Source organism: Triticum aestivum, chromosome 6B (assembly GCF_018294505.1).
Source record: "Triticum aestivum cultivar Chinese Spring chromosome 6B, IWGSC CS RefSeq v2.1, whole genome shotgun sequence".
NCBI classification, from domain to species: domain Eukaryota; kingdom Viridiplantae; phylum Streptophyta; class Magnoliopsida; order Poales; family Poaceae; genus Triticum; species Triticum aestivum.
In genome coordinates, this window is record NC_057810.1 from 558,159,770 (window position 1) to 558,231,858 (window position 72,089).

Genomic DNA, 72,089 nt, shown 5'->3' on the forward strand with positions numbered 1-72,089 from the left:
CTTGCCACCTCGCACTGCTTGGCTGCACAGCCTCCCGCCACGTGCGCCAGGAGCGATCCTGCGGCGACATGTCGTCGGGTGCGCTGGAGTGTGGGCGCAGAGGGATGGCTTCGCCGCGGCAAGTACCTTGTCGCGGTCGTTGTCTTGTCGCTCCCGGAAGCTGACCGCTCGCCGGGGTCTTGCCGGGACGCGCGGTGCGTCGCGGCAAGTTTCTTGGAAATGCCTTGGTTGGCCTTCCCGGCAAGCTCCTCTTGCCGGGGCCTTGTCCTTCCCGGCAAGCTCCTCTTGCCGGGGCCTTGTCTTCTCAGCTAAAATACTTTGTTCTTGAATGGCTCCAGAGGAACGAACGGAGGACCTTGGCGGTCGTCCGGCAAGCCTTGCCGCGGGACGCTGCAACTGCCCGTGCACAAGTTCGGGATACTAGGGTACCCCTACTCTAGTACACCGACACGTTGCTTGGGTAAAACCGTCTTGAGCAGCACGGAGGTGCGCGTCCCCTGCGTTAAAGGCGTCCAATGCCTCAAGGGAGAAGCACGCTTCACGAAATACTGTCCGGCGGCGCCTGTGGTTCATGGCGCTCTCCACCTCAGACTTGGTGGCGGACAGTCTGTCGGCATCCTCCGTTGGAGGAGTATCCGGCCTGCGCCTTGCGCTTGCCTCCCCCTCCAGGCCAGGCGCTGGAGCCTGGCTGGTATAGGTCGGATCGGCAACCTCTACGCCCGTAGTCCGGCAGGCGCTTTTTTTCCTACAAAGATCATGAGCTCTCAGACGCTTCCTAGGAGCATTGCTTTGAAAATTTAAACACGGGCTATACCTTTGCGGCGACGTTTCAGTCCGTGCCGCGCTCCTTTTCCGCCTGCTGGTCCGGATTAACCTTTGTTGGTCAGCCGCCGCGGGCCCGGCTTCCCGCCTTGAAGGCGCTTCCTGTAAAACACCATCGTTCGCGAAGGTCAGAAATGGGCAAGGAAGAGATAATGGTGTCCGGACCTCGGTCACAGTCACCTGGGAAGCCGGATACAGTCCGGGGTAGTCCGCTGTAATGGCGACCAAAGCATTGTCCATGCTGAGCTAGTGAAACACCCCGTCGATCAGCTCCACCTTGATGTCCGGATCCTCTTTGGAGTCCGGATCCAGGGATCTTTCTGGATCCTCGGGTTGCGGAGCGGGACTTACCATGTCCTCCACAGTCCGGCGTAGATCCTGCGCCGAAGACATAATGTATGAAGCCTAAACTTCGAAAGCATGGGTTGAGCCCTTAAAAGTGTTCGCTTACCCAGCCTCTAGGGTTGTTCATGGAAAACCCATTCAAAGGGTTCGTCCGAAGGAAGTCCTCCTTCTCCCCCTTGTACATGCTGGACAGGATCTGCACCAGATCCTCGGTCGAATCCGGCCCGTCGCGGCCATGACGGGTGGCATCGTCTTCCCCGTTGAAATCCCACATGGGGTGGCCTCTGTATTGCAATGGCTGTACCCCCCGCATGACGCATGTCGCCATGACTCCAATCATGGTCAACCCGGAATGGGCCAGTAATCTTATTCGGCCCATCAAGTAATGGACGCTCTTGTCTTCCTCCAATCGGGGGCTCCGTGGGCGCCAGCTGAGGCGTTTCTTCAAAGGAGCAGCACTAAACTCCGGGAGGCCAATCCGGACTGGGTCCGGCAGCGGAGCGTCTTCTATGTAAAACCACTCTGAAGGCCAGTCTTCGGACGCCTTCTTAGGAGTACCGGATGGGTATCCGGTCCCGGCAATGCGCCATATTTCGGCGCCGCCTACTTGATATATGGATCCCTCGTAAGAACGGGGTACGAGGCAGAACAGCCTCTTCCGCAGTGCAAAATGGGGCTCGATGCCCAGGAAAAGCTCGCAAAGAGCTACGTAGCCCGCGATATGCAGGATAGAGGCGGGCGTAAGGTGATGGAGCTGGAGTCCGTAGAACTCCAGGAGCCCGCGGAGGAACGGATGTATTGGGAATCCGAGTCCCCTTATCAGATAGGGGACGAGGCATACCCGCTCCCCTTTGTTGGGACTTGGGGTAGCCTCCGCTTGCTTCCCACCTTGGTTGGTGGCCAGCCCGGCTCGAACCGGGACCATGAAGGCCGGAGGGAGATATCCCCCCGCTTGGAGCTTCTCTAGCTCGTTGTGTGGAATAGAGCACCTCCTCCAATCCCCTGGCGGTGGGCTGGGAGCGCGAGAGGAAGAGCCGCGTCGACGGTCCATGGTGGAATGGATTTTTAGGTCAAAAGCGCTCCGATGAGTATTCATGGAAGGAAGATGGTGTGGTTTGGATCTGGATTTTTGCCTCTTTTGTAGGCGGATGACTCGCACGACTAGGGGGTGAAACATAAAAGACGCCCTGGCTTTTCGCATTCGTGCGACGCGTGGAAGAAGGCCATTATTGGGCGTAGAAGCCAAGAAACACAGTATTTATGATGAAGCCGGACACTGTTCGGCAGGTACATGGAACTTGAAGGGGGAACCCGCCTTGCAACGCCGAAGACTATATACGCGCTGGACTTATCGTCATTGAAGCCTGGTTCGGGGGCTACTGAGGGAGTCCTGGACTAGGGGGTGTCCGGACAGCCGGACTATCATCGTCCGGCGGACTCCAAGACTACGAAGATACAAGATTGAAGACTCCGTGTCCGGATGGGACTTTCCTTGGCGTGGAAGGCAAGCTTGGCGATACGGATATGTAGATCTCCTACCATTGTAACCGACTCTGTGTAACCCTAGCCCTCTCCGGTGTCTATATAAACCGGAGGGCTTTAGTCCGTAGGACACAACATACATTACAGCAATCATACCATAGGCTAGCTTTAGGGTTTAGCCTCCTTGATCTCGTGGTAGATCCACTCTTGTACTACCCATATCATCAATATTAATCAAGCAGGACGTAGGGTTTTACCTCCATCGAGAGGGCCCGAACCTGGGTAAAACATCGTGTCCCTTGTCTCCTGTTACCATCCGCCTAGACGCACAGTTCGGGACCCCCTACCCGAGATCCGCCGGTTTTGACACCGACAAGCGTGCTTTCCTATTTCGGATCCAGATTTGTGCTGATGCTGAATTGCTTGGATGAATTGCCAGGCACGAAGTCAACAAGCTTTGTCTTGTCAGCCAGTTTGAAATGCAGGGTTGGGTCATGCTCAGTGGTGGGCTTCTTTAGAGGGGTCATATCTGTCAGATCAACATTTTCCTTATAAAACTTTAGCTCCTCTGTAGCACAAACCGACTCAGCATAAGCCACATCACCTTCCTCACAATCCAAAGTGATTTCTCGACTTCCATGAACCGTGATAGTCCCTTTATGACCCGGCATCTTGAGCTGCAAGTAAATATAACAAGGCCTCGCCATGAATTTTGCATAAGCCGGTCGCCCAAACAGTGCATGATACGGGCTCTGAATTCTCACCACCTCAAAGGTCAATGTCTCAGACCGGGAGTCATGTTCATCACCGAACACAGCTTCCAAAGCGATCTTACCTACAGGATATGCCGATTTACCTGGTACTACACCATGAAAAACAGTGTTGGACGGTTTAAGACTCTTGTCTGTCAACCCCATGCGATGGAAGGTCTCATAATACAGAATGTTGATACTGCTTCCTCCATCCATGAGTACCTTGGTGAACTTATAGCCTCCCACCTGAGGCGCCACCACCAAAGCCAATTGACCCAGATTGTCAACCCGGGGCGGATGATCCTCCCTACTCCACACAATAGGCTGTTCGGACCACCGCAGATAACGTGGAACTGCCGGTTCAACAACATTGACTGCCCTCTTGTGAAGCTTCTGATCACGCTTGCACAAACTAGTGGTGAACACATGATACTGCCCACAATTCAACTGCTTTGGGTGACTCTGGTAACCCAACTGCTACTAATTTCCTTGATTATTCTGCTAGTTATTAACACCTTGGTTGTTCTGGTTGCCCTGATTATTCTGAAATCCAGAGTTTGAACCGCCGCCACCATGAAAACCTGGACCTGAACCGCCCGACAGACCCTGATCATACCGGAAAAGATCAGAGTTTTTGAACTCCTTCATAATGTTACAATCCTTCCAGAGATGCGTTGCAGGAGCCTCCTTGGTCCCATGCTATGGACAGGGCTGATTCAACAAACGCTCCAGATTCATCGCCCCGCCGTGCTGGGGCAGTTTACCCTTACGACGCTGCACATTACCGTTAGCCACAAAATTTGAATCCGCTTTACGCTTACCATTACTCCCATGGCCTCCTTGGTTGTGCTGTTGTCCCTTTGCACCGTCGTTCTTCTTTCCCTTCTTCGGTTTCTCATTATCAGAATCGGGATCCTTGGTATTATCAGAATCGGCATACTTGACCAAGGCTGCCATGAGGGTTCCCATGTCGTTGCAGTGGCGCTTGAGCTGTCCCAACTTCATCTTCAGTGACTTAAACCGGCAATTGCGCTCCAGTGTTATAATCGCTTGACCAGCGTTAATCCGGTCGGACGAGTGCAAAACTTCTGAAACCCGGCGTACCCAATGAGTTGTTGACTCGTTCTCCCCTTAAACACAAGCATCCAGATCCACAATGGACATGGGCTATTTGCACGTGTCTTTGAAATTGGCTATAAATCGGGCCTTCAGCTGATCCCATGGCTCGATGGAATTAGCTGGTAGATTTTTCAACCAAGTGCGGGCCGTTCCTTCCAACATCATCGTGAAGTACTTTGCACAGGCCACTTCATCTACATCCAGCATCTCCATTGCCATCTCATAACTCTCGACCCACGCCTCAGGTGGCTGATCCGTCGTGTAATTAGGCACTTTGCATGGACCCTTGAAATCTTTGGGCAGACGCACATTATGGAGAGCCGGAATAAGGCACAGCACTCCCCAAGAACTGAAGGCAAGCCTGGTGCCTCGGTCAACTAACGCTGCTGGTTGAACCGGGGCGGGTTGATAACGACCCAAAGCAGCATCCCTTCGTGCCTTGCCATGATCCACCACATCCTGAGCATTACGATGCCGCGTGTTGCTAGACACTTCCGGTTCATCCATACGCCTGCTATAGCTTGGGCTCGGACGAGGGGTTGAATGAATTCTATCCCGGCTATATGAATAAGCCTGCTGTTGTACCACGGCGGTCTGAAGAAGGTCTCTCGCCCGCCGCGTTTCAATTGCTGCTATTGAATCGCCCTCCATTGGAATGGCTGCCAGGCGTGATGCTGCGGCAATCATGTTATCCAGAGGGCTCAAGAAGTGACCTGGTGGCGTAGACACATATTGCGGCGGGTTATCTATTCGTTGGGGTGGCTCTGTTATCCGTAGTTGATCCGGACCTGTCCTAGGCGCATCAGTCCGGTTTGCGGCTGCCGGATTGCTTGGTCCAGCGCCTGGCGTCTGAAAGAGATTTAACCCTTCGTAAACCGGCGGCAGACGAGACCGGTACTTCCTTCGCATTACATCCTCTGATGCGGTCCGATCCAGCATGAGTTGGTAATTCTGCGCCTGTATCCGCTATGACTGGGCATCCAAAGCGGCCCGTTCTTCAACCATCCTAGCATCCTCAGTTGCTAGGTCCTCCTTAGCCTATGTTATTTGGTCCTTCAGCTTCGCAATGCCCGCATTGTGCTGATCCCTCGTCTCTGGGGTGACTGCCATGGTTAACAAGGTCGCCCAGGCATCCATCAAATCGGAGAGGACTTGAGCCGGTCGGCGCGCCGGGACTCCTGCCGCGGCTGCTGATCCGGTATTCATTGCTGCTGTAGATGAAGACTGCAACATGGGCTGCGTTCCGGCCATGTAAACAGCAACCCGACTTGGCGGTTCAAGGAGGTCCGGAATACTGTTGCCATCGGAATATCCTTCGAACACACCGTTATGAATCTGGTACAAGGACTCAGTTTCGCCAGTGGATGACTCGCCGTCGGAATATACGGCCGTCTCGCCTTTAGACACCGGTTCAGATCCGATCCCATGGACACATCCTACAAACGCACGCTTCATGATGGGCTTAACCCGGGCTGGACTTGCACGCTGAGCCGTCTCGACGAGGTCGGTGCAGATGTCCGGCTTAGGGCCCGGTTCGCCAATCTTGCCGATGAAGACATGAATTCCGCTAAAGGGGACCCGGTACCCGTACTCGATTGAGCCGGCCTCGGGGCCCCATCCTTCATCATCGATGTAAAGCTTGCTGCGACGACTCTTGGTCATCCGGCCGACCACGTACCCCTTGAGTCCTTCAAAGTTGCCCTTCAAGAACTCGAAACCGTCGGGTGATAGCCCCACGGTGGGCGCCAACTATCGTGGAATTAACACGTCAGATGTCCTCATGAAAGGACTTAGTCGTGGAGCCATCGCAACGGGTTAGCTTGAAGGGGTTAAACCAGACAAGGGACACGAGAGTTTATACTAGTTCGGCCCCTTCGATGAAGGTAAAAGCCTACGTCTAGTTGTGTTGGGATTGATTGGGTTTCGATGACCAGGGAGCAAATACGCTTTCCTGAGTCTCGAGTTGTTGTCCGTTGTCCTTGAACCACCGCCGGGTCATCCCTTTATATACACAGGTTGACGCCCGGCTGGTCTACAGAGTCCGGAGGCCGACTCATACAAGGGTCCGGCTCGGGCTCTCCTTTCCTAACTTACAACGCAAGCTACATAACGATGGTGGTTTGTTATCATGGGCCCTAATCCGCTACTGGGCTCCGGGCCTCTATGCTTCACAGGAAAATGCCATCTTCTGAGTCGTTATGGGCTTCAATATGGTTGAGGGTAAACCGGCCCCTCTTGGGCGGTTTATACTCAATAGTTATATCCCCAACAGGAACAGGCCCCAAGATGGGATCTCGTGGATACAGAAGGTTGCGGCGGTGGAATTAGGTTTTTGGCTCCTCTTCTGATCGTTCGGGGATATGTAGGTATATATAGGAGGAAGGAGTACATCGGTGGAGTGTCAAGGGGCCCACGAGGTAGGGGGAGCGCCCAGGGGGGCGCGCCATCCACCCTCGTGACCGCCTCTGGCACTGCTTGGAGTAGGGTCCAAGTCTCCTGGATCACGTTCGGTTGGAAAATCACGATCCCGAAGGTTTCATTCTGTTTGGACTCTGTTTGATATTCCGTTTCTTTGAAACACTTAAATAGGCAAAAAAACAGCAATTCTGGGCTGGGCCTCCGGTTAATAGGTTAGTCCCAAAAGTAATATAAAAGTGGAAAATAAAGCCCAATATAGTCCAAAACAGTAGATAAAGTAGCATGGAGCAATGAAAAATTATAGATACGTTGGAGACGTATCACCCCCTTCTCTCCTCTCATATATATAGGTGGAGGGGGGAGGGGAGGCAGCCCTAGGCTCCCCCAAAGGGGGCCGGCGGCTTCCCTAGGGTGCCTGCCCTAGGCATTACCCCCTTCCTTCTTGGCGCTTGAGGGGGAAAGGAAAGGGGGTTGGCTGCCTTATGGCGCCTCCCCTTCCTTCTCCCTTGCGTGGAGAAAGGCAGGAGGGGCCAGCCCCTAGGGCCGACAGCCAGGAGGTGGGCGCGCTATCCCCCTGTGGGCTGGTGTGCTCCCCTCTTCTTGGCCTGTTAGGCCCAATAACTCCCCGTGGCCTTCGAAACCTCTTCCGATGATCCGATAATTATTAGGTGCATTCTGAAACTCTTCCGGAGACCATATATTGTCATCCTATATATCAATCTTTACCTTCATAACATTCCGGAGCTCCTCGTAATGTCCGTGATCTCATCCGGGAGTCCGAACAACATTCGGTCACCAACATACATAACTCATATAATACTATATCATCAATGAACATTAAGCGTGCAGACCCTACGGGTTCGAGAATGATGTAGACATGACCGAGACGCTCTCCGGTCAATAACCAACAGTGGGACCTAGATGCCCATATTGGTTCGTACATATTCTACGAAGATCTTTATCGGTTAAACCTTTATGACAACATACGTAGTTCTCTTTGTCCATCGGTATTTTACTTGCCCGAGTTTCGATCGTCGGTATCTCATACCTAGTTCAATCTCGTTACTGGCAAGTCTCTTTACTCGTTCTATAATACATCATCTCATTACTAACTCCTTAGTCACTTTGCTTGCAAGCTTCTTGTGATGCTATATTATCGAGAGGACCTAGAGATACCTCTCCGTCATACGAAGTGACAAATCGCAATCTTGATTCGCCAACTCAACAGACACCTTCGAAGATACCTGTAGATCACCTTTATGATCAGCCAGTCACGAAGTGACGTTTGATACTCACAAGGCATTCCTCCAGAGTCAAGGAGTTGCATGATCTCATGGTCGAAGGAACATGTATTTGACATTAAGAAAGCAGTAGCAATAAACTGAATGATCGTATGCTATGCTAACAGATGGTTCTTGTCCATCACACCATTCTCCTAATGATATGATCCCATTATCAAATGACGACTCACGTCTATGGTCAGGAAACCTTAACCATCTTTTGATCAAGGAGCTAGTATAGTAGAGGCTTACTAGGGACTTGGTATTTGTTTATCTATTCACACATGTATTTAAGTTTCCGATCAATACAATTATAGCATGAATAATAAACTTTTATCATGGTTAAGGAAATATAATAGTAACCACTTTATTATTGCCTCTAGGGCATATTTCCAACACCTAGGGCAGGCGGCCAGTTGGGGGGACACACCAGCCCCCTTGTGGGCTGGTGTGCTCCCCTCCTTTTGTTCCGTTTGGCCCAACAACTCCCCTGGCCTTCCGGAACCCCTTTCGGCGATCTGATAATTATCCGTGTATTCCGGAACCCTCCCGGAGACCGAAAACTATCATCCTGTATATAAATTTTTACCCCCGAACCATTCCAGAGCTCCTCGTCATGTCTGTGGTCTCATCCGGGACTCCGAACAACATTCGGTCACCAACATACATAACTCACATAGTACTATATCTTCAATGAACGTTAAGCATGCGGACCCTACGGGTTCGAGAATGATGTAGACATGACTGAGACGCTTCTCCGGTCAATAACCAATAGCAGTACCTGGATGCCCATATTGGTTCCTACATATTCTACAAAGATCTTTATCAGTCGACCCTTTATGATAATATACGTAGTACCCTTTGTCCGTCGGTATGTTACTTGCCCGAGATTCGATTGTCGGTATCTCCATACCTAGTTCAATCTTGTTACCAGCAAGTCTCTTTACTCGTTCCGTAATACATCATCTCGTAACTAACTCTGTGGTCACTTTACTTGCAAGCTTCTTGTGATGTTGTATTACAGAGAGGGCCCAGAGATACCTCTCCGTCATACGGAGTGACAAATCCCAATCTCGATCCATGCCAACTCAACATACACCTTCGGAGATACCTGTAGAGAACCTTTATGATCACCCAGTTATGAAGTGATGTTTGATACACACAAGGCATTCCTCCGGAGTTCGGGAGTTGCATGATCTCATGGTCGAAGGAACATGTATTTGACATTAAGAAAGCAGTAGCAATAAACCAAACGATCATATGCTATGCTAACAGATGGGTCTTGTCCATCACATCATTCTCCTAATGACATGATCCCGTTATCAAACGACATCTCATGTCTATGGTCAGGAAACCTTAACCATCTTATGTATTTGTTTATGTATTTAAGTTTTCGATCAATACAATTATAGCATGAATAATAAACCTTCATCATGATTAACAAAATATAATAATAACCACTTTATTATTGCCTCTAGGGCATATTTCATACATGTATGGCTAAAGAATTTCATTCCAGGACTTAAAGTGGTTGACAGCATATCTAAACCAATTTTATTATGCTGCGATAATGAACCCGCAGTTTTCTATACGAGTAACAACAGATCAAGTGATGCTGCCAAACACAGTTACATCAAGTATCGTGTTGTGAAAGATAGAATCTAGGATCAAACAGTTGATGTTAAACATATAAGAAGAAAGCATATGCTTGCGGATCCGCTAACTAAAGGCTTACCACCCAATATTTTTCATGGGCATGTTGCCGGCATGGGACTACTGGAAGCCTTATTATTCTAGAATAAGAGGACCATTGAAATAAATCACTCCCAATAAGCAAAATGTTATCCATTTTTAAATAGGCGGGTCTGCTATAGATATTAGGGTTCTACATCATATTGAGTTGTTGTAACACCTCACTTTTGTACATCCTATGGAGAATGAGCGAATGCAGTTAATCCTAACGATCAAGGGGGAGAACGTTGGTATTGATCTGACAGCTAAAGATGCAGTTAGTGTTGGGGAACGTAGTAATTCAAAAAAATTCCTACAATCACGCAAGATCTATCTAGGAGATGCATAGCAACGAGAAGGGAGAGTGTGTCCATGTACCCTCGTAGACCGAAAGCGGAAGCGTTTAGTAACGCAGTTGATGTAGTCGAACATCTTCACGATCCAACTGATCGAAGTACTGAACGTACGACACCTCCGTGTTCAGCACACGTTCAGCATGGTGACATCCCTCGTGCTCTTGATCCAGTTCAGGATGAGGGAGAGTTCCGTCAGCACGATGGCGTGGTGATGGTGATGATGATGCTACCGGCGCAGGGCTTCGCCTAAGCACTACGACGATATGACCGAGGTGTTAAACTGTTGGGGGGCACCTCACACGGCTAAGAGATTGTCTATTGTGCTTCGGGGTGCCCCTGCCCCTATATATGAAGGAGGAGAGGGGGAGGCCTGCCGGCTCTGTAGGGCACGCCAAGAGGAGGGAGTTCTACTAGGACTCCAAATCCTAGTAGGATTCCACTTGGTGGAAGGGGGAAGAAGGAAGGGAGAGGCAGAGGGAAAGGGAAGGGGGGGCCGCGCCCCCTCCCCTAGTCCTATTCGGACTCCCCATGGGGGGGCACCACCCCCTTGCGGGCTGTCCTCTCTCTCCCCTATGGCCCATGTTGGCCCATTGCTTCCCCGGGGGGTTCTGGTAACCCCTCCGGCACTCCGTTTTTACCTAGTACCTCTCGGAACTCTTCCAGTGTCCGAATAACATAGTCCAATATATCAATCTTTATGTCTTGACCATTTCAAGACTCCTCGTCATGTCCGTGATCTCATCCCGGACTCCGAACAAACTTCATTCATCAAATCGAACGTTAAGCGTGTGAACCCTACGGGTTCGAGAACTATGTAGACATGACCGAGACATATCTCCGGTCAATAACAAATAGCGAAACCTGGATACTCATATTGGTTCCTACACATTCTATGAAGATATAATCGGTCAAACCGCAAAACAACATACTTTGTTCCCTTTGTCATCGATATGTTGTTTGCCCGAGATTCGATCGTCGGTATTATCATACCTAGTTCAATCTCGTTACCGACAAGTCTCTTTAGTCGTTTCGAATTGCTTCATCCTGTAACTACCTCATTAATCACATTGCTTGCAAGGCTTATAGTGATGAGCATTGCCGAGAGGGCCCAGAGATACCTCTCCGAAACACGGAGTGACAAATCCTAATCTTGATCTATGTCAACCCAACAAACACCTTCAGAGACACTTGTAGAGCATCTTTATAATCACCCAGTTACGTTGTGACGTTTGATAGCACACAAGGTGTTCCTCCGGTATTCGGGAGTTGCATAATCTCATAGTCTGAGGAACATGTAGAAGTCATGAAGAAAGCAGTAGCAATGAAACTGTAACGATCATAATGCTAAGCTAACGGATGGGTCTTGTCCATCACATCATTCTCCTAATGACGTGATCCCATTCATCAAATGACAACACATGTCTATGGTTAGGAAACATAACCATCTTTGATTAACGAGCTAGTCAAGTAAAGGCATACTAGGGAGACTATGTATTGTCTATGTATTCACACATGTACTAAGTTTCCGGTTAATACAATTCTAGCATGAATAATAAACATTTATCATGATATAAGGGAATATAAGTAACAACTTTATTATTGCCTCTAGGGCATATTTCCTTCAGTTAGATCTATTAGTCTAACAAAAAAGGGGCATATAACGTTAAGTGAAGGGGTCCATGCACCAACGTACCTGAGCCTCAATCAAAACTGATGCACCCTGATCGGGGGCACCCAAACCAACTTATGGTTTAGGTTCCTGTTTCACAACGCTATATAGAGGGATACGGGAGAGAGCTGACCCCCTGCACGATCACAATTCACGTCAGGATTCACTCTCCTCCCTATACCACAAAACCCTATCAGATCTTGGGGGTGCTGCAGCAATGGGAAGACCTGCTCCAGCGGCCGCCGTCGTCCCAGGCCAGTGCCGGTGTCGTCCAAAGGGCATCAGGGCGTCCAGGTCATCTACCTCGACTACATCACCCCTCCATCACGCCTGCACCGAGCAGGCGATCATGTTCATTGTTGTGACATGTAAAGGATCCCTAAATTCATCTATGTTGCTGGCATCCTATTGATGCAACGGCTGCGTCCGAAAAGCTCCCTCCCGCCACCACGCCACCACCAATGCAGCACAGATCCATTTGTCCCCCAATTTTTTCTCGGGTCCAAGCAAAATAGAGAACCTGGGGGAGGGAGATATGGAGCCGTCGGGCAGTGGGTACAGGGGGTGGCGGTGCCGCCGTGGCTAAAGACAGGGAAGCACTCCAATGGTGCAGCTTCTGCTCTAGGGAGCGGGCATGGTCGCCGCTGCCGCTGGAGGGGATGATGATGGGGTCAATATGTGTCGTGCATATATATATACAGCCGGTCTATTCTGCAAATATTAGCAGAATAACTATTCTGATAACATTTTCGCACTGCACGCTCAATGCAAGTGCACGTCATTCTTTAAACCAAGTGTGCTGCAGTACTCCCACGAGTGAACTTCTCATCGGAAAAAACTGCACGCGTTGTTTTTTCGGTACTGTTTTCGCTCTAGTTTTTTAACTGTTTATCGGAATGAGGCGTGTAATATATCATTGAAAAGATATGGATTAGGTGCAACTTCGACATGTTGAACACTTTTCGAGATTCCACACGGTTTAAGAGCAGTTTTGAAAATGGTGCGGCCCATGACGAGTGGCAGCAAGCGTTTTTTCACGATTTCTTCTAAACCGCTTGTCGGAACGAAGCAAATGATACACCGTTGGAAAGATATCGTCGAGACACATATTTTTCATATCTATTATTTTCTCTAATTCGTTACGGTTTAAGAGCAGTTTCAAATTTACTAAATTGCGGAATTTTGTTTTTCAATTTTTGTTAAATTTACATTACTGTTTTCGCTCCAGTTTTCTAACCATTTGTCGAAATGAGGCGTATGATACGCCATTGAAAAGCTACGGACGAGGCGCAACTTTCATATGTTGAAATGTTTTTGAGATTCCTTATGGTTTTTAGTTAATTTTGAAAATCGTGCGGCTGGCGACGAGAGGCAGCGGCCGTTTTTCGGGAAATTTTTATAAACCGCTGGTCAGAATGATTCAAGTTAAACGCTGTTGAAAAGATATCAATGAGGTGCAACTTTTTCATGTAGAACACTCTCTCTGATTCTTTACGGTTTAAGAGCAATTTTGATTTTAACGAAATGCGGACACTCTGTTTTGTTGCGACATCAAAATCGTCATTTGTACTGCATCACACAACAAACCGCTCTGCTTTGGACTAAAAGCAGCACTTCATCAGATGGACAAGTGCACTGCATCATTCCTTTTTTGTGGGACATAAATTTTCCCAAACAAAGTAGCAAACCGCACTTCTTTAGACTAAAACACGCACTTGATCAGACGGACAAGTTTGCACTGCATTATTTCTTTTTTGTGGGACGTAAATTTTTTCAAACGAGCTGGCAAACCGCACTTCTTTATATTGAGACCCGCACTTTATCAGACGACAAGTGACAAGTGCACTGCATCATTTCTATTTTGTGAGACATAAATTTCCCCAAACGAGGTGGAGTGCACTTCATGTCGACCGTTGGTAAACCGCAATACTATGAAAACTGAACCACATTATTTTTCTTTCATCGTCTCCGTAACTTTTTTATCTACGAGTATGCATTGCAAGGACGAGGTGAGTGTACTGCATCAATTTTTCTTTTTCCAATTTTCTTTCCACTGCACACAACAACAGAGTGAGCTGCATTAAAAAAATCAACTTTTCCAATTTGGTTTTGCACTTGGCAACATAGTGAACCACTGGGAGAGAGAAGATCACTGCGGTAATGAAACAAGTGAGCTGCACCTAAACATATTTTTTTGTTGTTTTCTTCAATGAATGTTTTCGAGAGAGCTGCGATCTGTACATCTCTGGACTACGAGACAGGGCGAACGAACTACAGTGATCCTCTTTTTAATCCATAGTACTAACACACACAAATTACAATGACGAGGAACTACTACAACAACAAAAAAGAACTCCACTTTTGTGCACAAACCGAGCTGCACTGGAGTGGCACCAGGAACTGCAACACACCATGTAGAGGACCTCCTCTCTTCCTCTAGCGATCTGCAAAGGACAGCGTGGCCAACCACACATAGAGCGGCCGCTGGCACATCCACGGCACCGCACAGATCATAGGCGGACTGCAGACAAGCAAAATCTGAAGAAAAAGAAGGTCCCAAAGTGCAATAGAACGACGGTGACGCACCGCACCACAGCGAGGGGAACCAGGCCAACTGCACGCCGACGACGCCCTATCTCAACTGAATGCCATGGAGGAGATCTGACGCACAACGACATCAGGATCCATAGCGGCGGTGGAAGACAAGATTGAGATGCCCATGGCGGCATCTGCGGGCATAAGGGAGATGTGAGGGAGGAAGATGAAGGCAATTAGGGAGAGGAGGGGAGGCTCACCTTCGGTGCTGCTGTGGTCACCTGAGCACCATCGCTGGCCATGCGCCATGCAGTCCATTTGCCTACCCGAGGAGGTCCGACACAAAGTGGACCGCGCGCCACTTCACCGGTGGATTGCTGCCTGCCTGCCTCACAACAAGTAGTGCATGCCAGGGATGGGGCGTCGGCCATGAGACCTCCCCATATCTGCTAGTGATGCCGACGGGAAGTGGATGTTCGCCGGGAGTAGGGGGCTCAGGGCAGGAGAAAGAGAGAGGTAGAGAAGGTGGAGGCGGGGCGAGATGGAATAGGCGGCGTGGAGGTTGGTCGCGCCAGATCCGGCGCCGGAGCGACCTTAGGCGGTGGCGGTGGGGGCATGAAGCACCGGATCTCACCGGATCCGATGCAGAGGTCGGCGCGGACGGAGGTAGGTCGCCGGGGAGGGGAAAGGAAGGTGCGGCACCATGGATGTGGGTCGTGGCAGAGCGCGAGGTGTGGGGAGGCGCGGGCAGATGGGGGTGTCGTCGCGGAGAAGGTGGGTAGGAGGTAGGTGATGCAGTGTCGCGCGAGGTGGTGGGGTGGCGCGGTTGCGTGGCCCACTGGCCTAGGGAAGGTGGCGCCATGGCCAGTGGGGTTGGTGGTAGGTGGTGCGGCGGCGCGGGGGAGTTGGCTCGGTGGCGCGGTTGGGACGGTGGTGGAGCATGGGGAGAGAGGGAGGAGTGGGGTGGGTGAGGATAGGATAAGGTGTGGTGGGATTTTTTCTTTGCCCGCGCAGTTCATTCGGTTCCTTTGCATGGTTAGTTTGTAGTTACGAAATAGGTCGGGTGTTAGCAGAATAAGGTGGGTGTTAGTAGAATAAGAGTCTTAAGGGTGTTATCATAATAGACACACACACACACACACATATATATATATATATGTATATGTATATATATATATGTATATATATATATATATGGAGAGAAAGAGAGAGAGAGATGGAGAGAGAGAGAGGAGGGGAGAGACAGACAACCCAGGTTCTGCTCTTTGATAGGAAATTGTGAATTGAAATGGTAATAGGACTATACATGTACTGCCGCTGGTGTGTTTTACCTTGTTAATTTAGACAACCCCAGATTTCACTGTACCTTAGGTATATGCTTCTGGTGTGATTCTTCCTTTTGGAAGAGAGAGCAGGAAGAGATGAGAGATGTATGGTGCCTGTGTGTGCGCTTGTTGGTTGCTGATGGAACTAGTACTATTGTGTGCTGCTAATCTATGTTTCCTCTTGTATGATGCTACTGATTGCTGCACTGGACTGCATTGTTTTTTTGCTGCTGATGCTATTGCTAGTTATTTGTAATTAAGCTCCATGTACCTTTGTTTTTGTTTCAGATTTTGGTACTGGACCATCAGAGTTATTTTGATCTATTGCATAGTGATGTCGGATTGAATCATTTGCACTAGACTGAAGAACAACATGTCTATTTTGAAGGGCATGAAGAACAACAAATTGATCCTGTAGGCCATGAAGAACAATAGACTGATCTCGAAGGCCATGAAGAACATTAGACTAATCTCGAACGGCCTGAAGAACTCATCCCTCCTGTGAAAGCAAGGTCTTCGAAAGCAATGGCAAAGAAAGCAAGCGCTTCGAAACTAGTCGTTGGGGTTCTAATGCTAGTTATAAAATATTGTTAAATATAGAATATGGGAGATGATTTAGGGCAACTGCTGGAGTCAGACAATTTTTAGGGGAGAATAAACATTTTTAGGGGAGAATAAACAGTTAGGGGAGAATAAACCTGAAGGCCGAACGGAGCGCCGGTCGAGCGCGAGCCGCGCGATCTGTTTTCAATCGTACGCCTCGCGATCCCTCTGTGCTCAATACAGCTAGGCACACGAATCAATTTTTTTATCGCAGCAAGCTCCTCTTAACCGATCCCTCTGTGCTCAATACAGCTAGGCCCACCTTATCCTCTTAACCGTTCGTCCTCATCCCTTCCTTCTTCCTCGCCGCAAGCTCCTCTGCGGCTGTCATGGCCGCTACCTCCGGTGACAAGCCAACTCCTCGCAGGCCTCGGCCATGGCCATGACGATGTTGCGGTCCTGACACACCATGGCCGCCGCTGCTGGGGGCGCCGTATCCCTGCGAACCTGCAGGTGAGGCACTGCAGAACCCGCCACAACCCCCCGTGTAATGGTGTAGTGTTGCAACGGCGTAGTGTTTCTGCTACTACCAGCGACATAAATTGCTACTACCAGCGGCGATTTTTGTTACATTCATTTGTGAAGACGATGCAACCTAGACGATAGAGGCATTTTTTTTGCTGCAACCGAACAAATTTTTGCTACTACTGACTACAGGATTTGCTACATCATTCATGAAGATGCAACCCTTGACAGCCGCAACAACGTTTTGTTACAACCACACAGAATGTTTGCTACTACCATAGACAGTAATTGTTACCACCATTTCACGGCGGTGACCGGTGACTGGAAATAAGAAAAGTTGCAACCGGCGACGAAAAAAGCTTCAACCGGCTAGGAAAAAAGCTTCGACCGGCGATACAGAAAGCTTCAACCGGCGACAGGAAACGCAGAAAGCTACAATCGTTAACACAAAAGCTTCAACCATATATTTCAAAAGCTTCAACCAGAGACCGGCGACGAAAAAGCTGCAGTGGCGAGCCGTTGATGCACATGACTGTTTCTGTGCACCAATGATGCTGCAACGGATGCTGGAACTGGTGGCCCCGCCATTGTTGGACCTGGCGGCCGCCATTGCCGCCTTTTTTTGATGCAGCTGGTACCTTTTTTGCTGCAGCGGAGACGGCGAGCGGCGAGCGGCGACAGCAAGCGGCGGCCATGGCGAGCCAAGAGCAACGCGGGGTGTGGCAGACGGCGACGGCGGCCAGAGTCAACGATGTGCGGCGGATGAGGAAGACGACAGAAGCGTCCACATCGAGCCGGTCTGATACGTGCGTGATCGAGTGGTTCCGCGTGCTCCGTGTTAGACAGATCCAATGATCCACGCGGGACCGTCCTAAAGTTCCGGCCGGTGCGCCGGCGCCTATTAGCGCCCATATTTTCAAGGGAGTCCCTGGTTTTGAGATATAGGGGAATTTTTTTAAGGGAAACTGCTGAACTTGCTCTAACGCACACCACAGCGCCCGCCAACGACAGTGATGTTCAGCGGCAAGTGCACGAGGCAAGGCGAATACCTCCATGAGCTCGAGAAGATCATGGGAGTCTTCTGCTTGGTCGACCTGAGTCGTTGGCATTCATCAGTTACTCTAACCTCCGAGATCACGAGCGTTGTCACCTCTGTTACAATGTTCTCTTTACAAAGAGGAACGAATCTCACAGACCCTTAATTACGCAAATAGACCTACTAGGAATCTAGGAAGAAAATAGATGACGGCTTAACAAGTTCGACAGGTTACTCATTCAGAGCACCCACTCGATGGCATCACTCGTGAAGGCATAACGTGCACACTTGTGCTTGACCATCTGGAGGCTCCGATCATCACCCACACAAGGCATCATCTCTACGCCTGTGAGCAGAGCAAACTGCTGACCGGTTGTTTCTGCTTCAAATGTCCCGGCGATGAGAAACTTGCCATCGCCCAGGTTGAGAAGCTCGAAACGCACCGGAATACACATCCACTCCACCTCAGGTGGGATCAGATTTTGCCAAACTTGCAGCGCAGTGGGCGGTCGGTCATGGTGCATGGCAGAGAGGTCCAGTGCACACAGGTAGCCGGGGCTGAAGGCCGAGAAGCCGAACCACATGTTGAACTCAGGGACGTACTGGGCTCCGCCCTTAAAGGGCAGCGACCACCTCCCGACATGCTTCCATTCCTCCGACTGCGTCCACCCCAGACGATGATGAGAATCAAGGCGTGCCGTCTCAAAGCTGTAGGTGCCGATGCTGCCCTCGCATGTCACGTAGATGGTGGAGCACCCGTTGCCGTCGACTACGGCGGCGTAGGCGGTGATAGAGGAGGGTCGTCTGTACCCAGGTTGGCGGACAAAGGGAGGCGGCGGGAGGAGCCGCCAGCGCCAGGCCGCCCTCAGGTCGCTCAGCTCGCTGCACTCGGGCATGTACTCAAGGACCTCGAAGCATCCATCGTCGCCCGGCCCCGGGTACGTGTCCATGACGTACAAGCTGTCTTGGTCACGGCCAGGGTGCGCGATGTGCAGGCACATGGGGTAGACTCCCTTGCGCTCGTTCATGCAGCCCAGGGTGCTGACGAGCTGCCTGTCGGCGTCGTACATCACGGCCTCGCCGGCCGGGTTAGCGGCGACCATCCTGCCTCCGCTGGTGGCGCGGGGGCTGAAGAGCGCGAACATGTCCAGGCTGTCACCACCGGAGGGGTTTGCCATGAAGCTCATTCCTGGGTGCGGCAGCTGCAGTGCCCGCATCGCCGGAAAAGGATCCTTCATCCTAGCTGCTTCATCCGCCGCCTCCAGCGCTTCCTTCGCTGACCGGTAGAAGAGTTGGTCGAAAGGATCGATGTGGCGCACCGAATAGACGTATTGGGCGCAATTGCGCGTCACCAGATTCACGAACCGCCTCCGCATCTTCGTCGCTCCCGGTCTCCCAGCTTGAGCTTGTACGGCGATCGGGGCGGCGGCGGACACGAGGGTGGGATCCTTCCGTTCTTCTCAAAAAGATTTCCGCCTACTTGGGCCACGGGCCCAACAGTTAGTGCTTTAGAGGCAACGGTGGAGCACATGTTTTGCTTTTCTTCTACCCTAAAAAAAAGATAAGTATATTTTTCGTCCTTTAACTCTGTCCAAAATATAGAAATCGTCCCTCAACTTCGAAACCATTAAAACCAGGTGCCTCAACTATTTAAACCGGATACTTTCCGTCCCTCGTAACACTTGTAGTGGTTTTAATATGACGTGGACCTGGTTTTGAGTAAAACCGTCCACGTGACCTGGTTTTGACCGCCACCTCACTTAAGTGACTAAGTGTACCCGCCGGCTCTCCCTCCCTCGCATTCTCTCGATCCTCCTTCTCTCATTCACGATTAGATGACTAAGTGCACCTGATCTCGCATACATTTCATATCCCTTCTTCCAGGATTAGCATTGCTTTATGATATCCATCTAGTTGCCTTGTTGCCACACTCACACTCCACCGCCGACTGAGAATCCAACGGCCCCTCACGGTATGGGATGGGGGACAAGCGACCGGGAGGGGTCGATGGTGAAGAACAAGAAGACCCACGTGAGCAACTTGAACTGGCCGAGGTTGCCATCTGCATGCCAGCCGAGGGACTCACTGTGAGACCCCCGCCAGATCGTCGGTGTCGCCCTACACAGCCAACCACCACCGCCTAAGTCGTTGTCGCCGCCTCCTTGCCCAGCTAGCCGCCACCGCACAGCCGCCGCCCTGCCCAGCCAGCAACCAACGCTCGTGAATCTCCACCGGGCCATGCTCCACTTCCGGTCGCCGCCGCTGCTCTAGGGTTTGTGAGATAAAGGGGATCGAGTGAATGCGGGAGAGAGAGGCAGCGAGGCCCTCAGCCACTTAAGTGACGTGACGGTTAAAATAGGCCATGTGGACGGTTTTAGACAAAACCGGGTCACGTCATACTAAAACCACTGTAAGTGTTACGAGGGACGAAAAGTATCCGGTTTAAAAAGTTCAGGGACTGAGTTTTAGTGGTTTCGGAGTTGAGAGACTATTTCTATACTTGAAAGAGTTCGAGGAACCCGCCACGGTCTTCCTAGCTAGCCACCGCCTCCAAAAAGCTAGGGTTCTCTGCCTCCTGCCGGCGCCGGTGCCGGTCCGTCCCGTCCCATCTCCTGTGGCCTTAGGGCCATGGAGACGGAGTGGATCTCGGCCCTTTCCGGTGGGAGGGCTCTGTTTTTAGATCTTTTTTCGAGCTTTGTTAGGGTATGTGTCCTGCTTAGGAAGGCGAGACAGCGGCGGCTCCTGAAGATGGAATAAAGGTCTCCCCGCCTAGCCCTCATTCCGGTGATGCGTCTAGCATCATCGGTGGGAATGTGGAAGTGTGTCTCCGGTGGATCTATCTTTGGTGAATTAGCTCGGATATGTTCGTCGTTCGTCTTCGTTCGTGTGTCTTCAGGTTGGATCCTTTTGATCTACACTCTTCATCTGTGGCGGTTGTTGTTCTGGTGCGTTGGTTCTATGGGGTCTTAGCACGATGACTTCCTGACTGTCTACTACAACAATATTTGCCCAGCTCCGACGAGGGAGGGGCGATGACAGCGGCGCGCCTTCGGCTCGCTTCAGTGTTGTAGTCGGCGCTAGGTGGTCTACAGATCTTGATGTAATTTTTATTGTTTCTAGTATTCGTTGTACTACCATGATTGAAGATGAATAGATTGGAAGTTTTCTCAAAAAAAGAAAGAGTTCGAGGATGAATAATATACTCATATAAAAATTCGTGCTACTGTACCACAGCTGGATTTTGCGATCAGCCGAGCCGCGTTTTCCATTCAAAAATTGGTGCTACTTGCTAACAAGTAAATTACCCTTCTTCATTGGTCTTTCAATATTTCTTAAGATCTTTTTCTAATAGACGCACCAACAATAAAGTTGTGACCAAATATGAAAATAGTTAAATCACTTGCTACACATAACTCTTCAAATCGGTTGAGAGAGCACGATGATTGTATCACTTGAACAATATCTTGCTCTACTTTTGGATGACTCTCCAACGTCTTGTCTTCCTCTTTTTCTTGATTCCATGCCTCATTGCTATGAACATCTTTCTCAATCGAACTATGTGTTCGGCTTCTTGTACTTCTCCTTGATGTTTGCCAGTTTCTATGGCACGAAATCATAGGGCAAGAAGTAGGTTTCATTAACTTTAGAAAAAATCAAGGATGGTTGTTTTCCTAGGCATGCCATGCCCTTTATCAATGGTGGTTGCCTTTTTGGATTTGATTAACTTAGAACATATTGTATTTGATCTGGCTTTTTCAACGGAAGCACTTCCACTCTTTGAATCATCCTTTCATTAGTTCTACTAATTGTCAAGATTTCTTTCTTAATAAGTATTACTTGGTTCGCTTTTTTCGATAACCAAACTACTGTGATCATCTGAATCATCATTCTTTTTTCAACTCTAACAATTGTCAAATATACGTTCTTTGAGCCATTTTTCATTGGTCCCGGCAAGAACTTACACCCTACTACGGAAAGCTATAACTACTCTCTCAATTCCACACGTTCTAGCTAGTATTGCCCCCAATGATTTTAGATTCTTCCTGCAATGACACACGAGTGTTTTTGAAACTTTGTAATTATGTAGGGGGTGTATAGTATGATGTAGTACTAAATGAAGACATGTGTATTGTTGGAGAACCATATTTTTGCTCGCCAATTCTATAAATTGACAAAAAATTCTTGTAAACTCTAGATTTTATCGCATCATAATCAGGAAACAACGCCTTTCATGTTGTTCAAGGCAAATATCACTAATCTTGTTATTTCGAGCTATATGCATTTTTAATGCAACCACTTCCCATTCTTGAAGGGATTGAACCACAAGACTTCTAGAACCTTTCGTCAATGATTTGTGGGTGTTACAAAATTCTGCAATTGCATAGAGGATGCATATGCTACAATATTAGGTGAAGGCATGTGCGCTCCTGCAAATTTTTCATCTATATGGGTATGACCATGGTACGGAGCCGAACTATGAATATCTATAGTTGTGTACATTGCTGGAAAATTTTAACGTGAGGCGTAGCATACAAGGGCCGAGAGTAATTGTCCGAATAGCTAGTAGTAGCATGGCCAACTCTCCATCCATCGGTATGTTTGGACTAGCATATCCCAAACTAGTTGATGATGGATAAAAGAGTAAAACACTTTATTGCACGACATTGGAAATTCTAACATGTGGTGTTTCAAATTTATTTATCGAACTAATCATGTTGTTCATCGGCATAACGATTTGTGTGGTTACCGATGCATGAGAGTTGGAATACATATGGTGCATGTTACTAGTATCATAAGAAGTTGAAGCATGTAAATTACTTTGAATCGGGCCTTGCACATAATTAGTTGCATGATTGAAAAAACTAGGCCTAGCCGATAGAGTATACCCATTGAATGGTCTGCTAACACCATATGAATTATATGCATGTATGCAAGGGGATTTGGTATTCACATTACCTTTGTAGATAGCAAACCCTTGATGGTGATCTCTTCGTAGACACAATGGTCAGATCATGGTGGACTATTAGAAACTTCATTCCAGCAGAGTTGCTAAAAAGTATGTCCATGCACAAACACGTCATCGTGTACCTCCAACGTCGAGCGCGGTACACATGACACGTTGCTGGAGGAGCCTCGCCGGAGCATGATATGCAAGACACGCCGACGAGGTCTTTTGAGGAACGGAAATCTCACACGCCTAGGAGCGACCCCGTCAAGGTTCTCGGGGGCTATGGACTGCCTAGGTCGACCTGATCACCCCTAGGGCCTTGTGGATCATTGCCCTCCAACAGGAAGAACAAACAAGAACGAGGAAGAATAAGGACAAAGGAGAAGGAAAAGGTAAATGTAAAACATGTTGGGAAACATAGCATGCAATTTTAAAAAATTTCCTACACTCACGCAAGATCTATCTAGGATATGCATAGCAACGAGGGGAAGAGTGTGTCTACGTACCCTCGTAGACCGTAAGCGGAAGCATTTGACAACGCAGTTGATGTAGTCGAACTTCTTCTAGCTTCGACCGATCAAGTACCGAACGTACGACACCTCCGAGTTCTGCACATGTTCAGCTCGGTGATGTCCCTCGTCTTCTTGATCCAGCAAGGCGTCGAGGTAGTAGATGAGTTCTGTTAGTACGACGGTGTGGTGACGGTGATGGCGAAGTGATCCGCGCAGGGCTTCGCCTAAGCATTACGAAGATATGACCATGGGAGTAAACGGTGGAGGGGGGCGCCGCACACGGCTATGCAATAGTCTGGGGTGTGCTAGGGGTGCCCCCCACATATATAGGTGGGAGGGGGGAGGCAGCCAAGGTGCACCCTAGGGTTGGCCGCCGCCCCCTAGGGGCCCTGACTTGCCCTGCGCACCCCCCTTCCATGTATGCATGAAGGGGAAGGAAAGACGGGGGTGAGGGAAGGAAGTGGGAATCCTAATCCACACTTTCCTTTCCCTTCCCCTTTCCTTCTCCTCCTCCTATGGCCTTATAGGGTGCACGAGCCCCTTGTGGGCTGGTGTATTCCTTCACAAGGCCTGTATGGTCCATAGGATTGCCGGGGGTACCCGAAACACCTTCCGGTGACCCGATAAGTACCCGATACCCTCGGGAACACTTCCGGTGTCCGAACACCATCGTCCTATATACAAATTTTTACCTCTCGACCATTTCGAGACTCCTCGTCATGTCTGTGATCTCATCCGGGACTACGAACAACATTCAGTCACCAATTCACATAACTCATATAGTACACGAACATTAAGCGTGCGGACCCTACGGGTTCGAGAACTATGTAGACATGAGTGAGACACCTCTCCAGTCAATAACCAATAGCGGAACCTGGATGCTCATATTGGCTCCTACATATTCTACGAAGATCTTTATCGGTCGAACAGTTATGACAACATACATTATTCCCTTTGTCCATCGGTATGTTACTTGCCCGAGATTCGATCATTGGTATCCACATACCTAGTTCAATCTCGTTACCGGCAAGTCTCTTTACTCGTTCTGTAATACATCACCTCATGACTAACTCCTTAGTCATTTGCTTGCAAGCTTATGATGTGTATTACCGAGAGGGCCCGGAGATACCTCTCCGATACTCGGACTGATAAATCCTAATCTCGACCTATGCCAACCCAACAAACACCTTCGGAGATACCTATAGAGCATCTTTATGATCACCCAGTTACGTTGTGACGTCTGATAGCACACAAGGCTTTCCTTCGGTATTCGGTAGTTGCATAATCTCATAGTCGAAGGAATATGTATTTCACATGAAGAAAGCAATAGCAATAAAACTTAACGATCAATATGCTAAGCTAACGGATGGGTCTTGTCCATCACATCATTCTCCTAATGATGTGATCCCATTATCAAATGACAACACATGTCTATGGTTAGGAAACTTAACCATCTTTGATTAACGAGCTAGTCTAGTAGAGGCTTACTAGGGACACGGTGTTTTGTGTATGTATCCACACATGTACATGAATAAGGAAATATAAAATAACAACTTTATTATTGTCTCTAGGGCATATTTCCTTCAGTCTCCCACTTGCACTAGAGTCAATAATCTAGTTCACAACGTCATGTGATTAACACCCATAGTTCACATCGCCATGTGACCAATACCCAAAGAGTTTACTAGAGTAGTTAATCTAGTTCACATCGCTATGTGATTAACACCCAAAGAGTACTAAGGTGTGATCATGTTTTGCTTGTGAGAGATGTTTAGTCAACGGGTCTACCACATTCAGATCCGTATGTATTTTGCAAATTTCTATGTCTACATTGCTCTGCACGAAGCTACTCTAGCTAATTGCTCCCACTTTTAATATGTATCCAGATTGAGACTCAGAGTCATCCGGATCAGTGTCAAAGCTTGCATCGACATAACCCTTTACTTCGAACTCTTTGTCACCTCCATAACCGAGAAACATTTCCTTAGTCCTCTTTAGGTACCTAAGGATAATTTTGACCACTGTCCAGTGATCTACTCCTGGATCACTATTGTACCCCCTCATGGTAAGGTATACAATAGGTCTGGTATACAACATGGCATACTTTATAGAACATATGGCTGAGGCATAGGGAGTGACATTCATTCTCTCTCTATCTTCTGTCGTGGTCGGGTTTTGAGTTTTACTCAACTTCATACCTTACAACTCAGGCAAGAACTCCTTTGACTGATCCATTTTGAACTCCTCCAAAATCTTATCAAGGTATGTACTCATCGAAAGTCTTATCAAGCGTCTTGATCTATCTCTATAGATCTTGATGCCCAATATGTAAGCAGCTTCACCGAGGTCTTTCTTTGAAAAACTCCTTTCAAACACTCCTTTATGCTTTCCAGAAAATTCTACATCATTTCCGATCAACAATATGTCATTCACATATACTTCTCAGAAAAGCTACAGTGCTCCCACTCACTTTCTTGTAAATACAAGCTTCACCGCAAGTCTGTATAAAACTATATGCTTTGATCAACTCATCAAAACGTATATTCCAACTCCAAGATGCTTGCACCAGTCTATAGATGGATCACTAGAGCTTGCACACTTTGTTAGCACCTTTAGGATTGACAAAACCTTCTGGTTGCATCATATACAACTCTTCTTTAATAAATCCATTAAGGAATGCAGTTTTGACATCCATTTGTCGGATTTCATAAAATGCGGCAATTGCTAACATAATTCGGACAGACTTTAAGCATCGATATGAGTTAGAAAATCTCATCATAGTCAACAACTCGAAATTGTTGAAAACCTTTTGCGACAATTCGAGCTTTGTAGATAGTAACACTACCATCAGCGTCCGTCTTCCCCTTGAAGATCCATTTATTCTCGATGGCTCGCCAATCATCGGGCAAGTCAACCAAAGTCCACACTTTGTTCTCATACATGGATCCTATCTCAGATTTCATGGCCTCAAGCCATTTATTGAAATCTAGGCTCATCATAGCTTCTTCATAGTTTGCAGGTTCATCATGGTCTAGTAACATGACTTCCAGAATAGGGTTACCGTACCACTCTGATGCGGAACGTGCTCTGGTTGACCTACGAGGTTCTGTAGTAACTTGATCTGAAGTTTCATGATCATCATTATTAGCTTCCTATCTAGTTGGTGTAGGCATCACGGGAATGGTTTTCTATGATGAGCTACTTTCCAATTCGAGAGAAGGTACAATTACCTCATCAAGTTCTACTTTCCGCCCACTCACTTCTTTTGAAAGAAACTCCTTCTCTAGAAAGTTTCCATTCTTGGCAACAAAGATTTTGCCTTCGGATCTGTGGTAGAAGGTGTAGCCAATTGTTTCCTTAGGGTATCCTATGAAGATGCACTTCTCTGATTTGGGTTCGAGCTTATCAGGCTGAAGCCTTTTGACATAAGTGTCGCAACCCCAAACTTTAAGAAACAACAGCTTAGGTTTCTTGCCAAACCAAAGTTCATACGGTGTCGTCTCAACGGATTTAGACGGTGCCCTATTTAACGTGAATGCAGTTGTCTCTAATGCATAACCCCATAATGATAGTGGTAAATCGGTAAGAGACATCATAGATCGCACCATATCTAATAAAGTACGGTTACGATATTCGGACACACCATTACGCAGTGGTGTTCCAGGTGGCGTTAGTTGTGAAACTATTACACATTGTTTAAAATGAAGGCCAAACTCGTAACTCAAATATTCACCTCCGCGATCAGATCGTAGAAACTTTATTTTCTTGTTACGATAATTCTTCACTTCACTCTGAAATTCCTGAACTTTTCAAATGTTTCAGACTTGTGTTTCATTAAGTAGATATACCCATATCTGCTCAAATCATCTGTGAAAGTCAAAAAATAACAAAACCCACGGCGTGCCTCAGCACTCATCGGACCACATACATCGGTATGTATTATTTCCAATAAGTCATTGGCTCGCTCCATTGTTCTGGAGAATAGAGTTTTAGTCATCTTGCCCATGAGGCATGGTTCGCAAGTATCAAATGATTCATAAGCAAGTGATTCCAAAAATCCATCCGTATGGAGTTTCTTCATGCACTTTACACCAATATGACCTAAACGGCAGTGCCACAAATATGTTGCACCATCATTATCAACTTTGCATCCTTTGGCGTCAATATCATGAATATGTGTATCACTACGGTCGAGATTCAATAAACCATTTACATTGGGTGTATGACCATAGAAGGTTTTATTTATGTAAACAGAACACCAATTATTCTCTGACTTAAATGAGTAACCGTACCGCAATAAACATGATCAAATCATATTCATGCTCAACGCAAACACCAAATAACATTTATTTAGGTCCAACACTAACCCTCGAAGGTAGAGGGAGTGTGCGATGGTGATCTTATCAACCTTGGAATCACTTCCAACACACATCGTCAGCTCGCCCTTAACTAGTCTCTGTTCATTTTGCAACTCCTGTTTTGAGTTACTAATCTTAGCAACTGAACCGGTATCAAATACCCTGGGGTTACTATGAACACTAGTAAGTACATATCAATAACATGTATATCAAATATATCTTTGTTCACTTTGCCATCCTTCTTATCCACCAAGTATTTGGGGTAGTTCCGCTTCCAGTGACCATTCCCTTTGTAGTAGAAGCACTCAGTTTCAAGCTTAGGTCTAGCTTTGGGCTTCTTCACAGGAGTGGCTGATACATCTCCAACGTATCTATATATTTTTATTGTTCCATGTTGTTATATTATCATTCTTGGATGTTTTACAATCATTTTATAGTCATTTTATATCATTTTTTGGTACTAACATATTGACACAGTGCCAAGTGCCAGTTGTTGTTTTTTGCATGTTTTTTACATCGCAGGAAATCAATATCAAACGGAGTCCAAACACCGCAAAACTTTTTGAGGATTTTTTTATGGACCGTGACACTTCCAATGGGCCAGAGCAGCACCTGGGGGGTGCCCCGAGGGGGGCACAACCCACCAGGGCGTGCCTGGGGGCCCAAGCGCGCCCAGGTGGGTTTGGTGGCCTTCTGCACCCCCTCTTTACCCTATAAATTCCCCAAAAATTCCAAAAACCCTCGGGGTTACCCTAGATCAGAAGTTTCGCCGCCGCAGGCTTCTATAGCCATCGAAAACCAATCCAGACCCCGTTTTGGCACCCTGCCGGAGGGGGGAATCATCTCCGGTGGCCATCTTCATCATCCCTGCGGACACCACGATGAGGAGGGATTAGTCCACCCTCGGGGCTGAAGGTTTGTACCAGTAGCTATGTGTTTAATCTCTCTCTCCCTCTCGTGTTCTTGATATGTCACTATCTTGATGTATTGCGGGCTTTGTTAATATAGTTGGATCATATGGTGTTTACTCCTCTCTATCTTGTGATGAATTGAGTTTTCCCTTTGAGATTTCGTTTTATCGGATTGAATACTTTTGTGGATTTGAGAGCACTTGATATATGTCTTGCTATGAATACCCGTGGTGACAATGGGGTATCATATTGATTCACTTGATATGTGTTTTGGCACTCAACTCACGGATTCCCAAGGCAACATTGGGGTAATCTATGCATAGGGGTTGATGCATGTTCTTGTCTTTGTTTCTCCGGTAGAAATCTTGGGGCACTCTTTGAGGTTCTTTGTGTTGGATTGAGTATTATGAATCTGAAATTGTTTGATGCGTATCGTAAAACTCATGGATACTTGTGGTGACATTGGAGTATCTAGGTGGCATTAGAGTTGGTTGATGCGTATCATATGGTGTTATTTTAGTACGACCTCTTGGTTAGATCGATCGGAAAGAATAGCTTGGTGTTATTTTAGTACGAACTCTAGGATAGATTGATCGGAAAGAATAGCTTTGAGGTGGTTTCGTACACTACAAACAATTTCTTCTTATGTTCTCCGCTAGATAAGAACCTTGGAGTGATTCTTCATCGCACGTTGAGGGTAGTTAATTATATGATCCAATTATATTAGCATTGTTGAGAGATTGCACTAGCGAAAGTACGGACCCTAGACCTCATTTCCAAGCATCGCAATACCGTTTTGGTGCACGTTTACTATTTGCTACCTTGCTGTTTTATTTATTCAGATTATAAAAATATATTTATACCATCAACATTACACTTTTATCACCATCTCTTCGCCAAACTAGTGCACCTATACAATTTTCCATTGTATTGGGTATGTTGGGGACACAAGAGATTTCTTGTATTTGGTTGCAGGGTCGTTTGAGAGAGACTATCTTCATCCTACGCCTCCCACGGATTGATAAACCTTAGGCCATCCACTTGAGAGAAAATTGCTACTGTCCTACAAAACTCTGCACTTGGAGGCCCAACACGTGTCTACAAGAATAAAGTTGCGTACTAGACATTAGCGGCAACTTGCTTGTCATTCTTCTTGAAGTTCCCTTTCTTTTCCTTTGCCCTTTTTTGAAACTAGTGGTCTTGTTAACCATCAACACTTGATGCTCTTTCTTGATTTCTACCTTCGCCGATTTTAGCATCGCGAAGAGCTCGGGAATCTTTTTTGTTATCCCTTGCACACTATAGTTCATCACAAAGTTCTAGTAGCTTGGTGATAGTGACTAGAGAACTTTATCAATCACTATCTTATCTAGAAGATTAACTCCTACTTAATTCAAGTGATTGTAGTACCCAGACATTATGAGCACATGCTCACTGGCTGAGCTATTCTCCTCCTTCTTGTAGGCAAAGTACTTGTCAGAGGTCTCATACCCCTCGACACGGGCATGAGTCTGGAATACCAATTTCAGCTCTTGGAACATCTCATATGCTCCGCGGTGTTCAAAAAGTTTTTGAAGTCCCGGTCTAAGACGTAAAGCATGGCACACTAAACTATCAAGTAGTCATCATATCGAGCTTGCAAAATGTTCATAACGTCTGTATCTGCTCCTGCAACAGGTTTGTCACCTAGCGGTGCATCAAGAACATAATTCTTCTATGCAACAATGAGGATAATCCTCAGATCATGGACCGAGTCCGCATCATTGGTACTATCATCTTTCAACTTTTCTCTAAGAACATATCAAAAATATATAGGAGCTATATCGCGAGCTATTGATCTACAACATAGATATGTAAATACTATTAGGACTAAGTTCATGATAAATTAAGTTCAATTAATCAAATTAGTTAAGAACTCCCACTTAGATAGACATCCCTCAAGTCATCTAAAAGATATGTGATCCAAATCAACTAAACCATGTCTGATCATCACGTGAGATGGAGTAGTCATCAATGGTGAACATATGTATGTTGATCATATCTACTATATGATTCACGTTCGACCGTTCGGTCTCTAGTGTTCCGAGGCCATGTTTGTACATGCCAGGCTCGTCCAGTTTAACCCGAGTATTCCGCATGTGCAAAACTGTCTTGCACCCGTTGTATTTGAACGTAGAGTCTATCACACCCGATCATCACGTGGTGTCTCAACACGACGAACTGTCGCAACGGTGTATACTCAGGGAGAACACTTATACCTTGAAATTTAGTTAAGGGATCATCTTATAATGCTACCGTCGTACTAAGCAAAATAAGATGCATAAAAGATAAACATCACATGCAATCAAAATATGTGACATGATATGGCCATCATCATCTTATGCTTTTGATCTCCATCTCCAAAGCATTGTCATGATCTCCATTGTCACCGGCTCGACACCTTGATCTCCATCATTGCATCGTGATCGTCTCGCCAACTATTGCTTCTATAACTATCACTAACGCATAGTGATTAAGTAAAGAAGTTACATGGCATTTGCATTTCATACATAAAGAGACAACCATAAGGCTCCTGTCGGTTGCCGATAACTTTTACAAAACATGATCATCTCATACAACAACGTATATCACATCATGTCTTGACCATATCACATCACAACATGCCCTGCAAAAACAAGTTAGACGTCCTCTACTTTGTTGTTGCAAGTTTTAGGTGGCTGCTATGGGCTTCTAGCAAGAACGGTTCTTACCTATACGGATCAAAAACACAACGGTGATTTATCAAGTTTGCTGTTTTAACCTTCAACAAGGACCGGCCGCAGTCAAATTCGATTCAACTAAATTAGGAGAAACAGACACCCGCCAGCCACCTTTATACAAAACTAGTTGCATGTCTGTCGGTGGAACCGGTCTCATGAACGTGGTCATGTAAGATTGGTTCGGGCTTCTTCATCCAACAATACCGCTGAATCAAAATAAGACATTGGTGGTAAGCAGTATGACGATCACCGCCCACAACTCTTAGTGTTCTACTCGTGCATATCATCTATGCATAGACCTAGCTTGTGACAGCCTAGATTTTGCCATCTCTCTTTTTCCGAACTTGCCTTCTCTCTGTTTCCGGACTTGGTTTTTGCCTTGCTTTGATTTGGATTTTTGAGTCATTTATTTTGGACTTGTCACTTGGGCATACCCTTGACTTTCACCCAAGTGACCTATCTACTCTTCATTCAACCTTATTTCTCTGATAAATCCCCAAAACAATCAAATGAATATTTTTCATAAAAGACAAATATTCATTTTCCTCTCTAAAACCCCTTTCAGAAACTTGTGCTCCAAAGCAACCCCAATTTTTATAGCTCCAAAAATCCTGAGATAATTCCTGAATATTCTTTGGACCTTGGCACACCTTCCCAAGCAAAAATATTGCATGACTTTTTGTAATATTTTTGCTACAGAAAATCATTTTTGTTCTGGCCCAAAAATGCACTTTGTACAGCAAGTGCATTTTTCCTAAACCTTTTGGAGCTGAGCTTTCTTGAGATTAACTACCCTCCTAAGAAACCCTTAACCCCAGGAGCTCAGCCCTAATGACCTTCTAGAACCTAACCAAACTTGGCGACCAAGTTTCTGTCCAGAAACTTTCCATCAAGCTAGAGTAACATCTGGTCGGCCTGGTGATGTGTCCTCAGCTCCTCTAGACTAAACACTGCATGGACTCTAGCCCAGACATGGTTTGGCAGCGTTTGGGCTTCGTTTTGGCCATGCCAGGGCGGTGACCGCGTGTGGACACGGGGGTTGGCATGCGTTCGATGCGCTCTGCGTCGCGCCAGCGCCTCTGTTCAGCGCGTGCTCGCGCCAGAGCTCGCCGACGACTGCCTCACCGCGCCACCACCTTCGTCTGTTCGCCCTTGACCCCTCCCTGGCGCTCGCCGATGCCGGAGATGCCACAGCAAGCACGGGCGCGTCGCAGCCAAAAGCCACAGTGCACCCGTGCTCCTGTATTCTTCTCCCCCTCCTCCCTGGGCTTGTCCGCGAGTGTGGACAACCTCCACGTGATCGCTGAGCCTCCCGCACCCTTGCTGACGCCCCTCGTCGCCTCTCGCCGCCTTCCAGAGAGCTCCGGCGGCGACACGTTGCCCCTTCCCCCTCTGGCTATAAATTGAGCCCTCCCCTCCATCCCGAAGCCACACGCTGCACCAACCAACCTCCACGAGCACGTAGGAACACCGTAGCCTGGTCGGGCAGGCCCCTGGCCGTCGACCCCGACTAGAGAGCTCCGGCGACCTCCGCAGCCCAGCCACCTCGCTCCGGTGCCCCTTGAGCTCGAGCAACCTCTCGGGCGTGGCATTGGGGGTCCTCTGGTGCTGCATGGACGTTGCTGAGCCCTCGGAGCAGCCTCTCGTTGTCGCCTTCTTCCTCTCCGGCAAGTCCCGACCGCTGACGCCGCTTGTGAGGTTGATTGCGAGCAGCTCCAGCCATCCCTCGCCATGCCACGGGTATAGGCAGGTTCGCCGTAGCCCCCTCTCCACTCATATCCCTCCTATATGGCCCAAGGAGCCCTCCTCACCGGCATGATCTCCGGTGGAACGCCGCTGCATTTTGTTTCTCTTCCCCTCCCCCTCTCTCCTCACCGGTGGGGCCCATCGTCAGCCTCTCCACTCGCGCCCGAAGCGGTACGAGTGGAGCCATACTTCCTCTTTACGCCTTCGACGTCACCCCCCCCAGGATTTTCTGTTATTTCATTTAAATTCAAATATTTTGACTAGAACTTTGACCACCTATATCTCCTAGCCTAGAAGTACAAATGAGTTGATCCTTTTTGCATTTGGTTTGTTACAGAAAACTCTAGCAGCACACCAAAGTGTGGATTTTTCCTTGCTGCCTAGATTTTCTGGTGATTTTCAGAGTGGTTTTGATAATTGTTTTTGTGGGTTTTAAATATTTTTAGAAGGAGAGACTTGTCTTAAAGCCAACCAGGAGGAGTGTGATCCTCCTCTGCACTAAGGCAAGCCACCCAGCATTAGGATGGTGTTATTTCAATATCTATGATTTTCTACTTGAATATGAGTTTTGTTTGCATTTAAAATTTGATAAATAAGTTTGGTTAATTGCTAGTTACTTTATCATGCTTGATATGCTTGTTTTAGTTACTGGTAGATTGCATGAACTTGTTGGTCAAGTAGAATAAAATTCTGCATTAGTTGTATTGCTATGGTAGAAAATGATAGTTCTTTTATTAAGTGATATTCTCATATAAATGATGGGCTAAATAAAATATTGCTAGTTAATAAAAATGATTAGAACCAGTGACGCTTTTGATCCTGAGTATTGCAAGATAATTATGTTGATAAGTTTGATCCATATCCATGTGTTGTTTGCTTTGCATGACGGTTAGTTGCTTGATAATGTCAAAATGCCATTGTTATTTATAAAAGGTTAAACTTGATTAAGTTCAACTTGAATATGATGTTGATCACATCATGGTGCCACTGAATCGGGTTTTTATTCAGTGCGACCACATTTACCTTGTGGGAAGGTCTTAATTTGGTCCTTTGTTGTGCCTCTCACCGGTGCCTCCCTCGAGGGAAGGTTATGGGCGTGCATAACCTGGCCCGGTAAGCAGACATAACCTTGTGTGCTCATTTTTGTTTTTATGGTACCTTGTCCCCCTTTGGGAACATTTTGCCACAACGGTGGCCGTTGGTGCCTTTGGTAGGCACGGGGCCATCCAAGACCTAGCCCTGAGAGGGAGTTGGTCGGAGAGGCCGGGAGAGTGCCTTGATAAAGGAAGGGTTTCGTCGGAACGCTTTGGTCCACCCGAATGGGAGTGCAAGGCCAGGATTCCATAATGTGGGTAAAGTGCGCTACCTCTGCAGAGTGTATTTAATCTATCGATAGCCGCGTCCTCGGTTATGGGCATAACTCGGAAGTAAGTCACGCCATGGATCAACTTCTATCGATAGCCGCGTCCTCGGTTATGGGCGTCTTCGGTGTGCGTAGTAGTTTTATTACATATTTAGTAGTTCTTGCTTAGCATTAATTTGATTAATTATCATGATATTGTCTGTCATCGTGCTTATGTTTGTTGGGAGCTTGCAAGTACATTCAATGTACTGACCTGGCGTGTCATGCCAGCTTTCAGGCAAGTCGGTTTGCATCAGAGCGCATCTCGCGTCTAGGTCGTGTCCATGTTGGTGTCCCTGTGCTATGGAGTTCCACTTCATCGTTCTTCCGCTGCCGCGTAGTTCGTGTGATCGAGGCCCTCGTCATGTTCATTAAATAATGTACATATTGTTCAGCCGCACTGAGTGTGTCGCTTGGCCTCGTATCTCGATGTAATATCGGACTTATGTAATCCTCTAGCATCAATAAAGCGGTTGTTTCTGTACCATATTGTTGTGTATTGCCAGAAGACTTGATCTCTGGGCTGGCAATGCAAGGTAAACCGGTAGCTCTGAGTCGGGGTGCCACATGGCTCAGATGCCACTATTGGGAAACGTAGCATGCAATTTCAAAAAGATTCCTACGCTCACGCAAGATCTATCTAGGAGATGCATAGCGACGAGGGGGGGAGTGTGTCTACGTACCCTCGTAGACCGTAAGCGGAAGCGTTTGACAACGCGATTGATGTAGTCGAACTTCCTCTAGCTCCGACTGATCAAGTACCGAACGTACGACACCTCCGAGTTCTGCACATGTTCAACTCAGTGACGTCCCTCGTCTTCTTGATCCAGCAAGGCCTCGAGGTAGTAGATGAGTTCCGTCAGCACGGCAGTGTGGTGACGGTGATGGTGAAGTGATTCGCGCAGGGCTTCGCCTAAGCACTATGAAGATATGACCGTGGGAATAAAGGTGAAGGGGGCGCCGCACACGGCTATGCAATAGTCTGGGGTGTCCTAGTGGAGCCCCCCATGTAAATATAGGTGGGAGGGGGAGGGGAGGCAGCGAGGGTGCGCCCTAGGGTTGGTCGTTGCCCCCTAGGGGCCCTGCCTTGCCCTGCGCCCCCTTTCCATGAATGCATGAAGGGGAAGGAAAGAGGGGGGTGAGGGAAGGAAGTGAGAATCCTAATCCACACTTTCCTTTCCCTTCCCCCCTTTCCTTCTCCTCCTTCTCCTATGTCCTTACAGGGCACACCAGACCCTTATGGGCTGCTGTGTTCCTTCACAAGGTCCATATGGCCCATAGGATTGTCGGGGGTACCCAGAACACCTTCCAGTGACCCGATAAGTTCCCGGTACCCTCCGAAACACTTCCGGTGTCCGAATACCATCGTCCTATATGTCAATTTTTACCTCTCGACCATTTCGTGACTCCTTGTCATGTCCGTGATTTCATCCGAGACTCTGAACAACATTCATTCACCAAATCACATAACTCATATAATACTTTGTCATCATCGAACGTTAAGCGTGCGGACCCTACGGGTTCGAGAACTATGTAGACATGACTGAGACACCACTCCAGTAATAACCAATAGCGAAACCTGGATGCTCATATTGGATCCTACATAGTCTACGAAGATCTTTATCTGTCGAACCGTTATGACAACATACATTATTCCCTTCGTCCATCGGTATGTTACTTGCCCGAGATTCGATCGTCGGTATCCACATACCTAGTTCAATCTCGTTACCGACAAGTCTCTTTACTCGTTCTGTAATACATCACCTCGCGACTAACTCCTTAGTCATTTGCTTGCAAGCTTATGATGTGTATTACCGAGAGGGCCCAGAGATACCTCTCCGATACTCAGACTGATAAATCCTAATCTCGATCTATGCTAACCCAACAAACACCTTCGGAGATACCTGTAGATCATCTTTATGATCACCCAGTTACGTTGTGACGTTTGATAGCACAAAAGGCTTTCCTCCGGTATTCGGTAGTTGCATAATCTCATAGTCGAAGGAATATGTATTTCACATGAAGAAAGTAATAGCAATAAAACTTAACGATCAATATGCTAAGCTAACGGATGGGTCTTGTCCATCACATCATTCTCCTAATGATGTGATCCCGTTATATCAAATGACAACACATGTCTATGGTTAGGAAACTTAATCATCTTTGATTAACGAGCTAGTCTAGTAGAGGCTTACTAGGGACACGGTGTTTTATCTATGTATCCACACATGTATCAAGTTTCCGGTTAATACAATTCTAGCATGAATAATAAACATTTATCATGAATAAGGAAATATAAAATAACAACTTTATTATTGCCTCTAGGGCATATTTCTTCAGAACAATGGTGGATGATAGATCGACCACTGATCTTTGTTGAGTTGTGAGCCGGGGGTCCCCTAGCAGTAGAAGCGAGCAGGCATCAACCCGACACCAACCCTCCGCCCCGCCCCAATCAAAATCTCATTTCCCCTCGCCCCCACCTTTTCTCTTCTTCCTTGCCCGCGATTCTCCCCACTTCCTTCACCCCAATTCCCTCACGCCACCGCCACCAAGAACCATCAGGGTTGCAATGAGCGAAGATCTCCTACGACCCTTGCCTAGGAATCCCACTGATCCGCTCGCCCAGGATTCCACCAATCCCTTCCCTCTTTGACTGAAGGATTTTCATAAGAAATTTAGTGGATTGGAATCCTTAGGAATTTTACCTCTTGATCGGGTTGTAAGATTGAACACCAGAAGCTTTTCGAAAGATTCCTATAGAAAATTGAGCATCCACACAATTATTTTTTAATTATTTTTATTTTCCCCTGATACTATCAACCAAATCAAAATCAAATCATGTTAGATTAAAATGAGCAATAACATTAGAATCCTATGTTTTGGATTCCTGCAAATAAAAAGGTTAAGGATTTGTGCTTTCAATTTGTGTATAAGAATAAGATGGTTTCTCACTCGTTCTAGTATGAGGAGAATATCGTAACACCCACAACACCGTAATATCTGAAAACGCAACTCAATATATTAGTACTAAAAACACAACATCAAAATATTTGGCCCGCACAACTTTTCCTCCAATTCATCATAATCCAACGACGATAATCCCATTGTCCATTCCACAAACAAACCACAAATAAGAACATCCACACTAGAAAATTAACCTTGGTATGCAGAACAGGCTGATGCACAGGTACAGGAGCATCTCCAACATGAATGTTGACCATGGTGGTTTGCCTAGATTCTTTTTGACTGCCCTTGATTTGTATTGACCAATCAGATAGAACCAACACAATCCACAAGACTCATGAACTAACTGTGGTTGGATGGTTAGGAAGACTGCGATATCCCCGTCGGAGTTCAAGTTCTAGACTTGACATTAAGAGCATCTCCAACAGCCGCGCTAAAGCGCCGCGCGCAAAAAACCTGTTAGCGCGCGCGCTGCGGCTGGTTTTGCGCGCCCGCCTGCGCTGGCTCCAGCAGCGGCGCTATAATGCAGCGCGCGCGCGCCGCTCCAGCAGGGCGCAAAAATACAGCGCGCGCGCCGCACAAACCACATGTACATTTCAAAGAAGATGAGCAAAAATGATCAAACAAACAAAATAAAAATCAATAACAAATAGTTCAAAATAAATCATTACAACTCAAACAAATAGTTTATTGTTCAGTACAACAACAAATAGTTCAAAATAAATTATTACAACACAACAAATAGTTCATGAACAATACAATGTCGAGTGCAGATATCATCATGCTCTTTGCCGTCCATGCCATGCCCACCACTCTTCAATTAGATCATTCTGAAGTTCCTTGTGCGTTGCGGGACGCCGAATGGCATGATAGGAGGCAACAAAACGGGCTACCCTTTCAGCCCTCCGCCGCACTCGCACGGGATGTCCCAAGAGCTCATACTGTGAGTAGTCTAAATCTTGGCCACGCTCATTCTCGATGATCATGTTGTGCATGATCACACAAGCGTGCATGATGTACCAAAGCATTTTTTGATCCCAAAATCTTGCCGGTCCTCTCACAATAGCAAATTGGGCTTGCAAAATCCCAAATGCTCTCTCCACATCTTTTCTAGCCGCCGCCTGAGCATTGTGGAAATCAAGATTTTTCTTACCTTCCGGTTTTTTCAACGGCTTCACGAAGGTTTGCCACTTTGGATAGATGCCATCCGCTAGATAATAGCCATAGTTGTACGTACGGCCATTTGCTACAAACTGCACAGGTGGCAACTCACCGTTTGCAATCTTATTCATCAGTGGTGACCGGTTGACAACATTGATATCATTCAAAGATCCAGGCATTCCAAAGAATGCATGCCAAATCCAAGTCTCCTGATCGGCCACCGCTTCAAGGATTATAGTGGAACCCTTTTTTTGGCCGTGGAATTGCCCATGCCATGCCTTTGGACAATTCTTCCAACTCCAATGCATGCAATCTATTGAGCCAAGCATGCCAGGAAAGCCGCGCGCTTTGTTCATCGCCAATAGCCTTGCGGCGTCTTCAGCAGTGGGAGATCTCAAATACTCCTCGCCAAACACTTGCACAATTCCCACTGCAAAGCGCTTGACACACATGATGGCTTGGCTCTCACCCATAGCCAAATGATCATCAACTAGATCAGCCGGGATACCGTATGCCAACATACGCAAAGCGGCTGTCACCTTCAGAAAAGTGCTATGCCCGAGCTCTCCGGCGGCATTCCTCCTTTGCTGGAAAAACCGGTCATGGCTCGCTAGTTTCTCTGCAATGCGCCTGAACAAGTCGGTGCTCATCCTAAACCGGCGACGAAAATACGACTCCGGGTATGTGGGATTCTCCACGAAATAGTTCTTCATCAATCTGTTATGGGCATCAATCCTATCTCTCCAAATTTTCTCCCGACCCATAACCGAACCACCGTGCTTCGGTTTTTTATTGATATGCATAGCTACGATCATTGCAAGATCCTCCTCCTCTTCCATATCAAATTCTTCTTCGGAAGAATCATACGACGAACTCATCTACAATGTTCAATACTATACTATAAAAACTACAATTCAAAACATGCACCAAATTCATGAAGTTTGAGCAATACATACCTTGTAGGCGTTTTGTCAAACACCTTGCGGGCGCGGCGCGGCAGCGAGCGCTCGGGCGCTGTTCCTCGGACGACGGAGGCGCGCGGGCGCCGGCGGTACTAGGAGGGGATGGGCGGAAGCGCGGGCGCGCGGGGATAGGCCGGGGAAGCCTGAGACGGTCGCCGGGGTGCGCGGGCGGCGGTGGCGGCGCGGCCGGTCGGGGGTGGAAGCGCGAGAGGAAGAGCGGGCGCGAGCGCTCGAGTGTGCCGCGCGCCGTTGTGGGCGCCCGAAATACGGTGCGCGGGTAATTGTTTTTGACCGCGCGCCCAACCTGTTTTAGCGCGCGCGCCGTTTTTGCGCGCCCGCTGGAGCGACCTGACGCGTTGCGCGCGCGCTAAAACGACCTATTTTGCGGCGCGGCGCTAGTTTAGCGCGGCTGTTGGAGATGCTCTAATGATTGGATTTTTCTGCATTTATTTCAAGCTTTTCGGCGATGTATGTTCAGTGGGAGGTGGTGTTCCCATCAACTATGAAGACGTCTGTGATGATTCGTTAATCTCAAAATAATGTGTCGATTTAATCTTTCGAAAATGCTCATAGGGTAGGCCGTGGGTACATATGACTTTCAGAGAGGCGAGTGTATGAGCGCCACGAGACTCAAATTTCGTTGCAATTGTTTCCGAACAACTCTTGTACTGCCACAGCTGGATTTCGCGGTCAGCCGAGCCGCGTTTTCCATTCGAAAAAGTCGAGTCGTTGGCTCATCTTTGTGAGCTGTGGGTCCCTGGAGCAGTAGCAGGAGGAGGCGCCAACCGGACGCCAAAACCCCGCCCCCGCCCCAATCACACCCCCCTTTCCCCTCGCCGCCCCCACTTTTTTTCTCCCACTCCGCCCCCGATTCTCCCCAATCCCCTCTCGCCGCCGCCAGGAGGCAGCACCGGAATCGCGGCGACCGAAGATCCCCTCCGACCCGCGCCAAGGAATCCCGCCGATCCGCTCGCGCCTCCCGGATGGCCCTGCACCAGCACCACGCGGGGTCGGCGTCCGGGTCGGCGTCGGCGTCCAGCTCCAGCTCGGGGCTGCACCTGCCGGCCTCGCCCTTCGGGGACACCACCCACACCAAGCTCTTCGTCGGGGGCCTCGCCTGGGAGACCACCAGCGAGAGGCTCCGCCGCTTCTACGAGCGCTTCGGGGACATCCTCGAGGCCGTCGTCATCACCGACCGCCACTCCGGCCGCTCCAAAGGATACGGCTTCGTCAGTGCCCGCTCCTCCTCCTAATTCTGCTTCCACCTGTTAGTCTTTCTGGAAACGCTGTAGCAGTGCTGGATTGTTTACGACTTTCATGCTCGTCTCCGCAGGTGACGTTCCGCGATGCTGAGGCGGCCACCAAGGCCTGCGAGGAACCGTCGCCGGTCATCGATGGCAGGCGGGCCAACTGTAACCTGGCGTCGCTAGGGCGTGCCCAGCCTTCCACACCCCTCGGTATTATTCTCTTCTAATACTACCTATTTGGAATAGCTTGTACGCACGTTTTGAGGCCATTTCATCAAAGTAGTTACTATTGTTTGCAATTTAATGCAGCATAGTTGTTGCTTATTGATGTTGTCTTGTGCAATCTAAATCAATCAGTTCTACCACGAGTCTCCCTAACAAAAGTTGTAACATGACTAGTACATGAGTCCATGGTGCTTAGTGACTTACTCTGGAATTCAGTTAACCCTCATCATGTTGCAAAGTAAATCAAGAATTCAACTATGGGTAGGAAAGGGCTAGGGTTTGCTTATCAAAAGGTTGTTTATGTGGTAATAATAGTGTCCTTTCTATATGCATGTGTTCTAAAACATGCATTCTATATAGGGCGGCCAAGATCAGCTGGCTCCTACTTTGGTGTTCCCGTTCCAAGGGGCATTTATGTAGGGGGTTATGGTCAGCAACGACCACTTCCGATTGGATACTACCAGTACCAGGGATTCCCGGTTCCACAATACAGGTAAGATTATTTCCAGAACATACAGTACAACTTGTTTAAAAACGCAAGCTTTAAGAAAATTCAGTGGGTTGACGATGTAATGCTATCAAACTGGCATGTAAGACGAAGTATTTAGAAGTTCCATCTTGTCCCTAGATGTCTGTTCACGACTTTCATGTTCTTTTTAGGCCGATTCTTCACCATTTTTTAGTATAATTTGTTCATGTTTATACCCTTGAATTTGCAAAATTTAAATAGATTGCAATTCTTTTACTGGTTTTAACTACCAAGGTACTCCCTCTGTAAAGAAATATAAGAGCGTTTAGATCACTACTTTAGTGATCTAAATGCTCTTGTACTTTACGAGGGAGTACTTCATTTAATAAAGATGTAAACGATCAAATTAGAATTTAGAATGCAACCATCCTCTGCAAAGTATTTTGTCTAGTTTTTTTTCCCAATTCCCCATCACCATGTATCACTTGGGCACAAAAGTATGACCAGATGTATTTGATTTGCCCACGTTGTGTAGATTATGCATATGCTTGTCCCTCGTTAGCCATCTATCATCTGTCCCACTCCCCTCTTTCCCTTGTTCCTTTGAAAACGATCAAATTATCAAAACTGCTTGAGTTCATGGAGCAAAATATCACTGTTTGGAAGCCATAAGAAGTACATTCAGTTCATTTTCTTCTTTCTTTTTTGCAGTTACTCCACATATGGGACTGAATACATCTATCCACAGGTTAAAGTGTGAACATGTAAACTTAAATATTCTTGTGGAACACAAGTCATGCTAAGGATTAGCATATTCTAAAAAAATGTCTCTTTGCAGGGTACATTAAACCCATATGTTGGTCAGCAATATGTTCCAGTTTATGGTGTCTCAGCTGCAGCAAATACTGCTAACCAACCATTTAGCCAATTGAGCCCATCCATTTCTGGTGGGGGCAACGGCTATCCGATGATGCATGGTTACAGTATGCCAGGAAATCAATTTGTGCATCTCACTGGGTCAAACTTAATTAATTCATCCCCAACAAATCGTCCCACCATTCAGGCTCCCTTTTTAGTAGGTAAGCTTTCTCCAGATCACATTTCCACTATTTGTTGGGCCTTCTTTTCCATCATAAAGAAAGACCCTTCCAAATAAACTCAGACATGGTTTCAAGATCCAACTGCATTCACTAAGCAACATATGCTTCCACTCTGAATTATTATGCTAACATAAATATAATTTTCCATTTTTCTTTCTGAATCTTTTCTGGCATGCTATTTGCCCTTGTGAAAATGTATGTTTATTTGGCTTTTGTAGCAGCACCAGTTCCCTCCCATCCACACTTAGTTGTACCAGCCCACTCACCTCAGTTTACACAAGCTAGTGGTTCAGACTAAAGAGCAAGCTGAACTGTGCACCCCCAACCATTTATACCTTGAGGTTTGCTTTCTCTGGATCGTTGTTATCTTGTTTGCGTGTTGACTGCCTAGCTGTAACTGACACTAGATTTTTTTGTCCGTGCCAGGTAACTTTAGTTTGCAGCAGGACTAAAAGAACAGTGCTGCTGTATTTGCAGCACTTGTTCTTACCTGGAAAAAATCATCCTTGTATTCATAAGGTATGTATTGTATCAAGCAATCATCCTTGCATTCATCGATTAGTGTGTAAGTGCACTTGGATAATGGTCTCCTAACTGGGCCCATTTGAGCATGCTTGTGTGACTTTGGTCTGTTCATCAATACAACTGTTACACAGATTCTAGTTTTGTTGATGCTGGTTTAGCTCCTGCATCTTGATTCTTACTCATTGATAGTAACTTTTGGGATGTAACTCTACAGGTTGTCCTTATCATGGTCGACATATGTACCTGGAGATCATGAACTGTTCCGGTGGATGGGGCAGTATCTCAAGAGCGACGGCTGCTCTTATCAGTTTGGCTTGGTTCAAATCCTGTCCTGGTGGGGGATTGTGATCGTCGATGTTTAGATACAGCATTATTATTGATTCTGTATCTGACAAGTCATGGATATATGGTGGATGCTGGAATGGAGTCCAGCACTCTGTAAGGTTGACTAATCCAAGGGGATTAGTCATGATGGCACTCTTAAGAATCAGGGATGAGTCACGATTTGATGGCACTGAGATGAGCATCCATCTGAAGAGTCACCAAGTTAGTGTGCTTTAGTGTCGCATAGTTTGAGTCTTGCACAAGCAAAAGTCAGTGTCATGATCTATCACTCTGGTTTCGCACTAGGCCTATTGATAGCCACATTATGGATTTACGATGCTCCGCTCGAGTGTAAGCAGGATGTTCAGTTTGCCCAAAGGGTGGCCGGAGATGGTCCTGCGTCTGCACCAACTTCCCATTAGAGCTTCTCTGCGTTATTACACAACTGGTGATCAGATCAAGCTCTATTTTGATCCGTGTTTACAGTTGGTGTTGGTTCCAGAACCGTTGTGGTTTTGTAATATGTCTCAGAAGTTCTAATTTACATTCATGATGCTCTGAGCTTGGTAGTTCCAAGATCAGAGTCTTGTTGTACTTGAATAATAATAAATCCATCTGCTGCGAGTCCAGTGATGCGGTGCCTCTCATCATGGATTTTCATGAACTTGGTGGCGTGAAAAGATGTACTGGTGGTACAATTGAGCTGTGTGTTAACTCAAGAAAAATAGTTTGTGAACAATGTCCATGTGGTATGTGTACCCTCTAGCTGAGGTTAATAGCCCTTCCGACATGTATACATGTTGTCAAGTTTGATCCTTTCTGCTGTCTGAATGGAACCAAACACATCTTACATGAATGTGAAGAAACTCCTCAGTGCTTTATGAGCAAACAAATATACAATCGGTACATCCTATGTGTCTTGGCTCTTGAGCGCTATATGAGCACGCAAATGTATACAATTTTTACATTTTATGTGTTTTGCAAGGCCAGGTGAGCATGTCATTCCAGCTGCTGGGATTTCCTACACATTCAGAGCTACTAAATCCTGGCGAAGGCTTGACTTAAACACACTCCAGTTTGAATGCTACTGAACCCTGTAAACGCAACTTTGAAATATCCTATGGCTGGATGTTGGAACGGCCATCATAGAACTCTCAATTCGAGTTTGTCATATCCAGCTTTTGTCTTGTACTTTTCGAATAGTTCTTGCATCGCAACCACAAATTGTTCATGCACCTCGTTTATCTGTCAACACCAAGGCATGTTAGTATTTTGCCTCCATTTCAAGAACAAAAAAGGCATGTTAGGATATTAAACAAGAACATGGTTTCAAAACTTGTTTCCACAGTTGCAAAGAAACCGGCATGATAAAGTCATACATTCATACTCTAAACAGATCTAGAAAATGACATCCATATCGAGCAACTAAGGCTTGGTCCAGAATGACAAAAATGCACACCAGATTTTGGCCTTGGGTGCTTAACTAACTGTTTTCCAGTTCTGTTTAATAGCAAAAATCACATCTAACATTTGCTCAATCTTTTTTGGTCGGATGCTAAAACGCCCAGAATGATTCTCACCTCATCATATGTAGGCTGAGGATTTTTCTGAACCTCGATTGGTCTTCCAACAACCAGATGAAGTGGTGTCGCGAAAGGGATGGGAGTCCTGTATTACAAATTTACACATGTGAATACTGAATCGAAATTATTTGGCATTTACGCAAATCAGATCAGTGGAAATATACCAAAAAGAAGATATATGCACTCAAGAGCATTACCCGTATTTCCCAAAGAAAACAATTGGAGTAAATTTAATTGCTCTAGCAATCTTCACAATCAACTTGCCACCTGGCCTCCACCACTTGTACACAAGGCTCTAATAGACAATAGCACAAATATTCATTTCAAAGTTAGGTAACCTGTTCAAGTCAGCAACCCATCCACTTCCATCAACATTTATTATGCACCCATGCATGAAATCAAGGATACTGCACTATTGCATATCATCATGTGGCAGAAGAGGTGCCGTTACCTGTCCGAAGCAGAAGACCGGGACTAAAGGAGAACCTGTCTCCATAGCGATCTTAACAAAACCTTTTCTTGATTTCAGAAAAGCAACCTGACAATTGCAAGAATTGTTTGTCATTACGGCATAAATTGAATGATAACAACAATGTCATCAATGACTATGCAAGAAGAACAGCGCCGCAAACCTCCGAATCATGATCCATGTGAAGCATCTCCTGTACACCTCCAGGCACTACGATGCAGGTATAACCAGCTCGAAGGTAGGAGTAGAAGTTCTTTCTTGAAGCAGGAACCAAGCCCAACCACGTCCATATCTGCCTCAAGAACGGAGTGTAGAACACCTAACGCCAACCAGAAATTCACCAATTAAGAGCACGCCTACCAACAGCTTACCGAAAGACTGAATTCAATCAGACACCGACAATGCACATTTAGGAAGGTAATGAGAGGGTTCCTCACCGCAGTGCTTGCAAGAACCTTGGTCTTCGGCAATGGCATGAATCCAACAAGGTCCACGAGGGCCCCAAGGCCGATGGGCAGAACAGAATGCGGTTCATAACCGAACACTGCAAACATACAACAGTAAAATTACAAATCGGGCGGCTCTGCACAAAAAAGGCAGGCTCTAATCTTTCCTGCTCATCTTTTACTTCACCCTTTCATTTGAGTAGACCCAAAAAAAGGGGGTAGATACGCTGATCCAAGCATGCTCCAGGGAAGGAAAGCTCACCGTAAGCTCTTTTGGGGTCAAAGGCCTTGTAGTCCTCCACATGTAGAGTGACGGGGAAGTACCCAACGACGTACTTGCTTATGAATCTGCAGAGGCGTCCACCGAATGTGAGATCCAGGCAGCAATGGCAATGCACGGATGAGGAATCGAAAGGGGGAGAGGAGGGGGAAGGGAAGGGGGGCGAACCTGGCGATCTTGCGTCCAATCCTGCTCTTGTCATTGAGGGGCACGAGCATGAAGAAGAGCTGCGTGCCGAGCACCCTGCGCCATCGGAAGGAGCTATGAGGGCTGCTTACGATTAACCGGCAAAAGAAGGAGGATGGGGGGGAGTGGATCAGTGGACGGACATGGCGGCGACGCGGCGGGGGAGGAGGAAGAGGGAGGCGAGGACGAGGAGGACGTTGAAGTGGATGGCCCCCAGCCAGAGCGCCAGCGCCAGCGTGGTGCGCAGCGGCGAGTAGGCCGTGGCCCGGAACACCGTGGTCCCGTCGGGCGCCGCCTCGGCCGCGGCCGCGGCGCCGTTGCTCAGGCCATTCCCCGCGCCCATCCCGCCGGGAGCCTCGATGCCGGGGCGGGGAGGAGGAGGAGAGGAAGGGAGTGGGGGGCTTCGTTCTCCCGCGTGCGTCGCGTCGCGTCGCGCGCGCTTGCCCCCTTCTCCGGTGGTACTACTACCAGTGGTTTTGTCCGTGGCGCGGGGGTGTGCGGGCGGAGTCGTCCACCTCCTCCTCGATCCTTTTTCCTGCCAGCCTGATTGCTTGCTTTGCGTTTGCCGGTGCCGTGCCAAAAATCGTCGGCGCGAGCCGTCGGATCGTGGCGTGCCCGCCCACGCGGCCGGGGCGGATCCGCGCGGACTCTTCTTCTTTCTTCCAACCGGGTGCCGTGCGAGCGGTGTGTCCCTGCCTCGTCCCGCGCGTCCCCTTCGGGGCTGTTGACTCTTTTGCGTCGTCGGGATGGTTCGGGCGTTCATTTCTGAAGTATCAAGAGCGTATATACAAGCTATAAGTCATTTACGCATCCAGACGTGTCCGTAGACAGCAGTCGTTCCCGTCTATCCGGACTCCAAACTCATATAACTCCACACAACAAGATCAAAGTATAGCAGATGTCAACAAAATAAAGAGATCAAAGTATAGCATAGATCATAGATCAGACATAGCAAATTTATTTACAATTGGACATAGCAAAGTTTAATTTACAACTGGACATAGCATACTGTCCGTGTATTGACACGGGTGTTTACATCCTAACTTATGCAGAGACAATTGCAGCCTTCCCGACGGCAAGGGCAAGGGCTTGTCAGAGGACGGCTCTTAACAATACTCAAGACTTGGTGATCAATACCATGAAGAAAACCTCCAGGAAGGGGACCGAGAAGTACTAAAGAAGAACTTAAGATCAAGATTCAAGGCACCGACAAGCTTCGGGATGACAAGCTCTTCCGCACCGCTCCATGGTGGAAACAAACAAGAACTTGCCGACAGGTGGTCAGGTGAAGCTTGCCGGGGCACATGGCAACGCCGTGGCTAAAGATCAACTCTAGTGATAACCGTCCAAGTGGCGTGTCAATGAAATATAAGGTAGCTGGGCGAGCGATACAGGTGGACATGGACGACCTTGCCGGCATTTCTCCTCAGCGTGACACCTAACAGAGCATTTAATGCTTTTGTCCTAATCCATTAGAATTATGTATTTGACGTTGCAGCTTACTGTAGCCACTATCCATCTCTATATTTACCATTTTGCCACTGTGGTAGCCCCTTTCATCGATAAAAGGAGGCCCATGGCAACCTTTAGAAGGGTCGACACCCTGCCCAATTGCACTACGTAGCTGCACTTTCGAGCACTTTGCCGGCAAGATTGCGCTCTCTTGTAACTTGGTCATTTTCGACATATCAATCCACTAAAGTAGGAGTAGGGTTTACGCTTCACAGCGGCCCGAACCTGGGTAAATCTTTGTGTGTTTACCTGCTGGATTTGCTCTTTGTGCATTGCGATTCCCACAGGCGGACCACCAAGGGGTATTATTGGTCCTGAAGTCTGTCGTACGTCAACACATATGTAATTCACAAAAGATCGAACATAGGAAGTCTAACCAAACATAGGATGCCAAATTCACAAAGTTTATCCTATGATAGATAGGATAGAGCGAGAGGGCGTCAAACTTCACCACTTCCTCGTGGGCCCCTTCCCCTGTGGTATCCGGAGCGGCGGTAGTACTTAGCAGTGTAGGTGCCTTCAGGAATGTACCGACATTGGAGCACAACCAACACCTGAGTCAAAGGATCATGGTTTTCATCCGGAGCAATCCAAAGGAGGAGAGTTCCTATGACTGTGCCTTCAGGAAGAGGAGGCAACATCCACAGGCGCCGTCGCCTTCAATCCGACCAAAGTCTGACAAGGATTACCCCCCGGCACATACGCTAGATCTCTAAAACTCCACCACGCCGCCAGAACGGCCATGGCAGCCAACTCGCACCTGAGCCGCACGCCCCGCTCATGAGCAACATGACTTCATCTGCCATGGGTGTCGTCCCGGTAACCAAGACCATTCCTCAACCGCCACCATGACACACATACACCGCTGACCGATGAGGGCTGAAGTTCCTCCTTAGAACCCAAAAAGGAACCCTTTTGCAGGAATGTGCCCTAGCCAGCTAGATCTAAGCACGGGAGGGTCGTCAGTAGCCGCTAGCCTTGCCGCAGCCGCCCCATTGCTATAACAAGCGCCGGGGCCACCGACACGACCCTTTTGTTGGGGAACATAGTAATAACTCAAAAAATTTCCTACGTGTCACCAAGATCAATCTAGGAGATGCTAGCAACGAGAGAGAGAGAGAGGGAGTGCATCTTCATACCCTTGAAGATTGCTAAGCGGAAGCGTTACAAGAACAAGATTGATGGAGTCGTACTCACGGCGATTCAAATCGCGGAAGATCCGATCTAGCGCTGAACGGACGGCGCCTCCGCGTTCAACACACGTACAGCCCGGGGATGTCTCCTCCTTCTATGATCCAGCAAGGGGAGAGGATAAGTTGAGGGAGAGCTCCGGCATCACGACGGTGTGGTGGTGGAGCTTGTGGTTCTCCTGCAGGACTTCGCCAAGCACTACGGAGGAGGAGGAGGTGTTGGAGGAGGGCGGGGCTGCGCCAAGGAAAGGGGTGCTACAACCCTCCCACCCTTCCTCTATTTATAGGGTGAAGGGGAGAGGGGGGCGGCCCCTCTAGATCCCATCTAGAGGGGGGCGACGGCCAGGAGGGGGAAACTTGCCCCCAAGCAAGGTGGAGGCGCCCCTCCCCTAGGGTTTCTAAACCCTAGGCGCCTTGGGCCCTTGGGGGGGGGGGGGGGGCGCACCAGCCCACTAGGGGCTGGTTCCCTCCCATATTCAGCCCATTAAGTCCCCCGGGGCAGGTGGCCCCACCTTGTGGACCTCCGGACACCTTTTGGTGGTCCCGATACAATACCAATAACCCCCGAAACCATTCTGGCGACTGAAACTGGACTTCCCATATATAAATATTCACCTCCGGACCATTCCGGAACTCCTGTGACGTTCGGGATCTCATCCGGGACTCCGAACAACCTTTGGTAACCACATACAATTTCCCATAAAAACTCTAGCGTCACCGAACCTTAAGTGTGTAGACCCTACGGGTTCGGGAACCATGCAAACATGACCGAGACATTCTCCGGCCAATAACCAACAGCGGGATCTGGATACCCATGTTGGCTCCCACATGTTCCACGATGATCTCATCGGATGAACCACAATGTCGGGGATTCAATCAATCCCGTATACAATTCCCTTTGTCCACCGGTATGTTACTTGCCCGAGTTTCAATCGTCGGTATCCCAATACCTCGTTCAATCTCGTTACCGGCAAGTCTCTTTACTCATTCCGTAACGCATGATCCCGTGACAACTCCTTAGTAACATTGAGCTCATTATGATGATGCATTACCGAGTGGGCCCAGAAATACCTCTCCGTCATACGGAGTGACAAATCCTAGTCTAGATTCGTGCCAACCCAACAGACACTTTTGGAGATACCTGTAGTGCACCTTTATAGTCACCCAGTGAAAGAACATGTGCTGCCCCCATGTTTGGTTTTGGTAATTGATGACAATCTCTATGGACTAATGGTTGTCTTGAGTTATATTTGAAGGATTTGTCCATAGGATTTTCTTGAAGTCCATGTGTTGGTTTCAAGGAGTTTATGAGTTGACCAAGGTGCTGAAGGAAATATGCCCTAGAGGCAATAATAAAGTTATTATTTATTTCCTCATATCATGATAAATGTTTATTATTCATGCTCGAATTGTATTAACGGGAAACATGATACATGTGTGAATACATAGACAAACATAGTGTCACTAGTATGCCTCTACTTGACTAGCTCATTGATCAAAGATGGTTATGTTTCCTAACCATAGGCATGTGTTGTCATTTGATTAATGGGATCACATCATTAGGAGAATGATGTGATTGACTTGACCCATTCCGTTAGCTTAGCACTTGATCGTTTAGTATGTTGCTATTGCTTTCTTCATGACTTATACAAAGTTCCTACAACTATGAGATTGTGCAACTCCCGTTTACTGGAGGAACACTTTGTGTGCTACCAAACGTCACAACGTAACTAGGTGATTATAAAGGTGCTCTACAGGTGTTTCCAAAGGTACATGTTGAGTTGGCATAATTCGAGATTAGGTTTTGTCACTCCGATTGTTGGAGAGGTATCTTTGGGCCTTCTCGGTAATACTCATCACCTAAGCCTTGCAAGCATTGTAACTAATGAGTTAGTTATGAAATGATGTATTACGGAACGAGTAAAGAGACTTGCCGGTAACGAGATTGAACTAGGTATTGGATACCGACGATCGAATCTCGGGCAAGTAACATACCGATGACAAAGGGAACAACGTATGTTGTTATGCGGTTTGACCGATAAAGATCTTCGTAGAATATGTAGGAACCAATATGAACATCCAGGTTCCACTATTGGTTATTGACCGAGAATAGTTCTAGGTCATGTCTACATAGTTCTCGAACCCGTAGGGTCCGCACGCTTAACGTTACGATGACAGTTTTATTATGAGTTTATAAGTTTTGATGTACCAAAGGTTGTTCGGAGTTCTGGATGTGATCATGGACATGACGAGGAGTCTCGAAATGGTCGAGACATAAAGATTGATATATTGGATGACTATATTCGGACACCGGAAGTGTTCGGGTGTTTTCGGAGAAAAACTGGAGTGCCGGAGGGTTACCGGAACCCCCCCGGGAACTAATGGGCCTTGTTGGGCCCTAGTGGAGAGAGAGAGGGGCCGGCCAGGGCAAGAGGCGCGCCCCCTCCCCTTGAGTCTGAATAGGACAAGCAAGGGGGGGGGGCGCCCCCCCTTGCCTTTCCCCTCTCCCACTCCTTCCTTCCCCCTCCTTCTTGGAATAGGAAAGGGAGGGGGCAAACCTACTTGGAGTAGGTTTCTCCCTCCTAGGGCGCGCCTCCCTCTTGGCCGGCCCCCTCCTCCTCTCCCCCTTTATATACGAGGGAGGGGGGCACCCCATAGACACACAAGTTGATCTACGGATCGTTCCTTAGCCATGTGCGGTGCCCCCCTCCACCATATTCCACCTCGGTCATATCGTCGCGGAGTTTAGTTGAAGCCCTGCGCCGGTAGAACATCATCATCGTCACCACGCCGTCGTGCTGACGGAACTCATCCCCGGTGCTTCACTGGATTGGAGCCCGGAGGACGTCATCGAGCTGGACGTGTGCTGAACACGGAGGTGCCGTACGTTCGGTGCTTGGATCGGTCGAATCGTGAAGACGTACGACTACATCAACCGCGTTGTTATAACGCTTCCGCTTAATGGTCTACGAGGGTACGTAGACAATACTCTCCCCTCTCATTGCTATGCCATCACCATGATCTTGCATGTGCATAGGAATTTTTTTGAAATTACTACGTTCCCCAACAGTGGCATCCGAGCCTAGGTTTTATGTGTTGATGTTATATGCACGAGTAGAACACAAATGAGTTGTGGGTGATACAAGTCATACTGCTTACCAGCATGTCATACTTTGGTTCGGCAGTATTGTTGGATGAAGCGGCCCGGACTGACATTACGCGTACGCTAACGCGAGACTGGTTTTACCGCCGTGCTTTGGACACAGGTGACTAGCGGGTGTCAGTTTCTCCAACTTTAGTTGAACCGAGTGTGGCTACGCCCGGTCCTTGCGAAGGTTAAAACAACACCAACTTGACGAACTACCATTGTGGTTTTGATGCATAGGTAAGAACGGTTCTTTCTCAGCCCGTAGCAGCCACGTAAAACTTGCAACAACAAAGTAGAAGACGTCTAACTTGTTTTTGCAGGGCATGTTGTGATATGATATGGTCAAGACGTGATGCTATATTTTATTGTATGAGATGATCATGTTTTGTAACCGAAGTTATCGGCAACTGGCAGGAGCCATATGGTTGTCGCTTTATTGTATGAAATGCAAACACCCTGTAATTGCTTTACTTTATCACTAAGCGGTAGCGATAGTCGTAGAAGCAATAGATGGCGTAAACGACAATGATGCTACGATGGAGATCAAGGTGTCGCACCGGTGACGATGGTGATCACGACGGTGCTTCGGAGATGGAGATCACAAGCACAAGATGATGATGGCCATATCATATCACTTATATTGATTGCATGTGATGTTTATCCTTTATGCATCTTATCTTGCTTTGATTGACGGTAGCATTTTAAGATGATCTCTCACTAAAATTATCAAGAAGTGTTCTCCCTGAGTATGCACCGTTGCCAAAGTTCGTCGTGCCCAGACACCACGTGATGATCGGGTGTGATAAGCTCTACGTCCATCTACAACGGGTGCAAGCCAGTTTTTGCACACGCAGAATACTCAGGTTAAACTTGACAAGCCTAGCATATGCAGATATGGCCTCGGAACACGGAGACCGAAAGGTCGAGCGTGAATCATATAGTAGATATGATCAACATAAAGATGTTCACCATTGAAAACTACTCCATCTCACGTGATGATCGGTTATGGTTTAGTTGATTTGGATCACGTGATCACTTAGATGACTAGAGAGATGTCTGTCTAAGTGGGAGTTCTTAAGTAATATGATTAATTGAACTTAAATTTATCATGAACTTAGTACCTGATAGTATTTTGCTTGTCTATGTTTGTTGTAGATAGATGGCTCGTGCTGTTGTTCCGTTGAATTTTTAATGCGTTCCTTGAAGAAGCAAAGTTGAAAGATGATGGTAGCAATTACACGGACTGGGTCCGTAACTTGAGGATTATCCTCATTGCTGCACAAAAGAATTACGTCCTGGAAGCACCGCTGGGTGCCAGGCCTGCTACAGGAGCAACGCCAGATGTTGTGAACGTCTGGCAGAGCAAAGCTGATGACTACTCTATAGTTCAGTGTGCCATGCTTTACGGCTTAGAACCGGGTCTTCAACGACGTTTTGAACGTCGGAGCATATGAGATGTTCCAGGAGTTGAAGTTAATATTTCAAGCAAATGCCCGGATTGAGAGATATGAAGTCTCCAATAAGTTCTACAGCTGCAAGATGGAGGAGAATAGTTCTGTCAGTGAGCATATACTCAAAATGTCAGGGTATAATAATCACTTGATTCAACTGGGAGTTAATCTTTCGGATGATAGCGTCATTGACAGAATTCTCCAATCACTGCCACCAAGCTACAAGAGCTTCTGATGAACTATAATATGCAAGGGATGAACAAAACAATTCCCGAGCTCTTCGCAATGCTAAAGGTTGCGCAGGTAGAAATCAAGAAGGAGCATCAAGTGTTGATGGTCAACAAGACCAATAGTTTCAAGAAAAAGGGCAAAGGGAAGAAGAAGGGGAACTTCAAAAAGAACAGCAAGCAAGTTGCTGCTCAAGAGAAGAAACCCAAATCTGGACCTAAGCCTGAAACTGAGTGCTTCTACTGCAAGCAAACTGGTCACTGGAAGCGGAACTGCCCCAAGTATTTGGCGGATAAGAAGGATGGCAAAGTGAACAAAGGTATATGTGATATACATGTTATTGATGTGTACCTAACTAGAGCTCGTAGTAGCACCTGGGTATTTGATACTGGTTCTGTTGCTAATATTTGCAACTCAAAACAGGGACTACGGAATAAGCGAGCACTAGCCAAGGACGAGGTGATGATGCGCGTGGGAAACGGTTCCAAAGTCGATGTGATCGCGGTCGGCACGCTACCTCTACATCTACCTTCAGGATTAGTTTTAGACCTGAATAATTGTTATTTGGTGCCAGGGTTAAGCATGGACATTATATCTGGATCTTGTTTGATGCGAGACGGTTATTCATTTAAATCAGAGAATAATGGTTGTTCTATTTATATGAGTAATATCTTTTATGGTCATGCACCCTTGAAGAGTGGTCTATTTTTATAAAATCTTGATAGTAGTGATACACATATTCATAATGTTGAAGCCAAAAGATGCAGAGTTGATAATGATAGTGCAACTTATTTGTGGCACTGCCGTTTAGGTCATATCTGTATAAAGCGCATGAAGAAACTCCATACTGATGGACTTTTGGAATCACTTGATTATGAATCACTTGGTACTTGCGAACCGTGCCTCATGGGCAAGATGACTAAAACACCGTTCTCCGATACTATGGAGAGAGCAACAGATTTGTTGGAAATCATACATACATATGTATGTGGTCCGATGAATGTTGAAGCTCGTGGCGGATATCGTTATTTTCTCACCTTCACAGATGATTTGAGCAGATATGGGTATATCTACTTAATGAAACACAAGTCTGAAACATTTGAAAAGTTCAAAGAATTTCAGAGTGAAGTGGAAAATCATCGTAACAAGAAAATAAAGTTTCTACGATCTGATTGTGGAGGAGAATATTTGAGTTACGAGTTTGGTTTACATTTGAAACAATGCGGAATAGTTTCGCAACTCACGCCACCTGGAACACCACAAAGAAATGGTGTGTCCGAACGTCGTAATCGTACTTTACTAGATATGGTGCGATCTATGATGTCTCTTACTGATTTACCGCTATCGTTTTGGGGTTATGCTTTAGAGACGGCTGCATTCACATTAAATAGGGCACCATCAAAATCCGTTGAGACGACGCCTTATGAACTATGGTTTGGCAAGAAACTAAAGTTGTCATTTCTTAAAGTTTGGGGCTACAATGCTTATGTGAAGAAACTTCAACCAGATAAGTTCGAACCCAAATCGGAGAAATGTGTCTTCATAGGATACCCAAAAGAGATGGTTGGGTACACCTTCTATCACAGATCCGAAGGCAAGACATTCGTTGCTAAGAATGGATCCTTTCTAGAGAAGGAGTTTCTCTCGAAAGAAGTGAGTGGGAGGAAAGTAGAACTTGATGAGGTAACTGTACCTGCTCCCTTATTGGAAAGTAGTTCATCGCAGAAATCAGTTCCTGTGACAAATACACCAATTAGTGAGGAAGCTAATGATATTGATCATGAAACTTCAGATCAAGTGACTACTGAACCTCGTAGGTCTACCAGAGTAAGATCCGCACCAGAGTGGTATGGTAATCCTGTTCTGGAAGTCATGTTACTTGACCATGATGAACCTACGAACTATGAGGAAGCGATGATGACCCCAGATTCCGCAAAATGGCTAGAGGCCATGAAATCTGAGATGGGATCCATGTATGAGAACAAAGTATGGACTTTGGTTGACTTGCCCGATGATCGGCAAGCCATTGAGAATAAATGGATCTTTAAGAAGAAGACTGACGCCGATGGTAATGTAACTGTCTATAAAGCTCGACTTGTTGCGAAAGGTTTTCGACAAGTTCAAGGGGTTGACTACGATGAGACTTTCTCACCCGTAGCAATGCTTAAGTCTGTCCGAATCATGTTAGCGATTGCTGCATTTTATGATTATGAAATTTGGCAGATGGATGTCAAAACTGCATTCTTGAATGGATTTCTGGAAGAAGAGTTGTATATGATGCAACCGGAGGGTTTTGTCGATCCTAAGGGAGCTAACAGAGTGTGCAAGCTCCAGCGATCAATCTATGGTCTGGTGCAAGCCTCTCGGAGTTGGAATAAATGCTTTGATAGTGTGATCAAAGCATATGGTTTTATACAGACTTTTGGAGAAGCCTGTATTTACAAGAAAGTGAGTGGGAGCTCTGTAGCATTTCTAATATTATATGTGGATGACATATTGTTGATTGGAAATGATATAGAATTTTTGGATAGCATAAAAGGATACTTGAATAAAAGTTTTTCAATGAAAGACCTCGGTGAAGCTGCTTACATATTGGGCATTAAGATCTATAGAGATAGATCAAGACGCTTGATTGGACTTTCACAAAGCACGTACCTTGATAAAGTGTTGAAAAGGTTCAATATGGATCAGGCGAAGAAAGGGTTCTTGCCTGTATTACAAGGTATAAAGTTGAGTCAGACTCAATGCCCGACCACTGCAGAAGATAGAGAGAAAATGAAAGGAGTTCCCTATGCTTCAGCCATAGGCTCTATCATGTATGCAATGCTGTGTACCAGACCTGATGTGTGCCTTGATATTAGTTTGGCAGGGAGGTACCAAAGTAATCCAGGAGTGGGTCACTGGACAACGGTCAAGAACATCCTGAAATACCTGAAGAGGACTAAGGATATGTTTCTCGTATATGGGGGTGACAAAGAGCTAGTCGTAAATGGTTACGTCGATGCAAGCTTTGACACTGATCCGGATGATTCTAAATTGCAAACCGGATATGTATTTTTATCAAACGGTGGAGCTGTAAGTTGGTGCAGCTCTAAACAAAGCGTCGTGGCGGGATCTACATATGAAGCAGAGTACATAGCTACTTCGGAAGCAGCAAATGAAGGAGTCTGGATGAAGGAGTTCATTTCCGATCTAGGTGTTGTACCTAGTGCATCGGGACCAATGAAGATCTTCTGTGACAATACTGGTGCAATTGCCTTGGCAAAGGAATCCAGATTTCACAAGAGGACCAAGCACATCAAGAGACGCTTCAATTCCATTCGGGACCAAGTCCAAGTGGGAGACATAGAGATTTGCAAGATACATACGGATCTGAATGTTGCAGACCCGTTGACTAAGCCTCTCTCACGAGCAAAACATGATCAACACCAAGACTCCATGGGTGTTAGAATCATTACTATGTAATCTAGATTATTGACTCTAGTGCAAGTGGGAGACTGAAGTAAATATGCCCTAGAGGCAATAATAAAGTTATTATTTATTTCCTCATATCATGATAAATGTTTATTATTCATGCTAAAATTGTATTAACCGGAAACATGATACATGTGTGAATACATAGACAAACATAGTGTCACTAGTATGCCTCTACTTGACTAGCTCATTGATCAAAGATGGTTATGTTTCCTAACCATAGGCATGTGTTGTCATTTGATTAATGGGATCACATCATTAGGAGAATGATGTGATTGACTTGACCCATTCCGTTAGCTTAGCACTTGATCATTTAGTATGTTGCTATTGCTTTCTTCATGACTTATACAAAGTTCCTACAACTATGAGATTGTGCAACTCCCGTTTACCGGAGGAACACTTTGTGTGCTACCAAACGTCACAATGTAACTGGGTGATTATAAAGGTGCTCTACAAGTGTTTCCAAAGGTACATGTTGAGTTGGCATAATTCGAGATTAGGTTTTGTCACTCCGATTGTCGGAGAGGTATCTCTGGGCCTTCTCGGTAATACTCATCACCTAAGCCTTGCAAGCATTGTAACTAATGAGTTAGTTATGAAATGATGTATTACAGAACAAGTAAAGAGACTTGCCGGTAACGAGATTGAACTAGGTATTGGATACCGACGATCGAATCTTGGGCAAGTAACATACCGATGACAAAGGGAACAACGTATGTTGTTATGCGGTTTGACCGATAAAGATCTTCGTAGAATATGTAGGAACCAATATGAACATCCAGGTTCCACTATTGGTTATTGACCGAGAATAGTTCTAGGTCATGTCTACATAGTTCTCGAACCCGTAGGGTCCGCACGCTTAACGTTACGATGACAGTTTTATTATGAGTTTATAAGTTTTGATGTACCAAAGGTTGTTCGGAGTTCTGGATGTGATCATGGACATGACGAGGAGTCTCGAAATGGTCGAGACATAAAGATTGATATATTGGATGACTATATTCGGACACCGGAAGTGTTTCGGGTGTTTTTCGGAGAAAAACTGGAGTGCCGGAGGGTTACCGGAACCCCCCGGGAACTAATGGGCCTTGTTGGGCCCTAGTGGAGAGAGAGAGGGGCCGGCCAGGGCAAGAGGCGCGCCCCCTCCCCTTGAGTCTGAATAGGACAAGGAAGGGGGGGGGGGGCGGCGCCCCCCTTGCCTTTCCCCTCTCCCGCTCCTTCCTTCCTCCTCCTTCTTGGAATAGGAAAGGGAGGGGAAAACCTACTTGGAGTAGGTTTCCCCCTCCTAGGGCGCGCCTCCCCCTTGGACGGCCCCCTCCTCCTCTCCCCCTTTATATACGGGGGAGGGGGGCACCCCATAGACACACAAGTTGATCTACGGATCGTTCCTTAGCCGTGTGCGGTGCCCCCCCTCCACCATATTCCACCTCGGTCATATCATCGCGGAGTTTAGTCGAAGCCCTGCGCCGGTAGAACATCATCATCGTCACCACGCCGTCGTGCTGATGGAACTCAGTCCCGACGCTTCACTGGATTGGAGCCCGGAGGATGTCATCGAGCTGGACGTGTGCTGAACACGGAGGTGCCGTACGTTCGGTGCTTGGATCGGTCGAATCGTGAAGACGTACGACTACATCAACCGCGTTGTTATAACGCTTCCGCTTAACGGTCTACGAGGGTACGTAGACAATACTCTCCCCTCTCGTTGCTATGCCATCACCATGATCTTGCATGTGCGTAGGAATTTTTTTGAAATTACTACGTTCCCCAACAGGTGCTATTAAGGAACTATCCAAAGATTGGTCATGTATGTGTTGAGCTTATTGCAAGCATGTTTTGAAGAAGAAGATTGTGTGATCATTCATGTTTACCTTCAAGACATCATCCAAATGAAGAGAGTTGGAAAGATTCAGTGTTGATCAAGACTAAGTCAAGAGTGAATCAAGTTGATCAACTCACAAAGCGTAGAAGATGTACCGAGAGGGATCAAGTGATCCCATGGTATGGTAAGCATTGTCCATTGCACTTTGTGTACTAACCCATGGTCTATGTGAGAGTTCTATGTGGGGTTAGGTATGTGTCCATGGGCTTGCGTTAAGAGGAAGATATCATACAACCCATGGAAAGGATGACACCAAGTGGTGATCGTCATCAAGATTGCCATGTGCAAGTTCAAGCGGAGCATCACGAAGAGATCAAGTGCTTGAATTGTGCCATCCATTGTGGTGTCAATGGACTTGTGAAGATGTGCCGAAGAGAGGCTCACCCATAGTGGACTATGGGGGAGCAATCATCTAGTCTTCATCGAGCCAACACAATCAAGAAAGGTGGTCCAACTTGAGGGAGTCAAGATCGTCATCATCTACCTCAAGTGGACCATGTGCAAGGCAAAGGTTTGCCCTTGATAGTTTTTCTATTTTACCGCTCTTATGGTGGTAGTTGGGAGACCGGGTTACAGGATCGATTGCCGTACTATCAAGGGGGCTCTTGATGAGTAGCTTGATCGTATCGTTATTAGAGAGCTCAAACCATTGCATCCTTGCATCATGTTTCTTTGTTCTTGTTTGGTTCTCTTTGTGAGTGTTATGGCTTATGGTCATCTTGATGTCAAGCTTGAGTTCATCGAAAACGGAGTTCGCATGCGTCTTCTATGATGTTTGCGGTGTTGGAAGTTTTACCGGTCTTATCCGAGGAAGGGTTCTCACCATTTTCTTATGGGCCTTTTCTAATTTGCTTATTATTGATATTTCTTTCAAGATTGTGTTATCCCTTGTTGCTAGCTTTCCAACAAACTTGGTTTCATCGAATTCGGAGTCCGTTTGCAAAAGTTGTCGCAGTTTGGTGTTCTGAAAAGGCTACAGCGGTACTACCGCGAATTGGAACGGATGTAATTTTTTACTACCGCTCCAGACCAAAAATTCATCCCAAGTCCTGCGGTGGTAGGCCCAGATGTATTTTTTTAGTACCGCTCGCAAGCAGCAGTACCGCTACCCTTTGCGGTAGTACCACGATCCCTAGCGGTAGTACCGTGAGGGCGAGCGGTAGTACCGCTCCGGCGGTTCTACTGGCCTTTTGCCTACTCGCTGTTGTTTTTCAAAGGGGTACTACCGCTCTAGCGGTAGTACCGCTCCTTGGAGCGGTAGTACCGCTCTGTGCGGGCTGTGAGCATAACAGTTGGATTTATCCCCACTTATAAAAGGGGGTCTTCTTCCCCATTGAACCTTATCCTTTGAGCTCGTGTTCTTCCCCCATTGTTGACCTTCTTCGAGCTTGCTAACTCTCAATCCCTCCATGGATTCTTGCTAGTTTTTGAGGGAAAAGAGAGAGGAGATCTAGATCCACATTTCCACCAATCACTTTCTCCTCTATGTGACGGGAACCCATTGGATCTAGATCTTGGAGCTCTTGGTGTTCTCCTTCTTGTTCTTCCTCTCATCTTCCTTCCTAGCATTAGTTGCTTCGATGGGATTTTAGAGAGAAGGATTTGGGCACTCCGTGTGCCCTTGCCATTGCATTTGGTGCATCGGTTTGAGTTCTCCACGTGATACGTGGAAGTTACAAGTTGAGAAGCTTATTACTCTTGGGTGCTTGGTACCCTTGAGCTTGTTACTCTTGGGTGTTTGGACACCCTAGAGCTTGTTCCTCTTGGGTGACTTGGCGCCCTAGACGGTTGGTGTTGTTCGGAGCTCAATCATTTTGGTGTAAAGGTCCGGGCAAGCGTCGGGGTCTCCAATTAGGTTGTGGAGATCGCCCCGAGCAATTTGACGGGTACCGGTGACCGCCCCCAAGGGTTGCCAAAGTGTACGGGTTCGGTGACCGCCCCCAAGGGTCGCTATTTGTACGGGTTCGGTGACCGCCCTCAAGGGCCCCTTAGTGGAATCACTGCATATTGCATTGTGTGATGGCATGAGGAGATTACGGTGGCCCTAGTGGCTTCTTGGGGAGCATTTTGCCTCCACACCGCTCCAAATGGAGATTAGCATCAGCAAGGGTGTGAACTTCGGGATACATCATCGTCTCCGCGTGCCTCGATTATCTCTTACCCGAGCCCTTTACTTATGCACTTTACTTTGTGATAGCCATATTGTTTCTTGTCATATATCTTGCTATCACCTAGTAGTTTATCTTGCTTAGCATAAGTTGTTGGTGCACATAGGTGAGCCTAGTTGTTGTAGGTTTTGTGCTTGACAAATTAACCGCTAGGTTTATTCCGCATTTGTTCAAGCCTAAACCGTAATTATTTTAAAGCGCCTATTCACCCCCCCTCTAGGCGACATCCACGATCTTTCACCTAGGTATGTTGTGACGTTTGGCACACCCAAAGCATTCCTACGGTATCTCGGAGTTGCACAATATCATGGTCTAAGGAAATGATACTTGGCATTAGAAAAGCTCTTAGCAAACGAACTACACAATCTTGTGCTATGCTTAGGATTGGGTCTTGTCCATCACATCATTCTCCTAATGATGTGATCCCGTTATCAATGACATCCAATGTCCATGGTCAGGAAACCATAACCATCTATTGATCAATGAGCTAGTCAATTAGAGGCTCACTAGGGACATGTTGTGGTTTGTGTATTCACACATGTATTATGGTTTCCAGTTAATACAATTATAGCATGAACAATAGACAATTATCATGAACAAGGAAATATAATAATAACCATTTTCTTATTGCCTCTAGGGCATATTTCCAACAGTCTCCCACTTGCACTAGAGTTAATAATCTAGTTCACATCACTATGTGAATGTAATGAATCCAACACCCATGGGGTTTGATCATATCTTGCTTGTGAGAGAGGTTATTAGTCAACAAGTCTGAACCTTTCAGATCTGTGTGTGCTTTACAAATCTCTATGTCATCCTGTAGATGCAGCTACCACACGCCATTTGGAACTATTCCAAATAACTGCTTTACTATACAAATCCGGTTTACTGCTCAGAGTCATCCAGATTAGTGTCAAAGTTTGCATCAACGTAACCCTTTACGATGAACTCTTTTACCACCTCCATAATCAAGAAAAATTCCTTAGTCCACTAGTTACTAAGAATAACTATGACTGCTGTCCTGTGATCCATTCCTGGATCACTCTTGTACCCCTTGACTGACTCATGGCAAGGCACACTTCAGGTTTAGTACACACCACAACATACTGTAGAGCCTACGTCTAAAGCATAGGGGACGACCTTCGTCCTTTCTATCTCTTCTGCCGTGGTCAGGTCTTGAGTCTTACTCAATACTCACACCTTATAACACATCCAAGAACTCCTTCTTTGCCAATATATTTTGAACTCCTCCAAAATCTTGTCACTGTATGTGTTCATTTGAAAGTACTATTAAGCGTTTTTGATCTATCCTTATAGATCTTGATGCTCAATGTTCAAGTAGCTTAATCAAGGTTTTCCATTGAAAAACACTTTTCAAATAACCCTATATGCTTTCCAGAAATTCTACATCATTTCTGATCAACAATATGTCAACAACATATACTCATCAGAAATTCTATGGTGCTCCCACTCATTTCTTTGGAAATACAAGTTTCTCATAAACATTGTATAAACCCAAAATCTTTGATCATCTCATCAAAGCGTATATTCCAACTCCGAGATGCTTACTCCAGTCCTTAGAAGGATTGCTGGAGCTTTGCATACTTGTCAGCATCTTTTAGGATTGACAAAACCTTCTGGTTGTATCACATACAACCTTTCCTCAGGAAATTCGTCAAGGAAACAATGTTTTGACATCCTATCTGCAAGATTTCATAGATAATGCAGTAACTGCTAATATAATTCCAATAGACTCTTAGCATCGCTACGAGTGAGAAAATCTCATCGTAGTCAACTCCTTGAACTTGTCGGAAAACATCTTAGCGACAAGTCAAGCTTTATTAATGGTGACACTTACCATGATTGTCCGTCTTACTTTTAAAATCCATCTGCACCCAACAGCCTTACGACCATTAAGTAGTTCTTCCAAAGTCTACACTTTGTTTTCATACATGGATCCTCTCTCGGATTTTATGGCCTCGAGCCATTTGTCGAAATCCGGGCCCACCATCGCTTCTCCATAGCTCGTAGGTTCATTGTTGTCTAGCAACATGACCTCCAAGACAGGATTACCGTACCACTCTGAAGCAGTACGTGTCCCTGTCGACCTACGAGGTTTGGTAGTGACTCGATCCGAAGTTTCATGATCACTATCATCAGCTTCCACTTCAATTGGTGTAGGCGCCACAGGAACAACTTCCTATGCCTGCTACACACTAGTTGAAGTGATGGTTCAATAACCTCATCAAGTCTCCACCATCCTCCCACTCAATTCTTTCGAGAGAAACTTTTCCTCGAGAAAGGACCCATTTCTAGAAACAATCACTTTTCCTTTCGTATCTGAGATAGGAGGTATACCCAACAGTTTTGGGTGTCCTATGAGGATGCATTTATCCGCTTTGGGTTCGAGCTTATCAGGCTAAAACTTTTTCACATAAGCGTCGCAGCCCCAAACTTTTAAGAAATGACAACTTAGGTTTCTCTAAACCATAGTTCATACGGTGTCATCTCAACGGAATTACGTGGTGCCCTATTTAAAGTGAATGCGGTTGTCTCTAATGCCTAACCCATAAACGATAGTGGTAATTCGATAAGAGACATCATGGTATGCACCATATCCAATAGGGTGCAGCTATGATGTTCGGACACACCATCACACTATGGTGTTCCAAGCAGTATTAGTTGTGAAACAATCTCCACAATGCCTTAATTGTGTACCAAACTCACAACTCAGATATTCATCTCCAAGATCATATCATAGACATATTATCCTCTTGTCACGATGATCTTCAAGTTCACTATGAAATTACTTGAACCTTTCAATAATCCAGACTTGTGTTTCATCAAGTAAATATACTTAGAATTTACTCAAATCATGTGTGAAGTAAGAGCATAATGATGTTCACTGCGTGCCTCAGCACTCACTGGATTGCACACATCAAATGTAGTACTTCCAACAAGTTGCTCTCTTGTTCCATCTCACTGAAAACGAGGCCTTTCAGTCATCTTGCCCATGTGGTATGATTTGCATGTCTCAAGTGATTCAAAATCAAGTGAGTCCAAACGATCCATCTGCATGGAGTTTCTTCATGCGTATATACCAATAAACATGGTTCGCATGTCCCAATCTTTTCAAAAATGAGTGAGTCCAAAGATCCATCAACATGGAGCTTCTTCATGCGTTTTATACCAATATGACTCAAATGGCAGTGCCACAAGTATGTGGTACTATCATTACTATCTTATATCTTTTGCCATGAACATGTGTATCACTACGATAGAGATTCAATAAACCATTCATTTTAGGTGCAAGACCATTGAACGTATTATTCAAATAAACAGAGTAACCATTATTCTCCTTAAATGAATAATTGTATTGCGATAAACATAATCCAATCATGTCTATGCTCACGCAAACACCAAATAACAATTATTTAGGTTTAACACCAATCCCGATGGTAGAGGGAGCATGTGATGTTTGATCACATCAACCTTGGAAACACTTCCAACACATATCGTCATCTCACCTTTAGCTAGTCTCCATTTATTCCGTAGCCTTTTTATTTCGAGTTACTAACACTTAGCAACCGAACCGGTATCTAATACCCTGGTGCTACTAGGAGTACTAGTAAAGTACACATTAATATAATGTATATCCATTATACTTCTGTCCACCTTGCCAGCCTTCTCATCTACCAAGTATCTAGGGTAGTTCTGCTTCAGTGACCGTTCCCCTCATTACAGAAGCACTTAGTCTCGGGTTTGGGTTCAACCTTGGGTTTCTTCACTAGAGCAGCAATTGATTTGCCGTTTCATGAAGTATCCCTTCTTGCCCTTGCCCTTCTTGAAACTAGTGGTTTTACAAACCATCAACAATTGATGCTCGTACTTAATTTCTACTTTCGCGGTATCAAACATCACGAATAGCTCAAGGATCATCATATCTATCCTTGATATGTTATAGTTCATCACAAAGCTCTAGTAGCTTTGTGGCAGTGACTTTGGAGAACCATCACTATCTCATCTGGAAGATTAACTCCCACTTGATTCAAACGATTGTAGTACTCAGACAATCTGAGCAAATGCTCAACAATTGAGCTTTTCTCCCTTAGTTTGCAGGCTAAGAAACTTGTCGGAGATCTCTCACCTCTTGACGTGGGCACGAGCTTGAAATCCCAATTTCAGCTCTTGGAACATCTCATATGTTCCGCGACATTTCAAAAATGTCTTCGGTGCCTAAATTCTAAACCGTCTAACATTACGCACTAAACTATCACGTAGTCATCAAAACGTGTATGTCAGATGTTCACAACATCCATAGACAACGCTCGAGGTTCAGCGCACCGAGCGGTACATTAAGGACATAATCTTTCTGCGCATCAATGAGGACAATCCTCAGTTTATGGACCCAGTCCGCATAATTGCTACTGTCAACTTTCAACTAATTTTTTTCTCTAGGAACATATCTAAAATAGTAGAACTAAAGCGTAAGCTACGACATAATTTGCAAATACCTTTTGACTATGTTCATGATAATTAAGTTCATCTAATCAAATTATTTAATGAACTCCCACTTAGATAGACATCCCTCTAGTCATCTAAGTGATACATGATCCGAATCGACTAGTCCGTGTCCGATCATCACGTGAGACGGACTAGTCATCAACGGTGAACATATCCATGTTGATCGCATCTACCATATGGCTCATGTTCGACCTTTCGGTCTCTTGTGTTCCGAGGCCATGTTTGTACATTCTAGGCTCGTCAAGTCAACCTAAGTGTTTCGTGTGTGTAAATCTGGCTTACACCCGTTGTATGCGAACGTTAGAATCTATCATACCCGATCATCACGTGGTGCTTCGAAGCAATCAACTTTCGCAATGGTACACAGTTAGGGGGAACACCTTCTTGAAATTTTAGTGAGGGGTCATCTTATTTATGCTACCGTAGTTCTCAAGCAAATAAGATGTAAACATGACAAACATCACATGCAAATCATAACGTGACATGATATGGCCAATATCATCTTGCGCCTTTGATCTCCATCTTCGAGGCGCTACATGATCACCTTCGTCACCGGCATGATACCATGATCTCCATCATCGTGTCTTCATGAAGTTGTATCGCCAACTATTACTTCTACTACTATGGCTAATGGTTAGCAATAAAGTAAAGTAATTACATGGCGCTTATATTGACTTGTAGGTCATACAATAAATTAAGACAACTCCTATGGCTCCTGCCGGTTGTCATACTCATCGACATGCAAGTCGTGATCCCTATTACAAGAACATGATCAATCTCATACATCTCATATATCATTCATCACATCCTTTTGGCCATATCACATCACATAGCATACCCCTGCAAAAACAAGTTAGATGTCCTCTAATTGTTGTTCTATGTTCTACGTGGCTGCTATGGGTTTCTAGCACGAACGTTCCTTACCTACGCAAAATCCACAACGGTGATATGCCAATTTCTATTTAACCTTCATAAGGACCCTTTTCATCGAATCCGATTCGACTAAAGTGGGAGAGACATACACCCGCTAGCCACCTTATGCATCAAGTGCATGTCAGTCAGTGGAACCTGTCTCACGTAAGTGTACGTGTAAGGTCGGTCCGGGCCGCTTCATCCCACAATACCGCCTAATCAAGATAGGACTAATAACGGTAAGCAAATTGAACAAACCATCGCCCACAACTACTTGTGTTCTACTCGTGCATAGAATCTACGCATAGACCTAGCTCATGATGCCACTGTTGGGGAACGTAGTAATAATTCAAAAAATTTCCTACGTGTCACCAAGATCAATCTAGGAGATGCTAGCAACGAGAGAGAGAGAGAGTGCATCCTCATACCCTTTGTCGGTGTCAAAACCGGCGGATCTTGGGTAGGGGGTCCCTAACCGTGCATCTAAGGCTAATGGTAACAGGAGGCGAGGGACACAATGTTTACCAGGTTCGGGCCCTCTCGATGGAGGTAATACCCTACTTCCTGCTTGATTGATCTTGATGGTATGAGTATTACAAGAGTTGATCTACCACAAGATCGTAGAGGCTAAACCCTAGAAGCTAGCCTATGGTTATGATTGTTCTTCTTGTCCTACGGACTAAACCCTTCTTCTTATATAGACACCGGAGGGGCTAGGGTTACACAGAGTCGGTTACAGAGAAAGGAATCTTCATATCCGAATCGCCAAGCTTGCCTTCCATGCAAAGGAGAGTCCCATCCGGACACGGGGCAAAGTCTTTTATCTTGTATCTTCATAGCCCAACAGTCCGGCATATGCATATAGTTCGGCTGTCCGAGGACCCCTTAATCCGGGACACCCTCAGTAGCCCTTGAACCAGGATTCAATGACGATGAGTCTGGCGTGCAGATTGTCTTCAGCATTGCAAGGCGGGTTCCTTCTCCGAGTACACCAAAATATATCTTGAACTTAAGAATCGTGTCCGGCTCTACAAAACAAATTCCACATACCATTGTAGAGAGTATAATATCCTACGAGTCCAATCTGCTGACAACTCATAGCGTGACATCACGCCACGGCCTGGTCTTTATTCGAACCGTTTTTATCCTGCCCCTTTTTATTTTGAGGCACGGTTTCATTGGCACGTCTTGTCAAAGCAGAGATCATGTCCCCTTATCACGGGATTCTCATCAATGCGGGTATGAGTAACCCAACCGTGCCATCAGCATGGCGCTTGGGAAATAAGCGAGCTTTAGGGCGAGAGGGGAGGTGCATGATTTTTACTGCCTTTATAAAGGGATAAGGATTCCCCTTTGTCACCCACACCCTCTTCTTCCTCTGCTCATTCATTATCGAGCACCAGCGCCCAAGCACCCATCTCTTCCGCCCAAAAAGCAGTGCAACCATGTCTGGATCCGGAGCGCAAGGCGAGTGGATGGCCTCCTTCATCAAGGAGAAGGATATCAAGAAACTCCGGGAGGCTGGATACCTGGCTCGCACACCATCTCCCCAAGGCGGGACAGATCGTCCCTACTCCGGAACCCCACGAGAGGGTTGTATTCCACCCTCACTTTATCTGCGGGCTGGGGTTCCCCTCCACCCATTTGTTCGCGGCCTTATGTACTACTACGGGATAGATTTCCATGACCTATCCCCCAATTCCTTCCTCAACATCTCGACATTCATTGTCGTGTGCGAGGCCTTCCTCCGCATCCTGCCACACTTCGGACTGTGGTTAAAGATTTTCAACGTGAAGCCAAAGGTGGTAGGCGGCGAACACGCCGAGTGCGGAGGAGCCATGGTGAGCAAGATGCCCAACGTCAAATGGCCCTCAGGTAAATTCAACGACTCCGTCAAAGGTTGGCAACAACAGTGGTTCTATGTTACCGAGCCACGCGGCACCAAATGGGCCGCCGCCCCCGAGTTCCGATTCAGAGCCCCACTGCGGCTCATGTCCTGGCCCAAAAAGGGCCTAGACCGGCCTTCGTCAGACGGGCTGACGACGCTCCAAGCGCGTATCAAGAGCATGGAGGACAAGAATATCAAACTTGTCGACGTGGTCCAGGTGATGCTAGTTCGCCGGATCCTTCCCTGTCAACGACGGACTTGCAATTTATGGGATTTTGATCTAGCCAAGCACCAAACCTTGCTGGAGTTCTTTGGCACGACGCACAAAGACATCTGGAAGGTGCTATTCAAGCCCGGCAAGTCATGGCCGGACACCGCCGAGGATCGCGGGCACAAATTGTCCCGGCCCACAAGTTTGGTAAGTCTTTATATGTTTTCAAGGCGTATCTTTTATTTGTACACCTTGGGTAAAACATCTAATATTTCCCTAACGATTCTCCCAGGACTGGACGAAGAAGGCAGAGCGGATCTACTGTCCGGTCCACTGCCTGAAGAACAAGATGGCCCACTTTTGATGAAGATGCTGGTCCCGATGCCATATAAGGCGCCGAAAAAGAAGGCCAAGAAGGAGGCCAAGGAGACCAGGGGCAGGCTCCGTCGCAAGGGTACATCAGACATGGTGTCCGAAGACACCGAGGCCCACTCCTCCTTCAAAAAAGACGAGGAGGAGGAGGAGGAAGAAGAGGAAAGCTAGTCCCCTCCCCCGCGAGGGGGAGAAAGAAGAGGACGGCCTCCACACGTTTGGAGGCCGAAACGTCTAAGAAGGGGAAAGCCTCCCTTCCAGACGAATCCACCGCAGCCACCGACAGCAGCCCGGAGTGGGAACCCAGGGTCAAGCCCCTGGCAAAGTCGTGAGTACAAAGAAAATATGGACACATCCATATATCCAGCCTCACTTTTGCATAGCATTAATGTGTTGAGTCACATATTCTGCAGTCCGGCTGGGTCGACATCGAGCGGTCTTCGTCAGAAGATTCGTTGGACCCTGATGTGATGAACAGCGAGACCCTCCCGACGGCCTCTTCCCCCAAAGGCGTGGACAACACTAAGGTGTCGTCCCAAAGGGGCCCAGGCCAGGGCGAAGCTCGGGAAACCATTGAGGCGGCACCGGAGGGTCAAGCCTCGGCAACCGGACACATGGGGGAGCAGACCCCCATGGATGCTGAAGGCGGGGGCCATCCTGAATTCGGCCCCCATCCAGAGACAACTCCGGAGACCAATACGGCTCCGAAATCAGGCCAGCAACCTTCTTCAATAGAAGGTGGTGGCCTATTCCACCGGCGTCCTTAGTCCACCCAGAGGTGCCGGATACCTTATTGGCGGTGCTGCAAAGCGCTTCCATTGTTGAAGAGCACCGTACATTTATGGGTGCGGTGATTGAGAAGGTTCAGTCCGCCAAAAGCGGGCTGACCGAAGCCTGCACCAGCCTCCTAACAGGCTTTGAGGTAAGTAATGAAGTTAAAAGAATGTCATAGTATAGATAGTAGCCCCTGATACACTGTTCGGTGTTTCGAAAAGAAAGCCGGACAGAGGATCAAATATATTTCGCAGGAGACTAATTAGGAAATACCTATGTGAATGATCAAGCTTCATTATTGACTGCAACCGCTCATACTGCAGAGGACTCCAGACTGAAGCAGAGACTGGAGTGAGCGGAAAAGGAGCTCGGCCAAGTAAAAAAGCAATTGGAAGATAACCAAGGTATGGGATAACTTTGTTTGTATTTAAATACAAGTGAATAGTTATTTTGACTGAAATTTGTCGTGATATGTAGTAGGAGCAGCGACCAAAGCCGAGGCTCTTAAGAAGGCGGTAGCCGAGGCCGAGAAGAAGGCGGCCAAGGAGCAGGCCACTCGTGAAAACCACGAGGCCCGGGTCATTGAAGTTCAACAAAATCTCCAAGAAGCCATAATGAAGTGCGAGACCTTGGAGCAGAGTATAAAGGCTCAAGAGTCCGAACTCACCAAGGCTCGCCAATCCGCACACGATGCCCGGGCTGAAGCCCAAGGCGCCTTCTAGGAGATCCAGGAGGCTCGAAAGATCGCAGCGGGTAAGGCCTTTATTATGCAAAGAAAATACGTGAAGGAAAGATTTCGTTTACTGACCCGGATTCGGAGTTCTCCAGGGGTGTTTGCGGATCTTCCGCGCAGCGTGTCTGACGCCGCACAATTCTACCAAGCCGAAGAGGGGAGCTCTATGGAGAAGCTGTTCTAGTTGCAATATCTTGCGCTAGAATACCCAGTACCCTTTACCGATCAGCTGAAGCAGCTGGTCGAGCTGCATAGGGTGGCCGAACTAGCCCTCAAGGATTTGATTCTCCGGCTATGGACTGCCGAAGAGATTCCCAGCAGCTACTTCGGACACGTGAAGCGGCTGGTTAGTGCCTGCCCTCGGCTTGACGCCATGAAGCGGTCGGTCTGCATCAAAGGTGCGCGAATGGCCTTCGCCCATGCCAAGGTGCATTGGGCAAAGATGGATGCTGTGAAGCTGATGACCGAAGGACCGCCCGAAGGGAAAGAGCACCGCAAGCCCGAGCTGTATTATGACAGTGTCTTGGAGGGATCCCGCCTTGTGGCGGAGCAATGTGCCAAGTATATTATATTCCCATGAATGTACGCATGTTATCCTATGCTGTAATATGAAACAAGGTCGTTATGTAAAATAATGCTTGTTATTTGAATTATTACCTCCTGTGCATCCGTTTTAAAATTAATTCTGAGAGTTGGCCAGTCGTCGGCTTCTGCCCCCATGTAGGAAGTACGGGGGTGTTCGGGATAAATCTAAACACTCTTTACTCCAGATTTTTGGTCCTTAAAGGAGGTGTTTAGCGCGATGAACCAGGCAATCAGAATATAAGGCTTTATCACCCTCACTTAGCCATAGGAGTTTGACAAAAGAAAGGTAGGCGCAACACCTAGTATTCGGAAGGCCAAGCTTGGGGAATTGTAAAACACCTGATCGGATAAAAACCGATCCATCGCACGATGCATTAGTTATTGCATAATGCGGAAGAAATCGTTAAAGATTTTGTGACCTCTCGAACAGCTGACCAGCTCTCGCCGAATCATGACAGCCAGTTTTCGACTTTCTCTACTAAGGTGCTTGTCCGGAAGAACCGGGACACAATCGCAGTA

General features: G+C 46.8%; 2 protein-coding genes and 1 long non-coding RNA gene across 5 annotated transcripts; 1 reads left to right on the plus strand and 2 right to left on the minus strand.

Moving 5' to 3' along the window:
- Positions 1-14,050: 14,050 nt before the first annotated feature.
- LOC123134413 (uncharacterized) lies at positions 14,051-15,595 on the minus strand. Its single transcript, XR_006465638.1, has 2 exons — positions 14,770-15,595; positions 14,051-14,703 (listed from the first exon to the last, which is right to left on the minus strand). It is a non-coding gene; the product is annotated as an uncharacterized lncRNA (long non-coding RNA).
- A 24,885-nt stretch (positions 15,596-40,480) lies between these two features.
- Positions 40,481-44,293, plus strand: LOC123137987 (RNA-binding protein 24). Of its 3 annotated transcripts, none has more exons than XM_044557881.1 (8): positions 40,481-40,893; positions 40,998-41,121; positions 41,497-41,629; positions 42,317-42,359; positions 42,444-42,684; positions 42,927-43,046; positions 43,132-43,224; positions 43,445-44,293. In XM_044557881.1, exons 1-6 carry the CDS (start codon positions 40,648-40,650, stop codon positions 43,001-43,003), a joined length of 864 nt encoding a protein of 287 aa, XP_044413816.1. In that variant the 5' UTR covers positions 40,481-40,647; the 3' UTR covers positions 43,004-43,046; positions 43,132-43,224; positions 43,445-44,293. The 3 variants fall into 3 exon arrangements, with proteins under 3 accessions (XP_044413816.1, XP_044413814.1, XP_044413817.1); XM_044557879.1 differs by having other exon boundaries at positions 42,924-43,046; positions 43,445-44,218; XM_044557882.1 differs by having other exon boundaries at positions 40,483-40,893; positions 42,317-42,353; positions 42,924-43,046; positions 43,445-44,218.
- Positions 44,294-44,412: 119 nt separating this feature from the next.
- On the minus strand, positions 44,413-47,229 carry LOC123137986 (diacylglycerol O-acyltransferase 2D). The gene is made up of 9 exons (XM_044557878.1): positions 46,662-47,229; positions 46,501-46,575; positions 46,315-46,400; positions 46,044-46,150; positions 45,770-45,925; positions 45,589-45,675; positions 45,335-45,432; positions 45,135-45,222; positions 44,413-44,799 (listed from the first exon to the last, which is right to left on the minus strand). The coding sequence occupies exons 1-9, from the start codon at positions 46,859-46,861 to the stop codon at positions 44,698-44,700; spliced, it is 999 nt and encodes a 332-aa protein (XP_044413813.1). The 5' UTR covers positions 46,862-47,229; the 3' UTR covers positions 44,413-44,697.
- Between the last annotated feature and the right edge of the window lie 24,860 nt (positions 47,230-72,089).

What these genes read in the sequence shown, in the direction of transcription:
- LOC123137987 (XM_044557879.1), top strand. Translation starts at nt 40,648, where the DNA reads ATGGCCCTGCACCAGCACCACGCGGGGTCGGCGTCCGGGTCGGCGTCG. An exon ending in GCTCCAAAGGATACGGCTTC is followed by an intron (nt 40,894 to 40,997) that starts GTCAGTGCCCGC and finishes TCGTCTCCGCAG; the next exon opens with GTGACGTTCCGCGATGCTGA. An exon ending in CCAGCCTTCCACACCCCTCG is followed by an intron (nt 41,122 to 41,496) that starts GTATTATTCTCT and finishes CATTCTATATAG; the next exon opens with GGCGGCCAAGATCAGCTGGC.
- LOC123137986 (XM_044557878.1), bottom strand. Translation starts at nt 46,861, where the DNA reads ATGGGCGCGGGGAATGGCCTGAGCAACGGCGCCGCGGCCGCGGCCGAG. An exon ending in AGGTTCTTGCAAGCACTGCG is followed by an intron (nt 45,926 to 46,043) that starts GTGAGGAACCCT and finishes GGTTGGCGTTAG; the next exon opens with GTGTTCTACACTCCGTTCTT. An exon ending in ACATGGATCATGATTCGGAG is followed by an intron (nt 45,676 to 45,769) that starts GTTTGCGGCGCT and finishes TGCAATTGTCAG; the next exon opens with GTTGCTTTTCTGAAATCAAG.